Source organism: Cucumis sativus, chromosome 6 (genome assembly GCF_000004075.3).
Source record: "Cucumis sativus cultivar 9930 chromosome 6, Cucumber_9930_V3, whole genome shotgun sequence".
NCBI lineage: Eukaryota > Viridiplantae > Streptophyta > Magnoliopsida > Cucurbitales > Cucurbitaceae > Cucumis > Cucumis sativus.
Genome location: NC_026660.2, coordinates 21,681,819 through 21,742,945, shown reverse-complemented (window position 1 = coordinate 21,742,945; position 61,127 = coordinate 21,681,819). Strand labels below are relative to the sequence as shown.

The window sequence follows — 61,127 nt, the reverse complement described above, 5'->3', positions numbered from 1 at the left end:
ATAAGATATAGGAGAATTCTAAATTTCAAGAAAATAAAATATTTAATGTGAAAGGGAATAGAAATTGTATGTCGTTTATTTCATAGAATAAACTCTTGACGATACATAGAAGACGACACGTCGGTGGAAGAAGCCAAATTTTCATCTTTATTCTCTCTTTTTTTGTTGAATAAATTGGTCAAATGGAAAACCAAAAATTGTATGACTCCAAATTTCAGAAATATTAATTTAATATAATTTGGAAATTTTGGTTTGATTTTCAGTAAAATGACGTCAACAATTAGTTTCTGACTTTTCATGTCGATAATATGTGAATAAAAAACCGTAAATAAATTTGGCTTTTGTATGTATAATGTGAATCAAATCTCTAATTAAATAATTTCTATCCTTGGAGATGATTAAATCGTTAAAATTATAAATTACAAAAGACTATAACGTTAGATAGTGAAATTTGGACTAAATCAGTATAAAATTGAAAATATCTTGTATAATATAATATGTATTTTAATTTTAAAAAATGAGTTTATAACATAAAATATCGTAGACATTAGCATTTTTAATCTTTAATATTAGTATGCATTTTTTAAAATTTTAATTTAAAATATTAACATAAAACGTTGTTTTCAAAATTTATACTACTTGGATCACACAATTCATATAGCACATACCTATTTATAAATCTTAAAACATATAATAAAATAGATATTAACTATAAAACAGATTATAAGTTATGTAATAGTTTCTTAAATCATGATTTGTTAATGAAGTTGAGTGAGATATTGATTAAGACGAGTCTCTAAAAAATTTATTTGCTTATTCAATGGAAAGAATTAATTAAACCACAAATTTTGTTTTCTCAAACTAGATGTTCATTCAAATCTAGCCTCCGTTAATAAAATGCATTAAAGTAAAAAATGATTCTAAAAAAAAAAAAGAAAATTAAAGTGTCACCCATATATGAAATGAAAATGAGTTAAATTTAAGGATCATATTTTTCAAAGCCATACACATATGTTGAAAGTATCTTATATTTCAATTGTTGACTAAATCATCTCAAAGTCAGCAAACGAACTAGTTCATATGATATTGGTATATTGACATGACCTTTGTCTCTAGAAGTTGAAGGTTAAATTCTCTCTACCTCGTGTTGTTATACTAAAAAAATCAAAAGATATTTTTAAATATAATATAATAAACTAAAACATTTACAAAATAGAGTGAAATTTTAGATGTTATCAATCATAAACTTCAATGAGCGAAAGAAATATGAGGTAGGGAGTTGAAATACAATAAAATTTCAATATATATACACATATGATAGACTAACAGAATATGAATATAAAGCAATTAAAATAAAGATTAATAAGAATGGATTAAGGTTTAGAAGAAAAGTAATTAGGAGAAAGAAAGAGTGTGAAATAAAAATGTTGGTATTAGAGAAATAGTGAAAGGGGAAAAGGAGAAAAAGAAATGATAGACTTGGAAATTTCAGGTTATGATGAGAACATCCAATTAGCCGCAGCCGTCTGATTTTGTTTTCGGATTATGCACATAGTGATCACAATTTTTGTTTAATAAAAACAATAAGAAAGAAACTTCCACCTAAAGCATAGAAAAGAAAAAGGAAACGTGACTGATTAATTATTTATAAATAAAATGTCTAATTTAACACATGCAAATGGAACAATGTATTAAAATCACATAACTTAAGGGAACCAAATTATTATTAGATTGATGGGTAATAGATACCAAAATAATAACAATCACAAATATTATTAATTAATAAATAAAATTTCTAATAGCTTATTCAACTTATAATTTCCTATTATACATATTTTTAAATTCTAAATATACTGTCTAATAAGTCATTTAATTTTTAGTTTATGTTTTTGCGTGTCTTTGAGATATTCTACATTTTTTTATTAGATATTCTTAGAATTTTTAGAAATATATTAGATACAAAATTTCGACTTTTACCCTTGAAATTTTGTTTTTATTTTAGCTTAGTACATACTTACTTTACTTTTCATTTTTTAGGGATAATTCTTATCATTTACTTTTATAAAAACAAACAAATTATATTTAAAAAATATTTTTTAAATATAACCCAATGAATTGTAAATATCTTAGTATTTATCACTTACAGACATCGATAGACACTAACATACTTCTATTAGTGTCTGTCAATAATATTGAAAGACGCTGGTAGGAGTTCATTAGTGTTTATCATAGATAAAAACTAAAATTTAACTATATTTTTTAAAATTAATTAATAAGATACTAAGGATAAAAATTGGAGTGAATATTTAGTAAATCTTAAAACTGAAGAACAAATTTAAACAAAAGTAAAATTGGTGTTGTAAATTGAAAACAAAAATAAAAGTGTAATGTGTTTAGTAATCGTAGGAATGAAAATGAAAATAGAAAGGGTTGTGATCATAATATATAAAAAAGGTAAAATAGGTAAGTTGAAGAATGTAAGATTAGCATTTTGGGATAGAGAGAGAGAGGAGAGAAAGAAGATTGAGATAGTTAAAGATGATTGGTTTATGGGTTATGGTTTGTTTGGTTGGTGATTGAAACCAAAGAAAAGGGGAAGTGGCAGCGGCGGCGGCGTCCCCAAGTTCTTTACTTTGTTTTTTTTCTTTGAATTCAATGCTTTGAATTCCCAATTTGAACACACCAAAACCATACCTTTTTGCCTTTTTACTCTAAAAAGTAAAACCCTTTTTCTTTTCTTTTTGCTGTTTAATTTATTAGTGTAAGAATAAGATCCAAATTTGTGTTATATATATATATTTTCTCTTCTTCTCTCTATTACTTAATTTACGTGTTTGTTTTTGTGTTTAAACTTTGAAAAATATAATACCCCCCATTTGAAACTTGTCATTCTTTTCAATCCTTTGTTGTATCTATCTAATTTTGACTTGGGAGCTTCTGTTTTTCTTTTCTTTATTTATTTTTGATATGGGAAAGAGATTATTTTATGGTTGTACTTTGACCATATGCATTTCAATCTTTCAAGAAAAAGATAGACAATCATAATAACAGTAATAATAAAATAAAAGTCTGTTTGGTATTTCTTTTGTATTTTTTTTCTTTCAAAATTAAGTTTATTTTCGCATAATTTGTTATTTATTATGAATTATTTTACGAAGGAGGGTTGCATACTAAAACTAGGTTTATGAAAATATGGGTAAAATGTAGAGGTAGAAGATGTATTTATATATATGTTTAATTTTAAAAAACAAAAGACATGACTGTTAGCCAATAAGATGAAAGGTTTTGGGTTAGGATATCCGTTTGCATGAGGATCAAATAAGTTCATAAACTATAAAGACCAAAGTTATTACATGATAAAATTCACACTTAATTTAGATGGAAATATTTGATAGAGAGATTAAACTATTGCATGTGCATTAATTCATTAAATTAATTTTTAATGTACAAGAAGCAAATTGTTATTCGCTTTAAAATGTAAATGACTATAGGTCGTTACAAATCTTAAATAGAGGATAGATTATTACAAACTAAAATTAGACTAAAACTTTTTCTTTTAAATATTCCTTCGTGTCTCGATAGTTTCTTTTATTAGCAAGAGCATTATTTAAGAATGTAACGATAATATATATGTTTAATTATTATGAACTATTATTCTCGTTATGTGATCTTATATTGAATTTCAATAAACGTTCGATTAATTAAACTAACATTGAAGTCGCAATTCGTGAATATTGTGAGACCTGTACCTAAAATTTAAGTTAAGAAGTTGAAGTTTTGGCTAAGTGTTCAGGATAGACGTTTTAGAATGGTTTTCGCGAGAAGAATCAAGTATTTCGCAGAGAAAGATTTCGCGAGAAAAATAGAAAATTTAAGGTTCTTAGCTAATAAGTTGTCTTAAGAAGTTTGCGAGGTAGCATTAAAGTTTATGTGTAAGTTTGCGATAAGAGTTATATGCAAGGAAATGTTGGTAAGTTCGCGAGGAAGATTTCTTGGAGTAAAAGTGTAAGTTGTAACTACCTAATAAGGATTTTTGCGAGAAATGTTGGGCGAGTTAGGTTCTTCACGAAATGGAGTTTGACAAGAAGAAGTAAGGAGAGTTTGAAGGAATTTTCTAAGTGTGATTAATGGGCAACGTGTGGAATTCAGGCTAAGCGGGATTAAGGACACGTCTTAAGTTTACACGTGCTCCATTAATAAGCAAGAGTTGGCAATCTGATAAGAGTTTAAGCATGACTAAGATGGTTTAAGAGCTATATAATTAGAGGACCTCAGTCATTTGTTTTTTAGAATATATTAAAGAGAATTAAAATGTTGAAGTGTTTCTGGTTTAGCTAGACGAGAAGAAGAAGAATGACTTCTTTAGTAAAAGTTTGTAAATGATTTAATTTGTTCTTAAAAGTATTTGTGAGTGCTTTCTTTCAAAATATTCTTTTATAGTATTTATATGATTTCAAACATGTTTTATAATGTTTAAAGCTTGATTTGATGATTATGATATTGATTAAAAAATAATGTTCAAACCATTAGTTGTTTTCTTTCAATGAGCTAACTGTGTTATGTGCATATAAGGTTTTAGACATGCACGGTGGAGTGACTAATGTAGAAAAGAACTGCATTGAGATAGGCGGTCTGAGCATGCAACAATGACAAATTTGTATGTTCTCGAATGTTGTTGATACAATAGTCTAAATGTGAGGTAATGAGACCAAGCGTAGAGAACGATTCAAGATCCTTGACGAAAAGAATGATTGTGATTAATGGGTATTTATGCGAAATGTATATTGATGTGATTTGCGAGTTGATCTGGTTCTATTTTAAAAATGATTATATGCGTTTTGATATGTTTTGCGAAATGATGTATGTATTGATAAACTAATTTGTGTTAAAATGCATGATTTTGCGAAAATATTTTATGAAAAGGTATCGCAAAAAAGACTTCATAAAATTTCACCAAGTCTACTAGACTTACGTTTTAAAATTTCATCTTTCATGACCAAGCATTTAGGCCAAGTAAAGAAGATGGTTGAAGGGTTTGCAGCAAGTTGAGAAAGTTACTAGGTGTTTAAGAGTTTTGATTAATGTCATTTGTTTTGGTCAAGGTATTGTAATTGTATACTATGTATGAAACGCTTATAGTTAATAAAGTTTAAACTTTGGTTATGTTGATTGCACTAAGCTTTAACACTTAAAACATATTACTTAAAGTATTTGACATTTAAACTAAAGGATTTATGATGAGTGTCTTGACATTTAATTGCGTCAAAACGGTTTAGAGACTGGGGTGTGACAAACGTCCTTCAACATCTAACAAATTAAGCATCAATTTTTTACCCACTTAGTTTTCCACGACTCATGATATTTGAAAAGTTGATTTCGTTAGAGCTCTAACTTCAAATATTTTTTGTATCCTCAGTGAAATTTTATAAGCCTATAGTTATTTGGTTGACTCATTACTTAATATTTGTTTCTTGTTTGGAAGGATAAAAATTTATAACAAACTTTATAGACTACCAAACAACATTTTACAAATACCCAACATGTGTCTAGCTTTTTAAATCCAACACACTTTGCCTATATACGCAAACATTATTTATATATTTATGGACAACATTAATGACTTCTAAAAAAAAATCTAAAATTTTCCTAACTTTCGGGCCCAATTTTCTACACCTATCATATCACTAAATATGTACATCATCGTGACATCGACAAAAAGTATTATGTACTATTGTCAAAGTTAACTATATAGTACTCCTACATCATATATATAGTAATGAAACTTGATGATAACGTCACAATTATGATTTGAATGGTATATTAGGTTTACGTTATGTTATGATTACTTCATAACCAAAATTCATTTTGTTAGAAATTTGGTAAGGCTTTATAATCAAACTTAAGAATTTCTCTTTTACAAGATAATTAAAGTTATTCTAAAAAAAAACTATAAGAATAACATAGATGAAATGTAAGATAAAAACGATAACAAATTAAATTATATTAAATTTGTGGAGAATATCAATCGTCAATTTCATTTCTTCGACTGTAAAGAAAAAAAACATTATTTAAATTAAAAATCCTAAAATTTTATCGGTTGCTTGAACTATTTATGTAACATTTTAAGAGCGTTAACATATATTGTTTCAAAATGAGAAATAAATTAGTATATGTATTCAACCGTAGTTAAAGTCAGTTTGGCCTTGAAACTTTTGAGGTCAACCAAGAACCAAAACAATTGGTCTTGCACGGAAGCTTCAGTAAATAGCAAAATCAATGGACTGAAAATCATGAATTTTATATCGGATTAACAAATTTGTTAAACCCGCTCCTTGTTTGCTCCAAAAAATTCATAAGACCTACGACCAAAAGAAATATTAATCCCTATAAATTTTGAGTTTACAACCTCACATTCCACTTAAAACGTGTAAGTGAATCATCAAACACAGGTAAAAATTTTTAAAAAAGAAAATTAGCTAATACAAATTTGTAAAAGAAATGTGAACAAAAAAGAAAGAAAGAAAGAAAAGAAAAGTTGTGTGGAGAAAGTGAGGATGTTTAATTAAAAATAACCTTAATTAAATTAAAGTAATTGTTTTTGTTTTAGCCTTAGCTTTAGGTGTCGTTGCTGTCTCCACTTTCGGCCAATTTTACAAATACCAAAATTTATTTAATAATTGTATTGATCGATATACAGAGTCGACATGTCGGCTTTGTTACAAACAGCGAAGGCCCATCAAACCTATTGAAACTGGGTTGTGGCCCATCATGCCTCTCACGATCTTTACCCTAAGCCCATATTCAATGGCGATATGTATGAATGATAATACTTTCCAAACTAAGGCACATCCATGCTGAAATTCCCCATTTTACCCTTTTTACATACGTGTTCGTAAAGAGTTCTGTAAAGGTAAGGTTTTAAATGTCAATGTCTATAAGAATATTAAAAAAAAAAAAAAAACTTGATTTAAATGAAATGTCGATGAAAATAAGTTAAAATTTCAAATTCCTAATTTAGATGTAAGGAAAATATATAAAATTGTCGTTACCAAAATATGAACTATTATTCCCATCACATAATTTAAAAATAATTTTAAAACTCATTTATCAAACGTGTAATAATTGAAAAACATAAAACGTTATTTATTTGGTGAGTAACTTGCGACAAGACACTTAATTCTACAACACTTAGATAATTTAGTTGATTTTGATAAACTCTTGATAGACAACTTTATACCATAGTTTATAAAAATCATCATTTTTTTCGATCTTTAATTGACCATTTGATAATCATTTGAGTTTTTTAAAAAATCAAACCAATTTTATAAAGAAAAAAATTGTTTTTAAAAACTTGCTTTTGCTTTTAGAATTTAACTATCGATATCTCTTTAAGAAATTTAAAATTTTCAAAAGTGAAAATATGCAAATTTCATAAATGAAAGTACCAAACGAGACCTTAAAATTTCAATAAAAGCTTGATGAAATTTACCAATTCTATACATTAGGCCAGTAGAAGTGCCCTTTATGGGGTGCCTAAAGTTTTGTCCTTAATTTTTTTTCATTCCTCATGTTAAAATGCAATAAGTCTTGTGTACCTAAACATTGAATTACATTGCCTAGGGGTATATATATTCATGTGTTGTTTCCAATAATCATGTAATGTTAATTTAAACCACGTTTTTATCCTTCTTATCTTAATTTAGAATATAGGCTTTTTCTTTTAAGTATCTTTATCATTAATTATAAAATTTTTACTATGGGGTGACTTATATATTAAAGACACATTAATATAAAGTTTAAAAACACATCTTAAATTTTAATGTTAATTAATTATAAAATTAGTATTTATGAAAATGTAGATGCTACCCTCTAAATGAAAAAGGGTTAGCGTAAGTTGATGTGTTTGGTTTCTCGTCCTAATAAAATGGTCGATGATTCTTCTTCACGTGCTCTAACTTTAGGAGATAAAATGTAATATTCTAAGATGTTAGTGTAGTTATCAAATTTTAGGTAGGATATAACATTGGTCATGAACTCCTATAAAGACACGTCGTAGTTTAATATTTCTGAAATTTAGAGATAGTCAATCCATTATCCTTTCCTAAACAACTCTAAATCATTATATATGGATGTACATGTCTTTAGTCTAATAATTTTGAAGTTAAATTATAATTTTTAGTCCTCAAACTTTTAAATTGTATTTAGCATGTTTTTAAAGTTTTAAAATAATTGTGAACCCGAATTATAATTAAACTTATTTTGTTCCAATAACGTAAAATTCTTTTTGACGTAAAACAACTAAGGTTAAAGATAAGAATTAATAAAAAAAAAAAAAAAAAAAAAAGGTGAAGTGGGAAATTCAAAAGATGTAAGGGGCAGTGATGGAAGGAAAAGAGAGTCCAATGAAGAAAGGACACGTGGGAGGCATAAGTAAGAGAGGATCTTTATCAAAAAGTCTTTTAGTAGATAACATCCAACAACCCTACGTTTTCCCTCCTTTAGTCGCACGTGGGGCATACCCATGTGGCATCTCACACGCGCGAACGTTTTATTTAATCAAAGAAAAAGGAAAAGAAAACTCCTTTTGTTTTTATAATATTTTGAATTTAGGGTATTTGGATGGAGATGGTGTGAATGGGGCTTTGTCACGTGCCACCATTAGTTTTTGAATTGAATATTTGTTTTTAATATTCATGAAAGAATTCACTAATCATGATCATGCCAAAGTTAGGTTTTATAAATATTCATATTCCTTATTTTTCTTAACTATTATTATAATTCCTTTTCATTATTCATCCATATTTGTTTGTTACCAATCACATTAACCTTTTGTTTTCTTTTTTCTTCTTTTAACGAGGGATATCAGATTCAAAAATGGAATCAACCATTGCACTCCAATTAATTACTATATTTCATATTAATTATATGAATCTATTTTGTCATTTTCATGTTGCTATTACTTAATAAAATTTATTTCTACTATTCCTAATTTGAGTTTTTGTTTGGGCTAATCAACAACCATCTAACTACATGAAACTAATGATCCAGTCAATTCAAATCTAGGATGGGTCGGGTTGGTACATATCAAAAATTAGAAAACATATAGTTTTCCTCTTCCACTTCTCTCCTTCTTTAGATTGCCATTTGAGTTTTTCCTTTTTAGTTTCAACTTTCAACCAAAGTGGTTTCTCAACTAAACCAAATTTGATTGGTTTTATAATATGGACGTAAACGAGTCTGGTCTAATGGACTTTCCATTCTAACCGATCCAACCAAAAATCAGATTGTATGAATATGAAATTGACTCGACCTTCAAATCTAAGATGACGCAGGTGGGGTCGAATGAAAAAATAGGTTAATAAAAATAGAAAACTAGTAACTTTTCCTTCTCATTTTCTCTCATATCTAAAGGTTGCCCTTTGAGAATATATTGTCCATTGGATATATACATATACTATCGATGAGGGTAATTTATCCAAATTTTAAATGGACTTGAATCAAATCACTTTGTTGAGTTTTTTTTCTTTTAGAATGATAAAAAATAACAAATTTGATCAAAGCAAAATTTCAATAACAAATATAGATCATTGATAAAATTAACATTTTTTCTATAACTCGTAAATATTTTAATTTTATTTTACTATTTTTAAATATGTTTGTTTTATTTCTTTCACATTTACGTTACATTTCATAGTATTTACCTGATTTTTATTACTTATATAGGTATGACAGAAAAAAAAAAACAAATTAATAATGTAGTTGAATAGTTTTCTTGTTTTTCCTTTTTATTTTTTATTTTACTATTGTAGTGAATCTCATTTTAATTTGATTGAGTAAAGAAAATCATTTGTACTTCTCCTTAAAGAAAACATATTGATTCTTTAATAATTTAAATACAGGTACAATTATTAAAAGAAAACAAATATAGAATTAACTTTGCACACTTCACTATGTATTTAACTTTTCTCTTAATTATTGGAATGTATCATTATTAAATTTAGATTAAACTCCAACTTCGTCTACTTATATAAATAATAAATAATTAATTAATAATTACAACTCTCTCTCTAATTCAAACAACACATCGAGTACCAACAATATTAAGAGAAAAAAAAAAAAAAGATATACGTGGTGGAATATCAAAATTAAGATAGGCAATTAAGTTATTATAATCACAACAATTATATATTCCAAACCAATGTTAAGAAATATATTTTATGAATCTGAATTTAATTTGATATTAATATTAATATTGTTTTAACATATAAGTGGAGGCATGGAGAGGGAAAACATAGATATATGATTAAAAATGTAATAAATGAAGTTCCGTGGGCCTTTTATTTTACTTTAAAGTTGTTGTTGTTGTTGTGTGTGTGTGTGTATTTTTATAAACTTAGAGAGGGAAGAAAAGGGTTTCATTTGTATTATTTGTGCAAAATTGATGAGGGCAAAGTCAAAAATATTGAACAAAATATAAGCAGATGTAGTGGACCATATTTAGGACGTTGCATATTTATATCCACACAATCCCCCACATGAGATCCCCACTTTTACACATCTTACTCCTAACTCCAATCTCCTCATATTATATCATAAATAAATAACTTACTCTCTTTTCTTATCTTATTCTTTACCTTTATATTTTTTTTTTCTATTTTAGTTTTTCTACTTTAATTCATACGTTTTTTTTTTTTTTTTTAAATAATGTTGAGTTTAATCTTCATTTTCAAATTTAGTTAAACATCAATGACACTTGGGTTAAATCTTTTTTCAACCAAATTTTGGGTTATGTTAACTATGGGGTAAACAAAATGTTGTAAGAAAGATAGTAAAAACGAATGTTGATTTGGATAAAATTAAATTGTGTGGGACTCGTCGTCTGGGTTTTAGAAGCATCGACTTGTAGATAAATCATGTTTGGTTGAGGGTATTTCCTTCTTTTCTTTCTTAATTTGTGTTTACTCGTTTTTCATTTTCTTCGCTAGGTGCTTGTTTTTGTTAGTTTGTCGTTGTTTAATAGTTATAACCCAACCATAAACTTTCAATTTGTACTATTTTAGTTTGCTATAAAATCCTAAAATATTTTTTAACCGATAGTTTGTATTCCAAATTCATATTATTATAAATAAAGATGTTAAATATACATTTTCATTTCGACTAAAGTGTATAAGTTTTTCATGTCTCCAATTCAATCCCAAGTAGTCATGGTACTGTCTTTCTCTCTAAATTCATCAATAAAAAATTTTCAATTCATCTGGAAATGTCTTTGGTGTTCATCTTTCTTCTTGAAACTAACCAAGATCAATGAGAAACTAAAAGGTACTTCTCTAGAATGAGAATATTTTAGTTTAGTCTTTCTTGATAACCTATATTTTAATTGCATGTTAATTCAAATCTTTAATTGAATTCCAATTTTGATTTTGTTTAAGTTATTGTTTGAATGACTTGATCAATCATGAGAGCATGGACTTTTGTTTAATTTCTATAAAGGGGTGAGGAGATGACACGTTGTTATCTCCACACGCATGACTTCGTCGATATTCGGTCGGGCGAGGAAAGGAATAAAATAATAATTTTTTTTATTCGATGTTTATTTTATTTTTTAATTAAATTGTTTCAAAAGTCTTTTATTTGAAGCGTTGAGAGGCGATCACTTAACGTATCGACGTTAAAACGTTACGCTTTGACATGACTGTTGAAGCGTTATGTTTTAACATGTCCATCGAGCCATTCTAGATCTCAGACATTAATAGCTTTCTAACTATTCAATTGTTATGAAACTCACCACTATATATAGTACTCCTCCTCATCTCATTTTGGCTTATCCGAAAATGTATTGTATACAAAGTTCTTTAGAAAAATTATCTTCTCCGTTGTCTTGATTTCGAGCACGTTCATTCTTTGGTTTAGTTTTTCAATCAATTTTGATGCAACTTCGATAGAGTATTAGACTATTTTATCCTAGGAACGACTTACCAATATCAATAACTGTTTGCACTTCAAGTAAAAGTCGCAAAATTCCTTAAAGAGAGCATGCTCCACGACTCGACCTTCATCTAATAAGTTTATATTTTGCAGTTATGTGTGTTTAGTCCATATGTCCAACATAGTCTAGGTTCAGTCTAAGCGTCCACTAGTCTATGCGACCATCTTCATGACAACCTTCTTCATATGTTCAATTCATCAAGTGACCAAGTTTTAGATGTTTTCTAATCTAGGCGTCCAAAAACTCATATGTCTAACTATTGCTTCCCCTGTCTCTTCTAGTATTAGTTCCAACTCCTTTACAATTTACTCTATCTTATTTTCTTTTCCTACAAATTAATCTAAGTGTAAAGAGTGAGACTTAAACTTATTTTAAATTATACATACATACATATATATATATATATATATATATATATATATAAAGAGTATAAAATCGAGGGGTCGAGTCCCTTTACTATTAGCTACCGAGTATAGACTTTTACATCAACTATCGAGTACGAAATTCAACTTTTATAATCATATAGCATATAATTCGTTTTTATCTTGATGGTTTCCAAAAACTAGGTGGAGTCTCATATAATATAATAACAACTATTTTATTATTTATTAATTATGAGTTGTTTCCAATAACATATATTAAACTATTTCTACAAAGGGAAAAAAGGGTTAGGTCATCAACAAAGTTCAAGACTCTAACATTTCCCCCTGTTTGAAAATGTTTTTCACAAAATTTTAATTTATTTCTTCAAATGAATCATTTTCATCCAATTTTATTTAAACTTTAATTCATTTCATTTATCTGCCAAATCTGTTTCGTAGTTTAGAAAAAAAATTCATTTATATCCAATGTGGTACGAAATCAAATTGATATCATTATTAGTTAAATTGATACAACATCCAAAGTTGACATATAAATCATAAAAGAAATAGACTAGCATATAGGATTGTCCTTCAATTCAATGATACAAATTAATTTCAAAATCATCTTTTATTAAAAAGATCAACCCATACATGTCAATTAATTACGGTGAAAATTTATACTCATATATTATTATTATTATGAAAAACAAATTCAATTAGTAAATATAAATATCTAAAATAATTAATAAAGAATTAAAATTTCATTTTTAATAAAAAGTTGGAAAATGTCAATGAAATTTTAACGACAAACTTATCTTCATATTATATAAAAAAAAAATCACTAAGAGTTTTGTTTTATTGAGGTATATTCTTGGTGATTTATTATTTTATCTATTGTGTGTATAAATAGATTGGATTTAATTTTAATAGTAGTTTGAATGGTCTCATCATTATTGTTTTTTTTTCTCAATGACGTGACATTATGGGTTCATAATATCCAATTTTGCTATTTTGTAGAATTAATATTAAATGATAAGAGTTATTTAAAAATTAAAAAAAGATGATTGTTTGTTTAAAAATTAATGACCTAAACATATTTATTTTATTTGTTAATAAGTCATATTTTTATTTCTTATTTTGTTGAATATGATGTGTTTTCTTTTTCCTTAAATCAAAATAGAAAACACTTGGTTGTTAATTGATTAATTTGAAAAGCAGTTGTATTATTCATGTCTAATGATCATATGTATAGTTATTTATTGAAAAATATTAAAGATGAAGTTAATAGTTACTCTGGAATTTGCTATAAAAAATTATTTACTTACTATATAGAGAAGAATAATTAAATATTGCTTTTAACAATAACCTATTTATGTTTGTTTTGAATTCCATTCTAAGTTTTAATACATAAACTTTCAAATAAGTTTATTTATTGAATTTGAAAAACGATTTATCAATATATACTATTTATTTAAATTTCATGTAAAATTATATTCACGTTACCATCTACTTGTTAATCCGTATTTAAGTTATGTTCAACATGAACAAATTAATAACAATTTAAAATATGAGTTACATGAGATTACCTCTATAATGTCACATCGAACTATATATAAATTCATAAATAAAAGTTATAATTCGATTAACGAGCGAGGAGTAATCAATTTGATTATATCTAAAAAATTATGTTAGATGGTTATAATTATTAGAGTAAAAAACTAGAAATTTTGTAATTTACATGTAAAGATAAACAATAAGAGTAACATTAAATTGGATAAAATCCACCGTTTATGATAAACCCACTTAAAAAACAATCTAATTTCACATAATTGTATTTTAACTTTTAGGTCAATGAATACAAATACAATAATAATAATAATAATAAAAAGAAGTAAAATGAGGTTTGGAGAAAGAAAAAAAGCATATTCCCTAATATTGCATTAGGAGGGTAATTAAAAATTGAATGGAGCGTGTCATTATTATAATAATGCATTGAACAAATAGTATATATATACAAAAAAAAAAAAAGGGAAAAGAACATGACGAAATGAAAAAAATAATAACAAATTGTCAGACCCTTTCTCTCTTTCTTCATAGTTTTAATTTTTGTATATTTCGTCTAAGAAAGTTGAAAATTGTGTAATAAATTGGTTAGTTTAATAGTTGATTTTACATGCATTTTTACCATATAATAAAAAGAGTGATATATAAGTTTGATGTAGGTGTGTGTAATGGAAGAAAAAGAAATAATTAGATGAAGATTTGAAAGACCATACTTTTGTGTTTATTATTAATAATTTGTAAGTTGAGAAAGTAAAGTTATGGATACCAAGTGCTGCAGTGGTGACGGCTAGGGTTACACATACGGTTATAAAGATTGCCACGGAGGTACTATCATTTATCACATTCTGTTTACACGTGGCATTATTATTATTATTATTATTATTATTATTATAATAGTAAAAATTATAAATTATACATAAAAATGTAAATTTGCTAACCGACAAATAGGGGATTAAGAAAATAATAATAAGAAAAGAAAAGAAAAGAAAAGATAATGGTAGGGCCATCTTACCCTTTTACGGTGGGGTATATTATTTCCTACGTGGCTACTCTCTTCTTACACAAAAATATTAATTTTTTAATAGGGTAATGCTAAGTCCACCGCTCACTTGGTGTATAAAAATCTCACACAAGGGTATGGACGTGGAGTAACGTTCCACGTTGCGGAAACGTAGGGGGCTGTTGAGTGGGTTTGCGTGACAGGCGTGTGTTGTTATCGTGGCCGTGATATTGTATTAGATATTTCGTTATTTACCCGCATGTGAGCACGGGAAATGGATGAAGATCCGAGGTGGGTGCTTATGCAGTAAGCGGATACAATCTAACCAATAATCTCATGACACCTAGCTAATGCGATTGTATACTTTTCTTTTCTTTTTTTCTTTAATGTAATTAGAGAAAACAGATTTAAATTATTACAGTGGAAAGTAAAATAGAGAAAAATGACTGTGAAATGGGACCCGGGAGGAGACACGTCATGGTATGCTGCCACATAAGGCGAACGTGACAATAGGCCAAGAGGGGGGAGGGAAGGGAATTATTAATTTATTAAATATTAATATAATGTAAGGAAGTATTTAAGTGGGGTCCACGGGTTCTCGGAAATTCCGCGACCGTGACTCGGAGTTTCCTTCTCCGGGTCTGTAGTGGAAGGAGAGCCGTGGGATGGGGAAGATCGTACGGTGGGAAGATGGCGCGCTGATCGACACGGAGGGGCCTGTTTGGTTTCGGTGCCAGCTCGGCGTCGAATCAAACTGATTTTTAGGGTTTAATTTTAATTTGTTTAGAAAAAGGGACAAGGTGGCTACGTCAGATAATGATCCAACGATTGAAAATTTAGTGATTACGTTGATAAAAGAGATCACGGCGGTTGATTTTTCATCAAGAGGAAATGCTTTTTCAATTTTTTCACGTGGCCCCCACTAATCAAAATTTATTTATTTATTTCCCTTGAAATATCGACAAAATGGAAAGAGAGATAGAGAGAAAAAAAGAAAAAAAGAAAATGAAAACGTGGAAACCGAATAATGAACTTGACCGGTTGGAACGATATTTTCTGCGGCCACCTAGATTCCTTGCGATCGTCGCGTTGCTTTTACCAACGTATTGGCTACCGGCTATAGCCAGTCATCATCATCACATCTTTTGGAAAAATTCAAGAAACCCCTAAAACTACGATCGTGGCCTACATTTCTCTATCTCATCACTGTATCTGAGTTCGTAGGGCAAAGTATTTAAAAAAATTTAAATAAATGAAATAAAAAGCAAATTGAAAATTGTTTTTCCTTTTTGTAAAATAAAATAAAATAAATTAGGATACTGAAAAAAGGGGAATAAAATAGGAAAGCGGAAGCGAGTAAATATGAAAGCTTGGAAGGGAAGAAAAGACTGTGACACGTGGCTGTTTCATGATAAAGTAAGGGTCCCATCTTTGTCCCCACTTAATTGAACGTTTATGATTTTGCCATGTTGGCTTATACTAAAATGTTGACCATACGATCTGTCGGAAATAGACGGTGTGGATATTTTGGCGTTTAGGGAGGCGAAATCTAAGCCGTTCATATTGGTCTGGGTGTGGGTTTCGCTTTAAGTGAAATAGAGCAAGAGCAAGAAAGAAGACAGAGTTTGAAGGGGTGGGGGAGAGAAAAAGGAAAAAAGAGAGAGAGAGATAGAGATAGAGAGAGAAAGGAAGAACTAACAAGCTGCAGATAATATAGATTGAAGGATTAGATAAACGAAAAGCTACGATTTTTCTTCTTCTGCACATACATAGGTTTCTTTTAGTGGAGAAATCTTGTTTTCTTCTTTGATTTCTTACCGGTTTTCAGCCGGGAATCTGGAATTTCTTTTTTGTTGGTGTTGTGTTCTTCCGGCGATTTTTCAGTTAGGGTTTTTTTTTTGTTGGAGATGAGATTAGTGTTTGGGTATAGTTGATTCGGTGGAAGAGGGAAAGAATCGAATCGTATCTGATATGGATAGGAACAGAGAAGCTAGAAGGACGACGACGAACATGGTGGCCTCTAACGGGCTTTCTAGACGGAGATACAGGAGTGGTGGTCTTCGTGACTCTCCAGGTCTCAATTTTCTCAGATCTAACTATTTCCGATGATGATTATAACTTATAATCATCATTTCTCTATTTTGGTCTTTTTTTTCGATTTTGATTTGTACTGATTTTTTGTGTTTCTCTGTAGAGGATGATGGACCACTGGAGTTACAGGATACCGTGAGATTGAGAGATCGAGGCAGTGGGAAGAAAGATCGAGATCGAGATAGGGATAGAGACAGAGATCGAGACAGGGATAGAGATCGGCTTAGCAGGAGCAAGAGGAGAAGAGCTGATAGATTGATTCATGGTGGTAGTAATAGAGAAGATGGTGGGGAAGATAGTTCTGAAGAGAGTGTAAACGATGAAGAGGATGAGGAAGACGATGATGGTGGTGGTGGAACTGGTGGTGGAGCATCCGTCAGAATGCTTCCGCCGAATCCAGCGACGATTTTGAACCATCGGAAGAGTTATCCACCGGCGAAGAGTTTTAGAGCAGCACCGTCGTGGAAAGCCGCCGATGAAATGATTGGTGTGTCGGTGCCGAGAAAAGCCCGGTCAGGTACAGAAAACCTACTGCCATGGATTTCGTTGCCCAGGGTCATAAAAAAGAGATTCTGACGATTCTGACGATTTTGTGTTTGTTTCAGCCTCTACGAAGCGGTCTCATGAATGTTGGCCAGCAGCGGCGGGGAGCGGAACGGTGACTGAAGCCATTCACCGGCAAGCTTCGACATCGCCAGTGAGGCCAAGTCTTACACCAATGGTGACGCTTCAACCTCCAGCCTCGCCTTCTTCTTCCAATGCTCCGGTGAGGAAGAAGCTGGTCGGTCTTTGGTCTTACTTCTACTCCGTTTTATATCTTTTCTGATTCTTTTTTTGGGGGAAAAAGGGGTGTATCTGACGAGCCGTCTGCTGTTGTAGAAGCAAACCGGACCTAAACTCCGGCCTCTCAAATCCTCCTCAAAACCATCATCCATGGCTCAAGATGAGATCGAGATCGAGATTGCTGAAGTCTTGTACGGTATGATGAGACAACCTCAAGCTCCTCCGAAACAAGAACCATCTTCTACTACTGATTCAATGAAGTTCGATCCGAAATCAACCACCGATGCGAAATCCAGAGTTTCATCCCCGATTTCCAACTCTTCTTCTGCTTTGCCTACCCCCTCAACTTTGCCTCAAAATTCCATTTCTTCTGTCACTCCGTTATCAGCCACCGGTGAGTAATTTTTTTTTTTAAATGTTTATTTTTGGGGTGGGAGCTCTGAAATCACTCGTCAGATTATTCTCTTTTTCCTTTTTCAGTAACAACAGTTTTTTTTAGAAACTGACGCAATTTTTATTTTATGTATCCGATGTGAAATTTACAGCACCCAAGAGGAAAAGACCGCGTCCTGTGAAGTACGACGACGAGAACGCCGCTACTTTCAGCCTTCGGAATAGCCCCATTTCATCAACAGCCAAACCGGAGGCTGATCAGCCCATTAATGCCGAGATCCCTGCATCAAATGTGGAGAAAGTTGCAGGATCTGGAGTTGAAAATGGTGGAGTTTCAAACGAAGCTGGTAATTCTCAGACCTTACTACCAGCATTAGAGTCCCTTCCGGAATCTATGAAGGTGGAAACAGCCAGTGCTATGTCCAATTCTAAGCCATTGACTGAAGAATCAGAAGATAAAGATTTGGGCTCAAGTAAGGAAGAACCCCAATCTCCCTTGAAGGAATCAAATGGCCCTAGATTGGAAGATAAGCGAGAGGATATGACAACGACTAAATCGTAAGAATCATTAACCAAATTTTGAGGAAAAAAAGTCATTTTCTTTCCTGACTTGCGTAATTAATTTATTTTTCTTTTCCCTTCTTTTGGTATGTATTCAGAAATTCATCAACCTTCGATGTTGAGAACCAGCGTGATGATAAGTACAAGATAGATCTGATGGTGAAGATAATTTTCTTCTTCTTCTTCTTCTAAAAAAAAAAAAAAAGAATATTCTCAATCGATTTTTATTTTTTATTTTTATTTTTTAATATGAAAAAATTGGACTTTTCGTCCTTGTGTTGTACAGGCTCCTCCACCATTACGAGCTTCTCCCGAAAGAGATGGTGAGATTGATTTTGTGGCCGTAGATGCTAAACCTATGGTTATAGATGCAGACACGGTAAGCGGGGCCACCCTACCTTCTCCTCCCCACTTGCTTTAAAGCTCTGGCCCATGTTGGAATTAATTGTATATAATCGAGTTTGGCTTTACATTTATGTAGGAAATGAAGCCTCTGATAAAGGAAGAAGACAAAGGAGCAATCAGACTTGGTGCTAAAGAGGTGGTGAATGTGGAGTCTAAAGCTATACCAGTTGAAGAGGCTGATTCAAAGAAACCCATTGTTGGAAAAGATAGAAATATTGGCCTTCAGCTTGATTTAGAGAAGACGACTGATAGAGATGCTGCCACTGCAAATGTAGTCACCAACAAGCTCCACCAGCATGTTCCGAAACAAACGCCGCAACTTGGCTCCGAAAAGACTGGATCTGCTGGTAGGTTCCCATTTTCTCAAATCATCCCAGCCTCCTCTTTCCTTCTCTTTCCCTTTCTGGTTTTTGCTCCAGATGGGGTGCTGAATTGATGGTGTTTTTTTCACTTATCTTGTTCAGTTCAAGCGAGCTCTCTTCCTTTGCCCATGTCTCTGCCTGGCTGGCCAAGTGGGCTGCCTCCTATGGGGTACGATTGCCACAGTCTGTTGTTTTTATTGAGAACCTTACGATACTTATTAGCTAGCAGTATATATTGGTGTTTTTCTTTGTTCTACTTCTTTTGGAATGACGCTGTCGTTTCTTACCAGATATGTGGCACCGCTACCAGGAGTTGTGTCTGTTGATGGAAGCGCGTTGCCTACTGCTGCTATGCAGGTAGTTATATTTCTGCATGATTTTGAACTTCATTCCTCGTTTTCCCTTTCTATACACTCCCTAAATCTATCCTTGTTTGGCTTATAACAGCCGCCAAATTTGCTTTTTCTTCAACCTCGGCCCAAGAGGTGTGCTACACATTTCTACGTTGCTCGGAATATATTGTATCACCAGCATATTGCGCGGATGAATCCGTTTTGGTCAGCAACAACGGGTTCTGGTTCCTTGTTTGGGCCTAAACATGGAACTCACAGCATTGTGCCCTCTGCAGATTTGCAAGGAAATCTTCCTAAAGGTGGAATAAATGCAATGCAGGATAAGGGCCAGGGCCTCGGAATGTTCTCGGGTCATTCTGGAAAAGATAGGAGCTCTCAAGCTGTTAATGCTGTGGATGCCTCCCAGAGAAAGCAAATTTTGCTTCAGCAAGCGCTACCCCCAGGAGCTCCTAGCAATATCCTGGTATAGCTCTCTCCAATTTATCTTCTCTTCTTTCATCTCACCCAGTTCTGCATTTATGCTGAACTTTGCGTTCTTTTGTTGATTTTCAGCACGGCCCTGCTTTCCTTTTGCCACTGAGTCAGCAACAGGCAGCGGTAGCCACTTCTGTTCGGCCGGTTTCTGTGAAGTCTCCTCCTTCTAGTGGGAATGCCAATGGCAGTGTGGCTTCAAATGCTTCAAACCCTGCCTCTGTTAGTACCTCAGCAGCGGCAGCAATTGCTGCACCTGCAATGAGTTTCAACTATTCGGGTGTGCCTGGCAATGAACCGCAGTATTTAGCCATTTTGCAGAACAATGGATATACATATCCAATTCCAGCACATGTTGGGGCACCGCCAGCATATAGAGGAACCCACGCTCACTCAATGCCATTTTTCAATGGGTCGTTTTATTCTTCACAAATGCTTCATCCTTCACAGCTTCAGCAGCAACCTCCACCTCAGCCTCATCCTAATCAACCGGGGCTTCAAAATGCAAATACTGCCAATGGTTCCTCATCTTCTCAGAAGAACGTATCTAATCAGCAGCAGAGGCCACATGGGAGCAGTGTCAGTGGGAACTTTCAAGGCTTTCCTGCATCTAGAAACCAGCAATCTCAATCACAGCAGCCACAGCAGAACCATGGTTCTCATCAAACAAGGCAACTTGAGCCTGAGATTGGTGGTGAAGATAGCCCATCAACCGCTGATAGTCGGGTGAATCTTGCTAATTTGAGTGTCTATGGGCCAAATTTTCCGATGCCAATTCATACTCCCAATTTTGCTTTGATGACTCCCGCCTCAATGCCGGCCGCCGGTGGTGCACCTAATGACAAAAAGCAGCAGCAGCCCCAACAACAGTCACAGGGTTCAAAGACTCTGGAACAATCTCAAACTATTCCTTTGTCTTTTGCTCCTCCTAACGGGGCGCCCTCTGCCCCTGGACTTGACCTTTCATCCATATCACCGAATCATCCTATTTTTCAAAGTCTTCCTGAGATCACCAGGCAAGGGTACCATCAGATTATGGCTGCTGCTGCTGCTGCACAGGCTGCCCAGCAGAAAAAGAATTATCGTGTTGCTGAAGAAGGAAAAACAGCACATTCATCTGTTGGGGAGGATGAGAGAAAAAACATGTCTGTAAAGGCTCCTCCAACTGTTGGTCAATCCATTGCCTTCTCTAGATCGGATTTAGCTGAGACATCGCTTTCTACATTACCAGCTGGGGCTGCCATTGTTGACAGCACTGCAAGAACTCTGAACCTTGGTAGTAATGCCGCTAGAGCTTCAGGTTCTGTTATGCCATCTTCGATGGGCACTGTAAACATGTGTGGTTCTCAGCATCCACTGCAGCGAAATCAGCAGCAGCAGCAACAACAAATAATTCAGCTTCAAAAGCAACAGCAATATGCTGCTGCAGCTGCTGCTGCAGCAAGGACCAAAACATCAACAACAAGTAATGGCAATGTTTATGGTGAGCACACGCCTGCATCTTCAATGGCAGCGAAGTTTCCGAATGCGTTGTCTTATTCTCAAAATCTCGTCCAAAGTAACAGCAATAGTCCTGCTCAATCTCCTCAGTGGAAAAATTCTGTAAGGACCACCTCTTCTCAGGTTCAAACTCCCCCTCTGTCTTCATCAAATACATCATCTATCAAAAATCTTCCCCAACAGCAGGGCCGTCCACAGCCAAACCACTCTCAGATTTCTTTTTCAACTAACACAAAATCTACAACACAATCTCAAGGGCAGCAACCTGCAAACAGTAATCAATCACCATCACCTGGAATGATTGGTTCACCGACTAATTCGTCAATCTCAAAGGGTGCTGGTGGAAGCCCACGGACTGCTACCTCTGGTTCTTTGGGCCACAAAGTTGGTCAATCATCTTCATTATCATCGCAGCAGACAAAGAATCCTACATCTATGCCCCCCCAGAAGTCATCTCCTGTTGGTGGGAGGAATGTTACGTCGATTCTTGGCAATAATCAAATGACCTCTTCAAGTTCTGGAAATAAATTATCCCAACAGTCGCAGCAGCAACAACAGCAACAGCAGCAACAACATTTGGCAAAGCAGACATTGCAGCAAGCACAGTTACTTTTCCCTTATATGCAGCAAGTTTCTCATTCTTCTAGTAGCAGTGCAACTGTTTCACCTTCAAGTGGTTATTATATGCCTAGGCGTCGTCCTGAGCAGCAATCACAACCACAGGGCTCAGGAGGAACGTCCTCCAACGGAATGCTATCCCTCTGCCATCCTGTTACACTCGGAGGCAGCAGCACTACTGATCCTGCAAAGGCTGTTGCTGCTGCTGCTGCGGCGGCTAACAATATGAAAGGTGGTGGTGGTTTGCCCACACAAGCCATTCTCCATCCTGCTCAGTTTGCTGCTGCACAGTCTTCTGGTAATCCTCATCAACTTGTACCTGCAGGTTTCCCTTACGTGCATACAGCTGCAGTGCAAGTGAAATCGACAGAGCAAAAACAACCTGCGGGTGGGTAGAGGATTTCGGCTCTTGTTCTTTAACCAACCCATCCAGCTATTACTATTTCGAATCGGGACTGTAGACTTGTGAACGATGATGTTTCTTGCCCGGGGAAGTGACAGTGGGCGTATCTTATGGCAGCCTGAGAAGAAATGAACGTTCAAATAGGAGCGCGAAAGCAGAACGACAGTCTGAATGCCTTGTCGGACTCTTGAACCCACAATTTTGGGAAAGCTATGAGAGGAAGTGGGAAATATTGTCCTCCCCCGTTTGAGATGGGCTCTCAGATGTGGGTTGTTCAGTTATCTGTCTGGATTGATGACGATGTTTAAATATGGTTTGGGTCTGGATGGGGAAAGGAAAAGACAATCCAAAGAAGAATCTTTGAAGCAAGACACACGGCACAGCGAACCATATGAATGATGATGACAATGGAATGAAGGAGAGAGGAAAAGCAAGAAAGATATCCTTTTCCTTTCCTTTCCTTTCTTTTCCTTTCCTTACCTTTGGCTGGTGGGTTGTAATGGTGGAGGTTCTTTTTCTTCCTTAAAATATTTGATTTCATTCCCTTTTTGAGGTTTATTTCTCTCTTTAAGCTCCCTTTAGAAACAGTATCATCATCTCTCTTTAACATATATATAATATATATATATGTGCAGTGAAGGAAAAAGAGGGTGTAGTTGTATATGTTTGGCACATATAAAAATGGGTTAGCCCTCAAATTTTATTGATTTGAAAAAAAAAAACCCAAAATCTATCGCCTCCTTTAATTTCCCTTTGGAAAAAAACTCACAAACACACAATCATTTTCTTTCTAGTTACATAAAAGTTAAGAATTTTTTATTTTTTTTAGTGAAGTACGTAGATGTTTTACTATTAGTTTTTCTTAGCATTGTTTGTAAAAAAAAGATGCTTAGGAAACAGTTGAAGAAAAGTGAGAAAAATGGGTTTAGTCCACAGAAGAAGGTTGTGGAAAAGGAGGTGGGTTCTTTTATTGTTGTCAAAATCTCAGTGGTGGTGGGTGTGTGATAGAGTTTTAGATGATCTTAATCTTTAGATGTGGAGAAAGAAATTGAAATGTTTGATTTATAAGAAAAAGAGAAATGGTGATTAAGGAGGGGTTGGGGGAGATGTGGGCAATTGGGAAGTGAAGTGGGGCTTTCAAAGAAACAGTCAAGGTCAAGATGGGACATACACTTCTGACATCTTTGTTTTCCTCTATTATAACCTAATAAGATACTCTTGCACGTGTCTTTCCTAATGGTTTTTCTTTTTTTTTTTTAAAAAAAAAAATAATAATAAAAAATGCTAAATTTACCCTTACCCTTAGACCCATCACTTTCATTTGTAATCTAATCTTATCTTATCCTTCAACTTTAAACTTGTGCAACGCAACCACTTTAAACTTGAGTGTAGTTGAACCAACCTTGAGTAATAATGGGATTGTAAAGAGGGGAAATATGAAACAGAAGAAGTATTATATATATAAATACTAAATAGGAGGTAACTACATGAAAGGGGAAAGAAAAGGGCAGAGATTGTAGTACTCAACATTGCAACAAAGTTGAAGATCTGTGTTTGTTATAAACATGAAATGCTCTTTTTCTCTCTTCTCTACCCTTCTTTGGTGACGTTGAAAGGGAAAAACACATTGTGTTGTGTAGTGTAGGAAGGCGGGACCCACTTTCTCAATTGAGAATCTATTCAAAATAAATTCCCCTAAATATGACCATTTTGTCCTCTATATACTACTGCTGAAATTTATATTCCTTTTATTTTTCTCTCTCTTTCTTTCTTTCCTTCTGACATCCAAAGATACCCTTTTCTACTACTACTCACCAACTTTTCATTTTAAATATTATTACTACATAATTCACAATCATGTTTTAACTTATATTTAATATGACAGCTTCTTCATTATCTTATGTGTATCACCACATCTAGAAACTTTTGTTTCATCCATGTGCTGAATAAACAATGTCTAAATCTTTTATTACAAACAAATCAACCACTAATCTTTTTTTTTATGATATCTTGTATTCATGTATGAGTTCAACAAACCTTTAATCCCTCATCATTCACATTTTTATATTTGTATATCATTAGTGATGCTATCATAGAGCTTGCAACTCTTGCTTTCTTTCACCTCTTCCAATTTTAATTTTCTTAGTCGGTACGAAATAAATATACATCTTCGCAAAAATACATGTTAACGACTAATAAATGTTTTAAGTGTACTTAATACTAAAAAAAAAATGATAATTGTCTATCAATACATATGGAGTTCAAATACAATATTATATGGAGTTCAAATATTGTTGATGGAACCTAATTAATTTCCTTTTTTCATACAAGCAAACACTCTCCAAATCAATCTATTAAACTTCATTGGTGTATACATAAATATATGTTATAAAAATCGAAGTTACCGTTATTTATTTGTTTAATTTCATATACGTTTTCGGACGAGAAATGTATCCTAAAGAAAGGGCATTGAATAAACTATTGCACATTAATGGAAACCTACATACAAGGGAAGTTGCTACATGCTTGGTGGGACTATTTGTCATAAAACTACTCTAAATAATCAATGATGGGACATTTATGTCTCAAAATCCAAACCAGTATAAATTTTATGCTTTCCATTTTTCTTTTTCTTTTTTTTTTTTAAATTTCTAATCTAACTTTGATCTCATAATCCTTATTTGGTATGCAATTTGAACTTATGTTTCATGTTTTTTAATTAATTTAATCAAATAGATTCAACCAATATTTGTAGATTTTTTTAAAGTATTATTAGATTATGAACTTCAAATATTTTTATTTTTTCTTCAATAAACTATATATGATAGAAGTAGTAGAAAAAAAGGACAAATATCTAGAATATAAATATACTAAATTATAATTATTGAATTATTTGCAAACACATAAACATATATTTTATAGAATAATGGAAGATATTGATGCAGCTCACCAAAGTTGGTTCTTAGGGATAGGGATTGAGAATATTCACGAGAGTTTTGTTCTTTTACCGTTTCATTTTAACCATTTAGTATCTTTTAAAAGCATTCTAAGTTCTGATTTTCAAACCAGCCATAGTTCAATAGTATATAAATGTGAGCATGACAAATCGAAAAACCGACCTGAGCTAAAGATAGTCTGTTACTTAAAGGAAAGTTTGTAGTTGGTGTCCATTTGAGAAAATAATTCAAAAGCTTTATGGTCAGATTATGTTTAAACATTTACCAAACAAACTTGAAAAATTGACTTTGATCGATTGATGCTCACCCGTAATAGTAAGAATATTTTTTAAGTTTGCTTGAGAGTAGTTAACACAATAAAATATGACTCCATGACCAACTTAATCATTGAGTGACTTCATCTTAACCTGTGTGGTGACAGAGTTATGCTATCACTACCAACATTTTTATCCAATTTAAAGTTCTTTGATGTTTATACCCTTTCAACTCTTCTAAATATTTCAAGAGGAAAGTGAAATTCTCTCAACTTTTCTCATGGACTTAGACCTACAAGTTAAATATAATGTTTTTTTTTCCTTTGTCTTTTGAGTTTATAACATTAGTGTGGAGATGTGTAGACCTCTAATCTTTAGTTTTATAACATCGAACCTTTTAGAGTGACATGAATATTGAGAGCCTTATTTGATCTTAAGCCAACAAATCATGCTATCTTTTTTTTTTCTTTTTAAAATAATTTTTGTACTTTTTAAATCAAAATTTTGGCAAATATCATTTTTGTAAGTTACTATATTTAGTGTATTAGATATTAGGACTTGTATTTTATTAATTAAGAATCATGTATTAAGTTATGAAAAAATTAATTAAAGACCCAAAAAGTTTTCTACTATTATTTAATATTATTTAAAAAGTTCTCTCTATATATAATATTCTCCACTTACAAACAAAATAAGAAACTTCTCAAATTAAAAAAGAAAGAGAGAAATAAAGAATCTTACAAGATTCAATTAGAGAAACTTTACTCTAAAACAATCAAGCAATAAAAAAGAAGTTTTATAATTCTTTTGCAAATATAATCATATATAGACTATGTGATCAATTACTTTATTAATTGTTTTTTTTTAAAAAAAGAAAACTATTTATTTTAATACCTAACATTACCTATTAATTCTTCATCTGCCTAAAAAAGATAGTATGTTTGCATACCAGAAAAGTAGTAAATATTAAAGCCACATGAAAACAACCCTAAAGTTAATTTCTATGCAATCAAGCTAGCCTAAGTTCCTTTGTTATTATAGACTTTATGGCCTATAGGGCTTACTTGACTTTATAAAGGAAACAAACACATTGATGAGACTTTTAACTTCAAACCATTATATATATATATACATATAGAAAGGTAATGGTAATGAAGGGACTCGATGAATTTGACTAAGATTGATTTAGGTAGAAGAAGGACAAATCAGATTTATTTCACGACTTAAAATAATAATAATAATAAATAATTAATTATGTGGGTCAACGTCAGCATAGCTTAATTAACAAGTTGGACGTTTGTAGATAAAATAAGAAGGGCAAAAAGGTAATTAAAAAGAAAAAAAACAAAATAATATTAGACAACCAAAGGATATTTGGGGAATAGGTAGATTGATAGGGTTTCATACCCATGTGGAAATCAAAGATTTGTTTTATATTTTCAAAGGGTTTGCTAAAAATCATTATTAGTTAGTTATGTACACTTTTTGTGGCTGAGTATTAATGTGTGACCCTAAATGTGGCCATTGGAATGTAACCTTATCATTCAAATATATTAGAAGAGGTCCCCATTTTTCCATGGACTTTCTATTTGGCTAGGTGGACCAATCATTCTTTAACTAATACACACCATATCTTTATCTTTATGTATAACATCATTCATTTATATATATATATATATATATCGGTATCTATTATTGTCTATCAATGATAGTTGACAGTAGTCTATCTCGTTGATCATTAATAGACAATGACATTTTGCTATATTTAAAAACATCTAAAAATAGATAAAATAAAACTTAACACATAGTTTAAATTAAACTGTTTTAAAATTATAATTTGTTAGGTTTGATATCATAATTTATTATTGAATACATACACCATCCTAATTATTTCTAATATTACTAATCATATCCTCTCTATTATTTCATCAAACACATATATTAGTAGTTTCAATGTTGGGACTTTATCAGCATCTTCACAAACAATATAATTATTTCTTTGAATAAAATATATATTAGTCAAAACCATGTCTTTCATTTACAAAGTCACAATTATTCATTAGATGTATATATAATTATTAATATATACTTTTTTTTGCCCTTAAAGTCAAATTTCAATTTTACATCTCTACGTTAGAAATAAACAAGTAAAATCAATTTCTATCACCAAAGACTAGCTAGTCAATTTCTATTTCCATTGAGTAGTTAGTTAAATTTTGTAAATTTGAATTTAAATGTGAAATTAGTATTACATTTAGTATCCCCATAAAGAGGGAGATGGCATGCATGGAATGGTGGAGATTAGGGAATAAGCATCCAAAATGTTTGGATACCTCAACAAAACTTCACCAACTAAACCAACTTCTTCACTTATATCATATCATATTATATATACATATATAGTTTAAATTTTCTTTGGTAAAAGTGGATCCCACACATAGAAATGTTATTAGGGCCAATGGGGTCCAACAAAAGAGAAAGGATGTGGCAAAATCAAAATGAAAGACAATGACACCTTTGTTTTTGTTGTTATTTATAAAGTTTTCATTTCAATAATAATAAAAAAGCGCCGAATCTTTTGTCAAACCAAAAATCCATTCTCATTATTATTTCCTATTTCCTATTCCCTAATTTCTATACTATACATCAATTTCAAACATTATTATTATTATTATTCTTATAGATAATTTCAAAACCTTACTTTGTATTTACATTACATTATCATAACATATAAATAAAGTTAAATATCCACTCATTAAAATTTTATATACTTTTCTTTTTTGGCAACACACAAACCAATACATATAAAATTCAATGCCCCAAAATCAATGGAAAGTGAGCCCCACCATTTCTTTCTCTGGGTCCCATACCCTCACATAATCAAACTTTTCATTTTCTTTCTCAAAATATCTTTCCTTTTTCCTTTTTTTTTCTTCTTTCTTTTCTCTCTTTAATAAATGAAGATTGTTGTCAACCTTCAAACCTATTTTTACATTATTGTTTTTTACACCTTACTTGTCATTTCAATTTAAAAAATCAAATAGAGTATGAACTATTTAAACATATTATGTTGGTTGGGGTATTGTTGTAAAAGGGGAGCAATGGAAGGGTTGAAATGTGTAGGGGAATAGACACATAAAAGACATTAAAGAGAACCACAAAAAAGTGTGGCTTCCCATTTCCCATACTAACTTTTGTTCTTCTTTTAACCTTTTCTTCTCCCTTTTTACTCTCATTTACATTTACATTTTGTGGCATTTTCAATATTTTTTTTTTAAAATCAAACTATTTATAAAATAACAACTTGTAAAGTGAAGATATCGTTCCTACCTATCATGGGTGTCCCCTCAAGTAAAACCTTAGCAACTTTTTAAAAATCTTTTTTTTAACAACACTTGTTTATCTATACACGGTTACAACTAGAGGAACCATCATGCATTTCTAGTAGAATCTCCAAGCCACTAATTAGAGTAACACGTTGAAACCACAAATCGAATATTCAAACTAATCACCTAGAGTGGCACAATATGTTAGAATCATGGACACATGAATTTCACTCACATCATACGCACAATATTTAATAGCACACCAAACGACTCTCCACACTTTATGCTTATGTCGATTTTCTACACTAAAATGACAACTCCAATGAAACTTAGTATTCCAACACAAAATTTGATAAGAGAATCAACTCCACAAAAACATATTCCTCCAAATCATCTTAGTAAAACAGTAAAAGAAAATAAATGATGTCAACTATACATGTCCCATTGTTCTATGTATTATGATGTTTAGAGATATAAAATATTTGATTTGGTCCCCTATTAAAAAGTTAAAGGGATTTGATTCTTCCCATTAATAATATATATGTCATCACACAATTATTGATCAAAGGTATATATATGGATATATATGTATATTATTAGTGTGCCTACGTGGATATATAATAATGCCACATAAGATGGTTGAAGTGGATATTGCATTGGAAATAGAATAATATATATATAGCATACAACAACAATTAGAATTTACATATTTTTTTTAACAAAAGCTTTTGATAAACTAAAATAAATGTTCTAAAAGTTGATAGACAATAAAATTTGAGTCCAAATCCATTATACACCTTTTAGGTTTTATATACAGTTTTGTAAAATTCAAATTAAAGTTTATTAAATAGTGATCATTGCCACACCGTTAATAAAATATCGAATGACATTTAAAAAAAAAAAAAAAAGAACAAAGATCAGAAGCATATCTATATGTATGTGTGTTACAAAGTTAGAAGCATAGTAATGAGATTTTAATTAGTTTATTCAACACTTTGTCTCATAATGTACAAATAGTTGTAACACAATAATCATTACTAGTCACTCAAAAAAATTCTTCTTCTTCTTCTTCTTTAATTATATAAAACAAATGAACAAACAAGTCTAATGAGAGAGAGAGAGAAAGTTGAGATAATCATTTAAAAAGAAAAAAGAAAAATAGAGAAAAGAATGATTTGAAATAATTTTGAATGTGTGATGGCACTATTTTAGAATGTTGATGTGCTAATAATTAATAGTTAGCATTATGTGGCAGCATGAGAGACATTTGTAAACTAATATATATATATATATATATATATATATATATATATATATATATATATATATATATATATATATAATTGGAGGGAAAAGTTTTTATATTTTGTATTTATTGGTAGATATTATTATGTCATTATGGATTTGAATAATTTGTTGCTAAGATTATGAGTGCTTCTTGACAATGAAATCACCATAGCTCTCCACTTTGGGTAATTGGACAAATTCAATACCCTTTCATTTATACTCAACATGGTTATTATTATTACAACTTAAATATGCATAATAATGCGTCATATGATGATGTTTATTTTAAAGAAAAAGAAAAAACAAAACCATTTTTGGAAGTTCTCTCCAGAAGTTGTGAGATTTAGTTGATGATTTGTTAATCATATATCAAGTGGTTGATGGTTTTAATGTTATTACGTATTGTACGGTACATTAATCAAACCAAAATGAATAGTAATTTAAGGAAAACTTGCTTCTATTTTATAAAATCCTTCCAAAGATATATTAGAGTTTACGTGGACTAACCTATCCAACACCTGAAAAATTGATCATGGATCGAATTGATTATCTGACTCATTTTGGTAGTTTTATTAGAATATTCGACGATGAGAGAAAGAATTGTAGGTCTTTAGGTCAAGGCCAAGATATTGATTGAGCTTTCACTCGTTTTCTACCTCATCTATTGGCATTTTCATTGGACTTTGTGTATTGCATGTTTAAAGCTTTGGTTGAGTCTTTTATGACAATTTTATCCTAGAAGTCCAAAATTACTCTGTAATGTTAGCCTTCACTTTCAAGCTTCGGATGTTCTTGTTAAACAATTGTTCTAATATGGAAAGTATGTATTTTCGTTTGTTGTACTGCCTTGTGTCACAATTGTAGCGTTTCAACCTCGGAACGGAAAAGATTACATAGATAGAGTGGAGAAGTAGTCTCCCCTTCTCTTTTAAGTTGCAGAATCTCTGCAATATTTATGTTTGTTCAATGAACATGAAAAGGAAGGTTTCTCACTAATCTCTCAAAAATCGTCTCTTCAAAAATTCTCTCAAGCAAAAACATCAGAAGATATCTCTATTGAAACGAATTCCCTTATTTCAACAAGGTTCCCACGATGGCTCGTTGCTGAAAATATAGAAGATGTGGAGAGAGCCAGAGAAAAGATTTCACCAAGCTCCCAACCATATAATATAGTTTTGGAAGGGAGAGATTTCCAACCAAAATGAGTGTTTGAAGAGATTGTTTAAATAATATAAACTATGTTGTTTAACGTGGAGTAACAGCATCATAAGTTTAGGTCATGAATGGTGGGATCAACTTTATTATCAAAATATTTAAATTTTTTGATGTTTTAAAAATAAATAAAAAAGTTAACGATTTTTTTTGTTTTTTTGTTTTTTAATTTTTAACGTAAGCAAAAGAATTAAATCAAAGAAAATGTGATGTAAAGGACATATCAGAAGTTGATTAATAAATAAACCGCCTCTTCGTCTTTACTCTTTCCCACGTGAAATAAGCCTTTAATCACTCTCCACTCTCCCAAACCAAACTTCAAATCATTGCTATTAAAATTGTTTTTTTTAAAAGAATTCAAAATGTCAATATTAAATTACGAGAGATAAATCACAAATCGTGATACAATTTTAAGTGACAAGTTTATAGTTGAAATTGAAAAAAAAAATCCCAGATATTTCTAATCCTGATTTCATTTGTCATTTTTCTGAAAAAATTGAAATAAAAAAGATATTTTAAAGAGGATGGATTTTCATAAATTAGATTAATCATCATGACATTTATTAAATTAAAGAAGATACCAGCCTAGTGAGTTGTCTATCAAACATCAAATATTAGATACCCACTTCATAGCCACTACTAAATTTCATAGTTGGATAATTTTTTGAATTACTATTTGAGAGAAACAAGGAGAGATTATAATGAGTAATCTTAACAATCATAATTCAAGTAATGAGTCAAAATATGTCTGGGATAAAGAAAGAATAATAATGTATCTTTCCAATGGTTAACTAAAAGTTGGGTAAATCATTATAATTACCCAAAATAATGGTTTCCTCCCCCCCACAATCACAACTGGGTTTATGATGATAGCCTACATTTTATCATTCATATTAAGCTTGTACCTTTTTTGCTGTTCTCCAAAATGCCCTTCCTATTCTATACAGCTTTCTAAACCAATGTTTCTCTCCAGACATATATTCTCGATTACTCAAATCGATACGACTGATGCTAAATCTCAGTAAATTTATGAGTAACGAAAGAGACGACATTAGAATCAGTTAATTTGAGCATGTCGATGCAGGAACTTTGTTCGTCAATGCAGCCAGCTCCTTGTCTTGTTGTTTCTTCAAGTACCTTTGGGCAGTTGAAGTCATAATCTTGATAGAGAAGTTCATGATCATGAGCCATACTATAGTGTTCCAGATTGAGGAAACTGAGAAATCCCATTTCTTGACCTGAATGTGACAATAGATCATTTAAGCAGACAACCTCAGGCAATCAAGTTTGTGATAGATTTTTTCGAGACTTACCTTGGGATTGGTGGTCATTGCTTGAGATGGTGCTTTTAGATACTTAGCTTTGATTGCATTGAGCTTGGCGATCAAACCGGGTAAGACAGATGAAAATCCAGGCACAAAGCTAAGTATCCATATTAATTCGTTTTCTATCCAATCAAGAAGTTGATTGTTACAAACGGCAATGATGAAAATGGTCTGCACAGGACATAATAAAAACAAAGTTATAACAAAAGAAACACAGATCCATGATTTGGTGTCTGATAATTTTGCTCCTTGCAAAACAAGTCAAGTAATTTTTAACAACAAAATATAGAACCTTCAACAAACCTGAATGTGAGTTTTGATAATTGCTTTTCCAACTAGTGTAGCAAAGAAGAATTCCCAGAAAGGAATTCCAAATTGTCCACACATAATGCCAGCTAAGTCAAACAGAGGATTTGGAACCTGGAAGATAATTAGTGAAAGTCAGAAGCTACTGAAATGATGATACTAGTCAAGATGATAAGTTCTGTATGCGTAAAAAAAACACATTATGAAGTATCAAACATAAAATCAGAAATTAACATACTTTCTTCTATCCTAAATATGAGAAACTTAAAGTCAATAACATTTAAATAAAAGCAGCAAAGCCACGATAAATGTCAAAGAAGTGAACAAAACAGTTTTCTCATTACTTTTACTAAACTTGCTGACAGGTATCTTCAAGAAAATCATAGGAGTGCGGGATAAAACGCACACATAAAACCTGCACTTATTTCATCTCAAAGATCCATCTAATATTTTCTGTTTGAGTAATTTTACATAGATTTGTTTTCATTTTCTTCTGTCGGAATAGGAATACCAGTGCCTACTGCAACATGGCAAAAACCAAAATATACAAATTCAATTAGAAAGTTACCTAATCAAAGTACGGTTTTTTCCCCTAACAACTCCGGGTATTAAGAATACCTTATACCTTACATGAAATTCTATCCCATGAGACAACTCTCGAAATGCAAATAAGATATTGAATATCTAGGGAGGTGGTTGCTACACAGATGTGTATTTGTTTCACAATTTGTTCCTTTGACCACAATGTCCGTATAAAATATAACTTAAAATGAAGGGAGAAAATGCGCACGAAACTAGCAAGCCAATAATGTTATACTCCCATCTCTAATTGAAAAGGCTAACAAAGTAAAACCAAATGAGTAATAGACGAGAATAGAGTCATAACTAACCGAAGCAAGCAGTAAAATAGTAAGGAAATTCAAATGTTGAGCATGTGAAAGGAACCACCGCTTCACTCTATTTAAGTATGTTGGAATGAAACCATTACTTTCCCTTGAAGAGGCATCTAGTTCTTCCATTGCTTCTGATCTGGCACCAGAGAGGCGTGCTGTGTAATGGAAGAAATATATTTGAACACAAAAGGTAAAAACATGGATATGAGACGCATGGCAGCAAAACTAAGAAAAGTACAGCTGACAAGCAGTAAACATACTAGAACATGTTATTTTGCAAATGAGCAGTTTCGGACTTGTATTGCAGTTAGTTTAATTAAAAACAAAGAAGTAATCACCAAGTTCAAAAGTAAAAACTAGAGTAAGCTCCTGTTTGTCAATACATTCTGCTCTTGAATAATTCTATAAAATCATCTTGACAAAAGGAATATTTCAGAAAGAAGAGCAACTTTATCTGCCAATTAATCATAAAAGCTAAAACTTACAAACACTATGACCTCAATGCCAAATTTCTTGCACAATAGTTTGTAACCATGATAGTATATCATAATATCTCAAATTTTCAAGATTGTCTTTCTACAAGTAACAATATTTTATTACTGCCATAAAAAAGAACAGAACACCCTATGGGCTAGGAGCAGAAGGATCACCCACCCAATGCAAACTAGGGGAAAGCTTTCCAATTATTAATTTCATGAAAAGGCTGAGGTGAGAAAGAATTTTTTATCTCCTTGGGAAAAGATCACGAAAAGGTTTTTAACCATTTTGGATTGATCACACTAAACATTCAACTAAAGTAATCAATATGTTTATAAATGTTGAATGCTAGGTATATTAAATGATAATATTAAAAATTTCTCCCCCACAAAAAGGACCACGATAGACACTCAACTAAAGCAATCACTACGATATAAATTACAAATGCATTTTCTCATTATCTTGCTTCTATACCATCTAATAGTATTCAAGAGGAATCACTGATATCACCCCGTTGTCAAGAATTATGTAGACATCACCAGAAATAATAAAATAAAATACAAAAAAGTTGACTATTTAGGATTATAAAAAAAGTTATGTAGGAACATTTTATGATTTCTTTTAGTACTGCAAACAGTTTTTACATAGATACGTTCCACCCACCTAAAAATTGGATAAGAGCAGATGAAATATCAAAATGCTCAATTGGGTCGTCGTCTCATCAAAACTATTGACATTATAACTTTTAACGAACACTAGCTAGCACTCATTTTTTAATACCTGCCCTTGAGATAAAATAAGGAGGAAGCTCTCCTAGTGCAGTCCCAATACCCCACAGAATTGCCTCCACTTGAACCATTGGCAATATGCTGCTAAGGGGGACTTGTGATGTGAAAAGTGGAGGTCCAAATTCTGAACACTCTTTTTCGAGCCATGATGGGCCTCTTTTCAATTGTATTGTGTCATAGGTGGCACTCTTCAAGTCCACTCGACCACACTGCACTGCCTTTATTGTGAAAAACCCAATATGAGGCCCCAGATAAAGGACAAAAGTATGCAGACCAGACCCTGGAAGTAAATGATACGGAATCCAATAATGCGTTAATAAAATTTTGATAAGAACAAAGTTGCCTCTTCTTTGGAAGAGGCAATAGTTAGCACTGCCAACCATCACTAAAATCAAATGATGTTAATTACCAAGGCCAATTGATGATGCAACTCCAAGGATCACCCACCACAAGCCGTAGTCAAAGTATTTCACAATCTCCTCAACATGCTGCAAAACACAAAATTTATTTGATAAAATGATTGCCTGAAAACTGGAAGGCAGTGGACAAATTAAAAGAAAAAAGCCAATAAATTCAAGAACAAAGATAAATTCAATCCCTGAATATAAAAGCATAACAAGGTAATTTATGAAGAGACATGTCAACACTTCAATCAAACAGTTTTATTAGGACAGCTACATCTCTTCTCCAAACTCTTCTGTACTTTGGCATTTCTACTGGATTGTCTTTTTTTCTTTTTCTTTTTGTTTGCTGAAGAAAGTTGACATTCGATAAGAAAAAAAAGAAAGAAAGGATACGCATCCATATAAAAAGGAAAATACCACACAAAAAGAAGCTAGACTACAAGGAACTAATCAAGAAAAGTAAAAGGACCTAGAAATAGAGGTCCAAAAAAGAAATTGAGAATCTAACAAGAGACAGAAAATTGCCATAAGAAATCTCACCCCCTCTAAATATTATGTTGTTTCTCCCTCTCCAAAGCTCCACAAAATAGCACACATGACTCACTCCACTCACATCACACTGAATTGATTCATTATATGTACATCGTAGAATCTTCGCTTGCAGAACTTTCAAGTGTATAAATATAGTAACTCTCAAGAGCCTATACAAATAGGCAGGACTTTAAATACACAACTTGTTTCCACAGATCATCAATTATGGAAACCCATGATAAAAAAATGTCATAAGGAGGGCAACAATTTGCTTAGAACTGTAATATCGCGGATGGTGCAGTATAAAATTACAAATAGTTCCCATGTCAAATGTATTGACTTGAGAATAACAAACCTAGATAAATGTTGATAAAGTATAGAATATCCATCCAGAAGGCAACCGTACCAATAGAGCATATCAAATCACCAAAGTTACAAATAGAAAATTAAAAAGATGCTTCGAAATGTCATCATGAAAAGACTAGCATGGTTTATCCTAAATGAAATAGTACTTCCAGATGCATAAAATACACTTGCATTGTTGAAATGAGCGAATATAAGATTAATACAAACACACATTTTGTTCAAATGCGTGAATAATATTTGAAGCTAAAATGAATTAGAAAGGCAGAGATACCTTCTCATGTGGCCCTTCAATAGTCAAAATCAGAATTCCAGCTGCACCAATAATCAAGTTTAAAAGCAAAAGCCAACCACCTTTCGCTAAAATGTATGCTATCGAGCGTTTACTATATTGAAGAACACCCAAAATGAAGAACTTCAATGTTTTGAACGGTTGATTCACCAATGTCAAATTTTCGAGTTCTTGTTTCTGCTTTTTACGTAGTTCTGCAAATTATAGCAACATCGTCAGATAATATAAAATACAATGTGAAGGACCCCAGGTTAGGCTGAATCCAATAGAACAGTTGGTTCTCATTAGTTCCATAAAAGTCAAGTGAAAGCAACAACTAAAACCGTAAATCCTCAGACATAAATCAAACTGAACAAGAACAAGCAAGACCGAATTCCGAAATGCATTTCACTTTTGGAAGTAAAATAGATCCAAAACTAATAATCATGTTCCCACGTTCTTTTGAAATTAACCAACAATACAGCCAATGAATCAAAGCCCTTTTCTTGCCCATAACAAATCACTTCATTAACACACATCAGCCAATCAACAGCTTCAAGTCCCTCATAAAACTTCCCTTTCTTCCGAGTACAAGTGTTACCATCAAACAAAAACCCAAGAATGAAATAGCAAATAATTAAATCAAAACAAATCTTCCAAATTAGAATACCATGGCCATAATAACCTTCAACTTTTCAAATATAAAGGCTTGGGAGGCGAAGAAAAAGAGAGAGAGAAAAAAAAATAGAGGAATACTTACCAGAAATGGATACTTCAGAATCATGAGAAGCAATGGAAGCTGCTTCTTCAACAGTCCCCATTCCGCAAACTTGAAACACAAAACGGAGAGAAACAAAAAAATGGTTATACTCTTCCAAATCTTATATTGTCGGGTTTGTGTACGACCCAGATCAGAGATGGACAAGAATCATGAAGAGAATGAAAAGGGAAAAGGGGTTGAAGAAGAATGGAAAGTTATCATGTGTAATTGGAGATCGAGAAAGGAAGATGGGTTGTTGTTTGAAGGAAGATCGGCTCTGGGTGTACAGAGATTATCGGTCTCCCTCTCTTTGTAAGTTTCTAAGATCCAAACCCTTGGTTTTGCCTAAATCAATATTTTCAGTTTCCCCAAATTTTGAGAGAAAATATTTTGATTTTCTTTTCTTCTAATTGCAATTTATTAGATATATATATATATATATTATATTATATGTTGGCGGCACAAATACGTCCATTACAAAAATATTATAAATAATTCATTTCTAAATCCATTCTTTCTTATTTCTCTTTATTTAATCTAAATTATCATTTCACATTTTATTTCTAAAATCTTTTTAATTTGTTCACTTTAGTATATAGAACACAAATATTTATAGCAAAACAAAAATCATCAATTCCTTTTATAAATTTCATATTCCTTCTATTTTTTAATTTCTCGCTCGTGTGTGGTCGATTAATCGTATGGCAACCATCGTCAAAATATTTTAACAATTTCAAAAATGGCAAAAGCCGACCGTCCCACAATGAAAAATATCAAAAAATGCATAGTCAACACATGATTAATTGATTACGCGCGCGTAATATAGTTGGTGTGTATGCTAGCACCTAGATTACTCTTATTTATAATTTTATCACACACACATTTGGTCAATTGTTGCGTTGGTTATTTAATTTTTACCCATCTTCACTCCAACTTTCTATCCTCCAATGTTTCCAATGACTCACTCGTTGACCACTATTGGCAACTACTATTGTCACATTCCGACGACCCAACTCTAAAGATTACTTTTGCATGGCCACCATCCGCAATAACTCCAACAACCACCTTTATGCAAACTAACTTTGGGCTCTATCAACCATCTCTAACCACAAATTAAACTTCAACAAAAACTACATTCGATAATCAAACTTGATTACAACCAACTCTAACTACAATCACTAACATTCAACTAAAGTGACCAACTTTTACGAAGCCACTTCTAATGATCAACTTATTTGATGATGACTATCTTTGCCAACGAACTCTAACAATCATCTCGAGGAACCAACTCCAACCACCAAATTTGTTTTTCATCTCAAACAACTAACTCTAATGACCAATTTAACAAAAAAAATATTTAAAAAATAAAAAACAAAAAATGAGTATGCAAAAGTGTTTTTAGATGCAAATTTAAACCTATTAGTTTGTAATGTTTTATAATAATCTTTTATATTAATTCGACACTTAGAGATTGTGTGAAAATGATTAGATCGTCCAGTAGACTTGTGTATCAAAATATACATTTTGCTATCTTAACAATCTCATTGCAATATAAAAGAAGAAAAGGGTAAACTTAAAAGAGAAGAAAAAGGGAGACCCTATTATGCAATACAAGTATTTGCATTATAGTTTGCTTCTACGTTTCTGCTTGCAATACCCAACTTCCAAAGGAGACCCAAACTAGACTTTAATTTATTCATGAAAACCCAAACTTTATTAATAAATGAACCCTAATGATTTTGAAAGAGAATAAATAAATGAACCTCTTATGATAATTTTATGTATAAATTAACATCCAATTCCAAGCAGAAGAAAGAGAGAAGTCAAAGCTATACAATTTAAGAGATCTTTAGAGACCACATGCTTTTGTTCACACAATGACATTGACATTATTTGTATTTCTCTATATAACAAAATTCTACTCTATCCTTTTCAATATAAATAAAAATAAAATAAAAGTTCTACTCTATCCCAATCATATAAAGAAAAATATTAGATAGGTTCGAAGAATTTTATACGACACAATTCTTACCCTATTGGCATACAATGAGTAAGTAAGAAATTTAAAATAACACGTGCATTCATAAATATATTCTTATCCGTTGTACGTTTACATAATTATCAAAAATGAATGGTCAAACTAAGCATATTATGGACCAAAAAGCTCAATAGATATATCTTCACAAGTTGTAAGTAATGAAGTCTTGAGTTGATCTTTATAGAAAGGCTTTCATTTTCTATCGCAATTAATTTCATGGACATAGAAAGCACAAACAGAAAGAAAGTAAATTAAATTAGAAAAGAACCCCAAGTTCAAACTTTTGGGCCGGCCAAAATTAAACCCAAATGGATTGTCCCTTACTGTCAATGGGCCTAGGCCCACTCAATTTAAGAAACAAATGGTTGCAACTATATAACCATATATAATCAGGTTGAGTCTGGTAAATCGACCCCTAGTTAGCACAACCTCTTGACAACCACACTTAACTTTTTTTTCTCTAATTTTTTAACTTAACACAAAATTTAACCTAACCTAATCCTTACGGTATTAGTTGAATAATCCGGATTGATCGATTGACTTACAGATTATTTTAACACCCAGACAAATAGATTCAAGACTTAAGTTGTTCTCAACACAAAAAAGAGTTTAATAGACTTTCTAAACCCTATTTTGTTCAGGAGTTTACTTAGTACCAAATTTTCAATCAAAACTTAACAAAAACTATACAAAAATAGTGAAAGCACGCAACCACATGGCTCTAAGGACATACTCAACTTCCAAAAGAATTTTCACACAAATATTTCAAACCAATTTAAATGGATTTTACTTGTTTATCTTTTTCCGAAAAGTAAAATTATTTAAGAAGAAACCATAATCACTAAGGTAAGGCTCCTACCTCAAAGAAAGTAGACTGTAGGGAGAGAATTTATTGTCACCAGGGCTCTCCAACAGTATAGTACTATTGTGTCAGATGTAGATGTATACCTTATACAAAGTGCATAGAGTTGAAGCTGGTATCCTATATTATAAAGTGAGACTATATCAACTAACAAGAAAAACAAATAATCAGGAATGCCTCATGAGAAACATGTTTGTGTATGGTGTTTTTGAGTAAAAAATGAAAGGAAAAAAGAGAAAACAACTGTAATATGAGAAGAAACTTCCTCATGCCATGGGTGTATAGTTTATCAGTTGTCAGTATAAAGGACAATTATTTCTAAGGAAATGGATGCACATTGGACAAAAGCCCATTACTCTGTCCAATCGGTCCCTCTTTTTTTTATCCCAACCCTCCTTCTCAGTCCTATATTTATTATATACAATCAGTATCACTCCAATTATTTCAATATAAAATATACACACACACAGTAATATAGAAAAATGTCGTCATAGAAATCATTGAAGATACACGTTGTGTCATTCAATGATATATCCATACTCTTTTTTTCTTTTAGCAAAAGTATAGTATTAAAGATAAAAGGGAATTCAATCATTTAATGTAGTTTGTCATTCAAGAATAACTATCATTGTTTTACCTAACATTTGCTCCAATTATATATATATTTCTACAATTTAATCAGGGGTTTACAATGGATTAAGATGGATAATCTTTGGATTAGTCGATTGAGTTGACTCTTTGAATGCTCGAATAGGATCTCCCACTTGACCCTTGAAATTCGGGTTGAGTTTAGGTCGAGTTAAAATTTATGTTCAACATATATACTAATAACTAAAATTTCATAAAAACTAAGATGTCAAATATCAAATTCCTAAATATCTATTACGAACTTCAAACAGGTTGGGTTAACCGGAATTTTTAAAAGTGTAATCCGAACCCAACACAACTTTTAAGGAAATACATAAAAATTTAAACTAAATGCGTAACCCAAAGTTAAAACTAATCCAAACGGGTTCTTATAATAACTTAGGTTGTTGAATATTGTCACAGCTCAATCAGCAAAATAATCGGAATGCAGGAAGTAGTGCATATAGGATGTGATTTAGCTAAAAAAAAACCTTGAAACTGGTCTTATCGCCTAGCTCAAACTCAACTCCTTTTAAACTATCATGCGAAAGAGATAAACATGATGCATCGAAAGTCAACTTAAACTTTTATTCAACAACAAACCTTTTGACGCGATTATACGCCAAGACACTCATCTTAAATTCTTTACCTTGTTTAAACGTCAAATACTTTAAGTAACATACTTTAGCTAGGCGTTAAAGCTTAACACAATCAACATAACTAAAGCTTAAACTTTACTAACAACAAGCGTTTCTTACATAATATATAATGAGTTCATTGTGTTAAGTGAGGAAAACATATATAAAATTTGAAAGTAGGATTTGATAGAACACGTTGTTTTATAGAAAAATATTGAGATATGTTATATAAAGAATACGTTGTTTTATAGAAAAATATTGAGATAAGTTATATATTCATTATCAACATTACAGAGAAAAAATGTGTACAAAATAGAACGTTTAATGAAGCAATTTTTTTTTATCTTCTAGGGTGACTCTCCTTGAGAAAAATTGTAAAATATAAAACATTCACCGAATTATATTTTACACTCTATAAAAAAATCAAGTGTAAATTTGGTTCCATGAATGGTAAATAGTTTGTGAATTTTTTCTATTTTTGAAAAAACTTATTATTATTATTATTATTATTATTATTATTATTATTATTATTATTATTATTATTATTATTATAATATATGAAATTAATTAATTTGAATGTTGACTTAAACTTTCCATAGAATGTTTGTGAGTGCTTTTTATTCGTATCTTTGAATGAACTTGAATGTAGACTTGAATTTTACTTGAACTTAGGTTTAACGTAAACACTTATTTTTCTAAAGTTGATGTTACATATTTAGGTCATTTGTGAAAATATGACATCTTATCAAACTTGTATAGAATTGAACCATATTGAATAATGGTTAATTACCTAGACGCACGGGAGTTACTTATTCCATTACAAGAAATCAGAAGTTTTCGATGCAGGAAAACTCATTGGAAAACATGACGTCGTTAGAAGTCGGTGTTTCCCGACGCAGACACATTAGCGTCGGAACTGGCTGTAATGGGTTTAGGGTTCCTCTGACGCAGTGTGAGGTACGTCGAGAAATAGGCCACTATTCCCAATGTGGAAAGTGTAGCGTCAGAAGAGGGTGGACAATTAATTGTATCGTTTGGCCTTCCTTCGACGTGGTGCCAGGTGCATCGAAAAATATATATGCACCTATTTCCGACGTCTATAGTATTGCATAACGTCTTCCTCCGACGTGGTGTCAGCAACGTTGGGAATAGGTTTAGGGATTCCCGATGTGTATCACTAATCGCGTCGGGAATAGGTTTAGGGATTCCCGATATGTCACTAATTGCGTCGGGAATAGGTTGCTATTCCCGACATTTTCGTTGTGCATCGGGAGTTCTCCGTCTTTTTAACTCCATTCTTTACATAACGGAAACAAAAAAGAGAAAGAAAACCGAGAGAGGGAGAGGGAGATCAAGAAGAAGAGGGCATTTATTGTTGTTGTCGTCCCCGTTACCGTCGCCATCGTTGTCGTCATTGTCGTCTTTGTTGCCGTCGTCGTCGGTAAGTGGTTTAGTTTAATCATTGTTTTGTTTTAGTTAATTAGTTTTAGTATTTAGATTTCAAATTAGTTTTAGGTTTTAGATTTTAGGTTTCAAATTAGTTTTAAGATTTAGATTTTGAATTAGTTGTAGGTTTTAGTATTGAAATTGAATTTGAAGTGTTGTTAGGATTTTGAATTAGTCCTAGGTTTTAGGAATTTGAATTTGAAGTATTGAATGTTGAGATTGAAGTTTAGATTGAAGTGTTGAAATTGAGATTGAAGATGAGTTTGAATTTCAATTTGAATTTAGGAATTAATGGAAGATATTTTTTTTAAAAAAAAAAATTGTGTCGGGAGTTCTGTGACATCTCCCAATGCCATATTGACAGCATCCTTCGACGTTCATACAACGTCGGAGATGTTTAGAAATTTCTTATGCATCGAAAATTCCTCTCCCGACACATTTGCCCCGACGTTTGTTCTAACGCATATTATGCGTCAGAAAAGGCTTTTCCGACGCATTTCATATATCTCCTGACGATTTTATGCGTTGGGAGAGCCCCCTTTCTTGTAGTGTTTGCCATAAATTTTTCTAAATCTTAACTGCGTTAAGATTGATTATTCGACTTGGTATGCTTTTTAATCTTTCAAATTAAACTAGGTTGATTCTTAGAGTGATTTAATTAGTTTCCCTATTTAAATAATTGGTTAGGTAAAGACAATCAATTTAGTTTAGTAATGAAAACCCCATGAGAGAATGACTTGTATAGAATGAATCCCTCAAACCCAAGCTAGGTTCTTTTTATATTAAATTTCTCCAATTAATGTACTTCTTATTCAATTCATTTTTCTTTACAATTTGAAACCATGCATCAAACCCCTTCATCTCTCAACTACCTCAAGGGTTAGAAATAATGATTTTGTTTTGAGAAATTCAGATGCTCCCTAAGTTCAACCCTACCTATGATCTTGCCATTAACACGAGCTCTCGTGGATAGTTTGGTTAATCATTTGATCCAATCCATCAATAAACTTAGAACCCATTTCGTTTTTTATTTTCTAAAAGGGTTATTAAATACCTTTTTCAAATATAGTAGAACTCAAATCAAGAGTTAATTAAAATAAAATGTGTGTAATTGTGAGAAGGGAGATAAAAATTGATAGTGGGATACGTCCCTTTCATTACTGTATGTATGTTCAACATTTTTATTCTTTTCATGGCGAACAAGAAAAGGATCGACGAGGTCCATACAACGTAACCTTCATATCAAGGGCAAATTTTAGTATAATAAATATGTAGATAATATATCATATGATTTATCTTTACACAATTCCTTATCCCTCCCTCTGGAAAAAAGAAAAAATAAATAAATCAATTTGTTGTATATTATTATTCTTTTGATTTATTTATTGACACACTTGTGTTATCTCATTTTAGATCAAATTAAATTTAGATTATCTTATACACATTTGTGAGAAAAAAATTATTTATAATTTAATGAGTTGTTTGATATATTTAATTTTAATCTTTAAATACAACTAAAAAACATATTGAATAATGGATCATATTAGAAATGCAAAAGTGCTCATTTTTATTATTTTCTTGTTTTCTAGCTTTTTCATTTTTTGTTTCCATTCCTTTTCGAACTAATAAACAGAAACGACATATGTTCAATATTTTTCTCTTCATGCTTCTCCATATATATATATAATATGATTTTTTTTTATGATTGTTTCTCATATTTTTATTATATATATAACACAAAAGCTTATAGAAAATGAATATAACACAAATATGAAAAACATTCCAAAAAGAAAAAGAAAAAGAATACATATAAGTAATTTTTGAAAAAAAAACTAAATAAATATATCAAATAAGATCTTAGTTTTTTTGTTCTTATAATTTGTGCTCGTTTTTTAATTGGATATTTGAATTCTAAATCAAAATTTTAAAATCAAAACACATTTTTTAAAAACTATATTCTAAACCAATTTGAATTTGTATTATCAATCCTAAAACTTTTGTAAAACTTTTAAAAAACAAAAATCGAAATAGTTATCGAACTTGATTTTAATTTTTAAATTTAATTTAAACATTTTAAAATACTCTTAAAAAGTAGATAATATAATAATAAAAAATGAATAAAAGTGTAATATCCAAAATAGTTATTTACTTATCAAACAATACCTTAATTTTCATATCATCCATCAAAGACACGTCCTACATTACCAATCTATCAAACTTGATCTACAATTTTCATTTAACATAAACTTACCCTACTTTTACAAATGAAATTAAAACACATGGGAATATATATTGATGAGATTGAATTATTGAACATTGATTTAGATAGGGACAAAATAATTAATTGCTTGAGATGTATATTGAATAGGAGAATCTTTGGGTGATATGGGTGGCCAATGGCCATACCCAATCATCTTGAATGAATAATATTTTAATGGTTACATATAGGGACAACCAGAACTAATCGATCATTTTATTTATATTGCCAACATACAGTTGCAAAATACCAAATCACAATATCCCAAAGGAAAAGACCCATATGGTGGAGCTAAACGACTTCGTTTGGACGCATAACACATAACTCAAATGAAACAATTTGTTTTTGTTTAATTACATTATTCAAATTAATTTGTGTACCTCTCCCATGTATTTGCCATCTATAAAGGATTTGTTTTCGGGTATAGTATAATGAAATATAACATTCATAGTTATATCAAAATATTATTGATAGATATTGATAGACCTACAACCATTATAAACTAAAATTGTATATGATATTAGAGTTGTGCCAATGTTTCATTTCATTAAATTGGAATGAAAATCATTTTTCTAAGAGAAATTACATAAAATGACAAAAGCATTTAGAAAAAGATAATTCAACATTTTTTTTTTGCATATTACGAATATGACAAATATGATAAATAATTAGTCTTATAGGATGACTATTAGAGGATTATCGGCTTTTAAATTTGCTATTTTTGTAATTTTAGAAAACGTAGTGACATAAATCCTATTATCATACTTTTTTTTTTTGTTATTTTTGGAAGCGTCCATTTTTCTAATTTATAAATTAAAATAATATATTTATTAATTTTGGTTTTTTTAAAAGAAAGAAAACATTTTGAGCAGTTTTGCTATGTAGAGTAATTTTTTTTTTTTTGTTTATATATATATTTAATAGAATGTGAATGTTCATTTTATAGAAAAAATTATATGCACGTGAAGGTGTTCTCCAAAGTTTTCTTACCACATAAATTTGAAAAAAAAATGCAAAGGAAAAAGTATTATTATATATATTCATACAAATTATTGCTTCCATCAAACCTTTTTAAATAATTTAATATGAGTAAAGTTACAACCACACAACCACTCAGCCAAGTACAAACAAACCCCATTCATTTAAATTTGAGGTCGTTTTCGAAAACTAGTAGCAAAATATTTACACTATTAGAACAATTTTAAAAGTGAAAATTTTTAAAAATGATTCTTTGTAGATTTGACTATCCTAATTTTTTTTTCTATATTTTTAATGCATCGGTGGAGATTTGGACTCAAAACCTCTTGTCCGCATAGGTACATGTGTCAGTTGAGCTAGCCCCATGTTTAACTGTTTCTACAAATTTTAAAAACTCTTAAATACAAACTTTCAATTCAACTTATTAAAGTTGAACACAATAATTAATTTAATTTTGATAAAGTACGATCACTTGTTCCAATCGAATTATAATTAAAACAGTTAACTTTTAATTTAAAAAAGTAATATTGTATTATTGATGAATAGAAAGTAATGATTGAAAAAAAATCAGTAAAGATATTTAGGAATATTATTGATGAATATTGTGTTTTCTGAGTTCGTTAATGAGAGTTTAAATTTCGTGCCTCATGGGAAGTAGTTTTTTTTTATAGGCAATGGCCATCAGGATATCATTTTTCTTGATGGACGTTGTCCATGTTTTTTTTTTTTTTTTTTGTATTTGTCCATCAAGAAACCTAGACCCATCAAGAAATCCATAACAAACATATTCATTTTTTCTCGATGATGTCCATTGCAAATCAGAAAATTCATCTCTTGATGAGCCTCGTCCATCAAGAAAACTTAACTAACTTGATGAGTATTGTCAATCAACTAATATATTATCCTTACGTTTATTGACCATCGAGAAATAGTTTTCTTGACATTTATGGATCATCAAAGAAATCAAGAATCCACATTTCTTTTAACGTTTTTTCGTATTTCTTCAACAAAATAAAGAGACTTTTCTTGAAATGAAGTTGTACATGACCGTCAAGGTAAACATTGTATCAAGAAAAATATTTTTCTTAATTGTCTTTTGTCATAACTATCAAGAAAACAAAATTTGTGTGCGTCAAGAAAGACCAAATTTATAATAGTAAAAATTAAAATAGAAAAGTAAAAGAAACAAAACTATAGAAGAAGAGAAAAAAGACGATGAAAAGTAAAAGAAAAATTACAGAATAAAGAATATGAAAATGAAAGACAAATTGTAATATTTAAAAAAATTGCAGAAGAAAAGAAAAAGACAATGGAAAGAAAAAATATTGCATAAGAGAATAAGAAAGAAGATGATAAGGAATGAAAAAACTAAATCTTTTAAAAAAATATAGTAAATTCCATACACTTTTTAAATTTGTGACATGGACCGTAAATATTTTATCCGTTTATTCTATTCATGAAAGTTAACTTTTAAATTTTATAGATTTTCAATTTAACACGAATGCTTACTAACCAAAAAATTAAGTTAAAAATGTTAAATCATAATATGATCTCTTAATAATAATAAATTTTAAATAGATGGTTTGATAGAATTGATATTTTGTTAAAAAATCAATAAAGGATCGTTTGTCTCGTAGGAATCCAAGTTTTCTTAGAGAAGACATTCACAAATCTAATACATTTTGTCTTTTAGTAATATATGATACAAACTCACACCGAACAAGTTGATGACAACAATGACAAGAGGTAGAAGATGAAGTGATATATTAAAACAAAAATAATGAAATTCAATACAATCGTCCCCCTTTCAAATTAGGGTAAAAAATTCGAATCACATATCTCTTGATTTTCACACCAATTTTTGATTTAACGATAAAAAAAAGTTTAATTTAATTAATAATTTGAAGAGGGATGATTAGGAAATGAAGATAAAGATTAGTGGGGGAAGAAGGCCAAAGTTGATATGAATGCATTTAGTTTCTACCTTCCATATGCTTTTTGTGAAAAATTGTTTGAATCAATTGAGATTGAAGTAAGGTTTTGTTTGTTTGTATTAAAAAAATATTACCTTTTTTCTTCTTCAATATAATTGCAAGTGAGATTTTTTTTTATAAAAAAAGTATAAATATTGTCATATGGAAAAGGAAAAAGAAAAGATAAAATAATATATTTGTCTTAATTGGTGAATGAAAGTCAATGGGTGGCAAAGCAAATTTGATAGGAAAGTGTTTTTATTTATATAATCACTAAGAAAAAAAGTGGAAGTGTGTAATTAGAAATCAATATGGAATTAACTAATTGCAAAATATTGATATCAAATATTAATTTCTAATTACACACTTCCACTAGTATTTTATATCAAATATTTATAATTATTTACAAATTAAAGTATTTCTATTGTTTTTATTAGTGGTATCTTCATATTTATTTCTTTTTTAGATTTGTTAATATCAATTAATCGTTTAGTCGATTTGAACTTACAAAAATGTGAAAATATTAACACGTCGATGAAAAAATATGGTGTTCATTTCACTTCACTTATCTTCGTAAATTTCAAACAATTATCCAACAAAATTATGTCAAAATTCTTTTTAAAAAATTTAGTTGCTTTTTAAATTTTTTTCTTTTATGTCTAAAAAAACAAGGAGGCATATATATGGATTAAGAGTCTATTAAGTTCCACTTAATTAATAATCATACATATTTTCAAAGATTTTTTTAAAAGAATGTTTAAATAAGAAATCACCATTCCAATGTTTTCTAAACAATTGTTTTTTTAATATATAATATTAAGTTGATATTAGAAATAAAATTTTGTTAATATTTTTATTCAAAAATTTGCATCAAATAAAAAAATATTTTTAAAAAAATAGCTCATGATACCCGAATTTTGTATATTATGACAAAATTAGTAATATCATATTGTTATCGTAATCACTTTTAAATTTGCTACTTTTGTAAAAGTCTATTTTTTATTTTTGGAATATTGTCACAAAATATTTAAATCAAATGAAATAAATTTGTTTGTTTTTTATATTTTTGAAAAGAATATATTCTTATCTTTCGCTGGATTTTTATTAGATGTTTTTAAATTCAATAGAAATGGTCAATTCAAGTGTGATTAATTATTGAAGATATACATGAAAATTATATATATAAAGTTTAGGCTACAAGTTAGTAAACATCATCCTATTATTAGAAAACAATTCAATCTTAGCTAAAAAGTAATGTCCCTAAGTGTGTGTCTGTATAATTAAAAAAAACAAAAACAAAAAGTTAATTCCATATTGTTCTCTACCACTTTCTTTTTAACATTCTAAATTTTATAACTTATTATTAATAATATAAATAAGTTCCATAACTCATTATGTAGTTTTAATTAAGTAAACCCTAACCACAGACAAACTTCTTCCAAATTTAATTCCTTCCTCTTACCTAAATTCTAAATTTACTTAGTTAAAGTAACTCAAATTTAATGATTCGTTTCATAAAAATATAATTTACAACAATATATTTTCAAGTTTTACAAGTGATTTAAGAATCTAATTCGAAATAGGAAAAGAAGAAAGAAAGTTTAAAAACTTTAAAAAGTAAAGAACAATTATTCCATATTATACCCAAAATACATCATTTTTATTACCTAAAGTACATAATAAATTATATCTATAATTGTTTCACTTTGAAGTCAATATTTCTACAAGCTTTTGTAAACATTATTGGTACAAACAATTTATATATTTGCAAAAATGATACGATTGTATATTATATACTTTTAGCATAAATTGCGATCATGGAGATTAATTTTCAATTTCATTCACTAATTAAATGATCTTAAATATTATTTTCTTTAAAATTTTATTTTGGAGACTTTTGAAACGTGACCAAACCCCAATGGTTTTTCTTTTGGTTGAATAAAAAAGGACTAAATAGATTTAGATCCCACCCTCTATCACATTTCTCCAAATATTAAAACTTAAATAACATTTCAAGTAAAGAGCAACCCATCAAATTGTATTTAATAAATATGTCGTCAATAACACTAAACTAATAGAAGTCTACCAATATTATTTATAAATACTTATTAAAGTTTATTAGTGTTTATCACTAAAAAGATACTTTTTTTTTCGTATAACTAATTTTAGAGATAGAAGATGGAACCTTCAATCTTTAAAGAGAAAATTACGTTAATAACAATTAAATTAAGTTTACTTTGATTCCGACTTAATTATCAAACAAGTAAATATGATTCAATCAAACAAATAACATAATATAATAAAAACAAAATTAGTTTTATATAAGTATAAAGATTTGAGCTTCTTACTTGAATACATGTTCTTTATCGACTTGAAACAATGTATTGATTTTTATATATATATCTGTCTTAATCCATATCTAAGTCTACAAAATCATGAAGTGGTACCTAATTATTATTATAAATTAACTAGTGAACTAATAAACAATTCAGTGTATCATTGACTGGGTGATTTTTTTAATTAAAAGAGATCGAATTAAATGTTATACTGATGATTTCATTTTTCGTAAGCAATTATTGATATAGAAAATAGAAATAGAGATATTCTAAAAAGAATCACACTTCATTATAAAGTTTCTTAATATATATAGATTTGGATACGTATATCAGAGATCCTGTAAATAATAATTAATACCTAAGAGTTGTCAAAATAAATAAATAATTGATAGCTAAAATAAATAATATTATCAAGAAAATATGTAAAATACCATTTTGACCTTATGAACTTATTCAATATTAATAAAAAACGTACTTCCAATAAATTTCAAAAAATCAGTATGTGGGTGTCACATCATTATTCTTTTTTCACACTAAAATTTAAAAACATTTGGTTACGACCTGATTTTCCAAAGGTATATTGTAAAAGTCACGACTACTAAACTAGTTCTTAAGATTTAGCTATCAAACTTATACAAATGTTAAAATTAAATACTTAAATTTCTTTAATCGTAAAAAATAGTAACAGTTGTATAAGTTTGAAGGTTAAATTATATCATTTGAGGGTGTAAGTTCAACATATAAGAATTTAAGAAGAGAAATTGTATTAGATGACATAAATATTTAGAGAAAAATAGCACATGATACGTCTTTTTTGCATATTATAAATATGATAAATATGGTAAGTAACTAAATCATATTTGAAAGTATAAGAAGTAAAGTAAAAATTGGAGGAAGAATTATATATTTACTTGAAAAGAAGAAGATGAAGTAGAATAAACTAAAAGAAGAAGAAAAGAAATTCCCGAATGGTGATGTTTTGCTGTTCTGTTAAATGCAATGGCAGAGACCTTGAGATCAATCCAGTAGCTAAAAGCCTTTTCTCCTAAACTCACTTTTTTGTTTCTCTCTTTTCTTTCTGATTTTCTATTCTCTCTCTCACCCCCCTTTTTCCTTTTCTTCTTCTTGTTGAAGAAGATATATAGGTTGTAATAAACTGCCATTTTTGCAACTTCTTTTCTTCTCTTTGCTTTGTTTTGTTGTTTTTTCTTTTTCCTGAGAAATGGGGATCTGTCCTGGTGTGGAGATGCTTCAAAAGCTCTTGGAGGCGTTTTTCTCTGGCAGTCTCATGAAGTTCGGCTACGGAGGAGGCGGTGGCGGTGACCGGACGAGAATTCGAGGCACTGTGGTTATTATGAAAAAGTGTGTCCTTGATTTCAAAGATGTTAAGGCTTCGGTTCTCGATCGAGTTCATGAATTCTTTGGAAAAGGTGTCACCATTCAACTCATCAGCTCAAACCCTCCCCAGTCAGGTTCGTCGTTGGTTTAGCTTTTGAGTTTAAACGTGATTTAAGACATATATCAAAACTCACTCTTTTCTAATTTCATTTACACCCATCGAAGCTAAACCTTCGAAAGAGTTTCTGTCCATACTTAAATACCCATCCACATAACCCAGCTGGTTAAGAACATATACTCTTAACCAAGAGACTGGAGATTTACTTAAACTCATCCTTCCATTGAAACTCTTGGGTTGAAATTTGGAGTTACTTACAGATGTGTGACTATAACTTACCACTTTTTAAGCTTTTTGGGTTGATTTGCGATCCGATGCAACAGGTAGGTTAGGAGCGGTAGGAAAGGCAGCGAACTTGGAGCAGTGGATATCGACGGTAAAGCCATCGTTAACAGCAGACGACATCGAGTTGACAATATTCTTTGAATGGGAAGAGAGAATGGGAGTACCAGGAGCTTTTACCATCAGAAACCATCATCCAAACCAATTTTACTTGAAAACAGTAACTTTGCATGATGTTCCTGGCTATGGATCTGTTCATTTTGTTTGCAACTCTTGGGTTTATCCTGCTCATCGCTATACTTATGACCGTGTCTTTTTCTCAAACAAGGTAAAATCTTAAGCTGCGTTTTCGTTATTCTTTTTTGTTTTTGAAAATTAAACCAAAATTTTCAAAAACAAAAACTTCTTCTTTTAAACTATTTTTTTTTAGTTTTCAATATTTAACTTGCTTTTATAAAATTATTGCAACAAAGAAAGGACGTTCGTGATTCGAGGTGGAAAAAATGTGTATAAACTTAATATTTTTTTAAAAATATTCACGAAAGAGTTTCAAAAATAGAATGAAAATGTAGTCAGAAATTAATTTTGTTAATGATGAAATGATGTTAACATCTTCCACGCTGAAATGAACGTTTCTATTGAAATTGAGTAATTTTGGTTGTTGCATCCATTTATATCATCATCTATTTAAGTGAAAAAAAAATTCATAATTCATACCCTTAGAATTGATTTCAAAAATTCAAAACGGAATCCAAAATTCAATTGTATTCCATTAATTTTTTTATAACATACCTTTAATAACACAGTATTAACTATATAAATGGTAAGTTTGAGCTTACAGTAATAGGTGTCATTTCTTCGGTTGAAAGTTTTAAAATATTATTATAATTACCATCATACTCTAATGACGTTTTTGTAGTATGTCTAAAAGATAAAAGTTGGATGTTGAATATGAATAAGTAGGAATCTTCTTTTCATGATGAATACGTAGTCTGTAAAGGAATTCAACCATAGAGTTTTAAAAGCATTTTTATAGATAAGAGGATTATTTTGTAATAGAGCATGTAAACGTAATTCTTTATTTTCAAAAAGCTCGTGAAATGCTTTTACAATTAAGTTTAGATCAAGATTTGTTTTCCTTTTCTTTTTAGATACTCTCTCTAACTCATTTCTTTTAAAGGAAAATTATTTTATTTGAATTCATGAAAGTTTATAGATAATTTTTTTTCAATTTTGTATATATTAAAGACTTGTAAGATACAGAATTTTGGGGTTAAGAAATGTTTTAGATAAAAACTTGGAAGTTCACTAAACTTATAGTTTAGTATTTTAAATATCCTTTACCCTTTTTGCTGTTTTCTTCCATGTGAAGTCAATTGGAGAATAGCAAATGAGGTTTAGGTATCTAATACCTCTTCTAAAGGAAAATGATTTGAATCCTCCTTGTTCACATTTCAAAACGAGAAAGAAAAGGCTACAAGAAATACTATCTCTCCCGCTTTTGCGAAAGTAACACCTTATTCTCTAAACTTTAGTTGGTCAACGATTCAATCACGGTAATTCAAATTTGTAATAGTTTAGTCCCTCACATTTAATAAGTAAGGACTTAATTTTGGTTGAGTGTCAATATAAACTAAAAGGATCATGTTATTAGGTTGTAAAAATCAACACTTAATTTTAATTATTACTTTTTAATAATAAGGACTAAATTGTTACAAAACTAAAATTTAGCGGTTTGTTACTCATTTTGGGTATTCAAATTTTTGTAATCATTTCATTTTATATATATAGTAAGAGCCTAACAGAAGATTAATTTGTTTGTTCATTTGTTAGAGCTATCTTCCAAGTGAAACACCTGAGTCATTAAGGAAGTATAGAGAAGAAGAACTTGTTAACCTTCGTGGAGATAACAGGGGTGAGCTTAAGGAATGGGATAGAGTTTACGACTACGCTTGCTACAACGATCTTGGAATGCCTGACTCGGGTAAAAAGTATGTACGTACTAGTCTCGGTGGCACAAGGGAGTTTCCTTATCCTCGAAGAGGACGTACCGGTCGAAAACCAGCAAAAGCAGGTCTAGGATATGAACTTTCAATCAATTCATCTTTATGATTTGGTACCAGGACATTTATTCATTATACTTATCAGTTTGGTTATTGTTGTTACAGATCCATCTTGTGAACACAGGTTGCCTTTATTGAGTTTAGATATTTACGTGCCGAGAGATGAGCGATTTCGGAACTTGAAATTATCGGATTTTCTAGCTTATAGTGTGAAGTCAGTTGTTCAGTCATTGCTCCCAGAGATCAAATCTTTATGTGACAAAACTATTAATGAGTTTGATTGCTTTCAAGATGTTTTGGATCTTTATGAAGGAGGAATGAGTCTACCAACTGAAGTATTAGGCACCCTAAGGGAACTAGTTCCTTGGCAATTGTTTAGGGAGCTGATGCGTTCCGATGGCCGTCAGTTTTTGAAGTTTCCAGTGCCCGATGTCATCAAAGGTATGCAAATGTGATCTACCCTTTCACTCCTATCGAACTCTACGATGTCAAACTTCCAAAAATCTCTTCTAGAATGCTAAACTATTTCTTTGGGGTTGCAATTCCAGAGAACAAAACAGCTTGGAGGACAGACGAAGAGTTCGGACGAGAAATGCTTGCTGGAGTGAACCCTGTCATCATTCGTCGTCTCCTAGTATGACACACTTCAAATCTGTAACTTCATTCACTAGATTTCCAAGGCTTTTTTTTTTGCATCCATAATTCACTTCAAAATGTTCCTTTGTAGGAGTTCCCTCCAGTCAGCAAGTTGGATCCTAAAACATATGGAAAGCAAAATAGTTCCATAACAGAAGAACACATAGCAGAACATTTGAATGGACTCACTATTGATCAGGTAATGAATATACTTCATTCATCTCCTTAAACGACAACCATAAAAACTTTTTCCTTTTAGTATCTTGATCTTGTGTGTTTTTTTTTTTTTGTGATCAGGCTTTGGAAATGAATAAGTTGTTCATTCTAGATCATCACGATGCACTGATGCCATACATCAGTAGAATAAACTCAACATCCACAAAGACATACGCTACCCGAACACTCCTCCTTCTGCAGGACAACGGCATCTTGAAGCCATTAGCAATCGAACTAAGTTTACCCCACCCTCAAGGCGAACATCATGGATCTGTGAGCAAAGTTTTCACTCCAGCAGAACATGGAGTCGAGGGATCTGTGTGGCAGTTGGCCAAAGCTTATGTCGCCGTGAATGATTCTGGTTATCACCAGCTGATCAGCCATTGGTATTATAACCTTAAATGCTAGCAATAGACAAGATTGATTATTTTCCACAATTAAACTCTAAATAACTCAAATTTACTGGACTTGCAGGTTGAACACTCATGCTGTGATAGAGCCATTCATCATTGGAACAAACAGACAATTAAGTGTTGTACACCCAATCTATAAGCTTCTTCATCCACACTTCAGGGACACAATGAACATTAATGCTATGGCTAGACAAGTTCTCATTAATGCTGGTGGAATTCTTGAAACCACTGTCTTTCCAGGGAAATACGCCTTAGAAATGTCAGCTGTTATTTATAAGAACTGGGTTTTCACAGACCAAGCACATCCAGCTGATCTTATCAAAAGGTGGGTTATGTTCATTTCAATCAAAATCAATTTCCCTTCCTAAAATTTCATAAACACTACTCTGGAAATTAAAATTCCCCTACCCCATTTGCAGAGGAGTGGCAATTCCTGATTCAAGTAGCCCCCATGGCCTCAAGCTTCTAATAGAGGATTACCCTTACGCAGTCGATGGACTCGAGATCTGGTCTGCAATTGAGAAATGGGTTAGAGATTATTCTTATTTCTATTACAAATCAGATGAAATGGTTCAAAAAGACACCGAAATTCAATCATGGTGGACAGAGATTCGCACTGTCGGCCATGGCGATTTGAAAGACGAACCATGGTGGCCTAAGATGAACACAAGAGAAGACTTAGTCCAATCATGTACCATAATCATCTGGATCGCATCAGCCCTCCACGCCGCTGTGAACTTCGGGCAATACCCATATGCTGGGTACCTCCCAAACCGGCCAACGGTGAGTCGGCGGTTCATGCCGGAACCAGGGACACCGGAGTTTAGAGAGCTGGAGACAGACCCGGAGTTAGCGTACTTGAAGACGATTACAGCGCAACTACAAACGATATTAGGGGTGTCGTTGATAGAGAGTTTGTCTCGACATTCGGTAGATGAGATTTATCTTGGACAAAGAGATACGCCGGAGTGGACCAAGGATGAAGAAGCATTGGCGGCGTTTGAGAGATTTGGGGATCGGTTGAGGGAGATCGAAGAGAAGATAATGAGGATGAACAATGAAGAGAAATGGAGGAATCGAGTAGGGCCTGTGAAAATGCCTTACACATTTCTGTTTCCCAATACCTCCAATTACTACGAAGAAGAAGGTCTCAATGCGAGAGGAATCCCCAATAGCATTTCCATTTGACATTTTCTTCTTCTTTTTATTTTGAGATTGTGTGAGGCTACAAATTGTATTTGAATAATGAAAGAATATTTCATTTTCGTCCTAAGTTTAGAATCCTTAATACCTAGTTAGGTCTAGCTCGTCTTTAGTTCATTCTCTGTTCTCTGTTGTTGTGAGGTGATGATTCTTGAAGTAATAATGTCAATATGCTTTCGACTCAAAAGTATTTTATCATTCAATCTATTCAACATTCAGGTTGAGTCTAATTGTTTGGAGATAGTTAAAATATTGAATTTTGTGACAATTGAAAGTATTTCTAAAATGCCTTCCTTCCTTAATTCTCCAAGGACTTGGGACAATGGAATAAGAAATATATTCTTCTTTCATGTTCGACAATAACCAAAATGTGTCAGCTCACATCTTTGGAATAAGAATGCATCAAACCCCCTATCAATTTTTTTAGCTTTTTTGGTTTTGTTGGTGGTAAAGTTATTTCTTGTGAAAAAATGAAAAAAATATTCTTAATATATTTTCTAGTCTTTTTTATGTTTAAAGTAGAATAGTATTTGATATTATATTTGTTTTTTTTAAAAAAAATTATTTCTAGATTAAAATGTTTCGATTTGAAAATTTCATAACATAGAATATCGACTCCTAATTAAAAATCTCAAAATGTCCATGTCATTACATCTACATATCATATAGTTTTTTTCATAAAATAAAAACAATAGCATCTACTACATAGATAAAGGTTGAAAAAACAAAAATGATACCACAAGATTCGGTTTTGGAACAATACAAAAAAATTAAAAATTAGCTCCTTATTGACAAAGACAAGAAATTGATTGAAATCGATCAAAAAGTATATTTTCATATACTTTATTTATATTATGCCATTTTGTACATTCATTGACACCCTGCTAAGGGGTTTATACATTTGATCAAACTGACCACATATGTACAAAAAAGAGAAATAATTTAAGCACCAACAGTTGCTGCCATATGAATTGAATCAACATCGTTTCGGCTCCGATTCATCATTTCATCATCACCATCCAAATCTGTATTCATCCATATCTCTGGAATCGCTTGTACTAGATTATGCACCGTCTCCACCACATAATCCGCTTCCTTACTCTTCACTGTCTTCCCCACCTTCAACATAGTACAAATTACATTTTTCAATGAAATTCATACCAAATATCAACGATCTCATATTACAAATTTGTGATGGACAATATTTGTTAAATTATCTTTCAAATGGATATTGATGACGTGGCTCCACTATTTAGATGATGATGTACTTTCCAAACAACAAACAAAAAGACGCCACGTGTTGTTTAATAAAAAATATATATCTTTTTCCAATTAATTGAAATAAATTGACTTTCCAACACACACACACAAATTACCAATTAGACAGCTTCTTGATGACTTATAAAATTAAGATTATTTGCATGTGATTGTCAAAGTAATAATTAAGCATTTTCATAATTTAAAAAGACTTATGATCAATTATTTGTTAATCATAAAGAAGACAGATTGTTTCAATAGATACCAACTCATAGCAAAAGAAAAGATGATGTTAGATTGTAATTTGTACCACTGAAGTATCTTAGGTCGAGTTAAATGTTAAAAAATAAAGCTTTGATTAGCCTTAGAATGAACTGTTTTTAAGTATAGAGAATTGTTACCAAAACAGTACGAAGGGCGAGGGATTTGCCGGCAGCAATGTTGCGGATGTTATCGTCAAGAAACAACTGCCAACGTCAACAACACAAATCAACAAACAACTAAATGAATGCGTCTAGTTGGTCACTGACTTTTCTCACAAAATATCACAGATTTTACTTTTGGCAAAGACGATGCATACCGTACGACGAGGGTCAACATCGGCGACATCAAGTGCGATTCTCATCGCGTCCAACGATGGCTTCAAAAGGATCGGAAACTCATTTGGTCGAGTCGCCTTTGGAAGATTTGGGTTCATTGTCTCGAAGCATATGATCTTCTCAAAACAACCCTCTAACCCAAGTCGGCTTAGCGCTTTCGTTGCGTGGATCATGTCCGAATTCGTAAATATCTACCGATTCATCAACAAGTAACCATCAACATTAATTTTTTAAAAAGTAACAGAGGAAAGTGAAATAGATTTTTTGTTCTAAAAGTGGTAACCTGAAGTGAACTTACGATTTTTCTTTGAGGAATGGAGAGTAAAAGGCGACGGAGCTGAAAATCTTGTTTGATCCGATCGTACGGCAACCTCCCGTGCACGAAACTATCAACCCATGACCAAAAGAAAAGATAAAAACGTTTATATTCAACAATTATAGCTTCATCGCTTGTCTTTTTCCTAAATAAAAAATAATAATTTCAATAAAAGTCTTACCCATGGTAATCATCGGCTTTGATGTCATATCCCAATGCCTGTACACAGGATCAAACACACAAATAAAGAAAATCAGCACACAATTTAGAGTTATGCTTGTTTCGTTAATGAAGATTTAAATTTGATCAATGATGATGAGAATTACTCGCAAACCAGCCAGAGTACTGCCGTATGTTTTAAAAAGCTCTGTTCGAAGAATGGGAGCTTGGGTTTTTGGGAATCCACATTTCTCAATCAGAAAATCTGTCAACAACCCAATTTCAATACTTAAATTAATTTAATTATAGACTAGTGGTATAATGTTTAAGAACAAAATAGAACAGTTGTTTGAGAGACCTTCAATATTTTTCTTGCAAGCAGTAGCAATTCCAGTGTTGAATGGGTACAGAGTATCATCTAAATCTATATGAAAAAAAGAAAAGAAAAAACAGAGTCACAAAATCTTGAACCTTCAAATATCGCAAATGGAGAAGGAGAGGAAGAAGAAGAAGATACCAAAAATGAGGCAGTCGAAAGAAAAAGCCATGATTGAAAAGAGAGGTATAGAAAAACAGAGAGAGCGAAGAAGGGAGAGAGGAGAAGAAGGAATATATATAGGGAAGGACGGAAGGGATAATGCGCGTGGATAAAGACGAGTGTAAGCATGCTGACTCAGACTCCTAATTTTTATTTATTTATTTATTAGTATTTTAATTTTTTTAATTTAACCCACCCCTATTTAAATACTATTTTGGTCTCTATACTTTAATGTAATTTTGGTATTCTTTTAAAACGTGGTATTTTTAATTCATTTCTCGTTCAAACATAACTTTATTCTCTAAAACTTAGTATTAGTATAAATTTATACAGTTCGATTTTATAATTAGGGATTAAAGTATTCTTAAAAAAATTACTTTTTTTTTTAGTCTTTCGAATATGTGTGTTAATTTAAACTTTTTAAACTCGTTTCTAAAATACCTAAGTACTAAGAAGATACATCTTTTAATATTTAAGGACAAAATGCACCTATTTTTCAAAGTTTGAGACAAAAAATAATTTGATAAAGTTTTGATAAGGTCTCACATTTTGTTGTATTTTATTAAAGCCACCTAACTTTCAAATATATATTAAATCAAAGGTATTCGAGAAAATCAACATTACATAAGCAACTTACCTCATATTCATTTAGGGTTTGGTTTAAAATGCATTTGGGTTAAATATAAAAATGGGCAGTAAACTTTGAGTTCATCCTAACTTTGATTTATATATTTTTCTAAACTCGGTTGGTTTTGTTAGGTTAGTTTTGGCACACTTGATCAAAATAGATTGGAAAAAAAATATACCTCAAGTTAATTATTAACGATAT

General features: G+C 31.2%; 4 protein-coding genes across 8 annotated transcripts; 2 read left to right on the top strand and 2 right to left on the bottom strand.

Moving 5' to 3' along the window:
- The first annotated feature begins 16,512 nt into the window (after positions 1-16,512).
- Positions 16,513-23,580, top strand: LOC101215514 (protein TIME FOR COFFEE). 5 transcript variants are annotated; one of them, XM_011659272.2, is made up of 12 exons: positions 16,513-16,985; positions 17,106-17,519; positions 17,608-17,768; positions 17,885-18,179; positions 18,331-18,736; positions 18,838-18,898; positions 19,026-19,118; positions 19,221-19,491; positions 19,609-19,675; positions 19,797-19,863; positions 19,954-20,322; positions 20,412-23,580. In XM_011659272.2, exons 1-12 carry the CDS (start codon positions 16,883-16,885, stop codon positions 22,842-22,844), a joined length of 4,740 nt encoding a protein of 1,579 aa, XP_011657574.1. In that variant the 5' UTR covers positions 16,513-16,882; the 3' UTR covers positions 22,845-23,580. The 5 variants fall into 5 exon arrangements, with proteins under 5 accessions (XP_011657574.1, XP_011657573.1, XP_011657572.1 ...); XM_011659271.2 differs by having other exon boundaries at positions 17,882-18,179; XM_011659270.2 differs by having other exon boundaries at positions 17,608-17,783.
- A 9,009-nt stretch (positions 23,581-32,589) lies between these two features.
- LOC101215273 (vacuole membrane protein KMS1) lies at positions 32,590-38,394 on the bottom strand. The gene is made up of 8 exons (XM_004140099.3): positions 38,006-38,394; positions 37,249-37,460; positions 36,086-36,164; positions 35,669-35,956; positions 34,409-34,566; positions 33,516-33,632; positions 33,201-33,383; positions 32,590-33,125 (listed from the first exon to the last, which is right to left on the bottom strand). The coding sequence occupies exons 1-8, from the start codon at positions 38,064-38,066 to the stop codon at positions 32,949-32,951; spliced, it is 1,275 nt and encodes a 424-aa protein (XP_004140147.1). The 5' UTR covers positions 38,067-38,394; the 3' UTR covers positions 32,590-32,948.
- A 13,718-nt stretch (positions 38,395-52,112) lies between these two features.
- On the top strand, positions 52,113-57,653 carry LOX9 (probable linoleate 9S-lipoxygenase 5-like). Its single transcript, NM_001280655.1, is given in 9 exon segments — positions 52,113-52,632; positions 52,940-53,226; positions 54,732-54,972; positions 55,067-55,402; positions 55,510-55,595; positions 55,689-55,796; positions 55,895-56,199; positions 56,288-56,551; positions 56,646-57,653. Coding segments are annotated over 9 exon segments (2,646 nt in total). The 5' UTR covers positions 52,113-52,382; the 3' UTR covers positions 57,415-57,653.
- A 564-nt stretch (positions 57,654-58,217) lies between these two features.
- On the bottom strand, positions 58,218-60,410 carry LOC101214793. Its single transcript, XM_004140097.3, has 8 exons — positions 60,278-60,410; positions 60,119-60,184; positions 59,928-60,025; positions 59,783-59,820; positions 59,584-59,671; positions 59,267-59,476; positions 59,088-59,153; positions 58,218-58,548 (listed from the first exon to the last, which is right to left on the bottom strand). The coding sequence occupies exons 1-8, from the start codon at positions 60,306-60,308 to the stop codon at positions 58,372-58,374; spliced, it is 774 nt and encodes a 257-aa protein (XP_004140145.1). The 5' UTR covers positions 60,309-60,410; the 3' UTR covers positions 58,218-58,371.
- Positions 60,411-61,127: the final 717 nt, after the last annotated feature.

Excerpts from the sequence above, each read along its gene's own strand:
- LOC101215514 (XM_011659269.2), top strand. The coding sequence starts at position 16,883 with ATGGATAGGAACAGAGAAGCTAGAAGGACGACGACGAACATGGTGGCC. Across the intron at positions 18,180-18,330 it reads CACTCCGTTATCAGCCACCG|CACCCAAGAGGAAAAGACCG; the intron begins GTGAGTAATTTT and ends TGAAATTTACAG. Across the intron at positions 18,899-19,025 it reads AGTACAAGATAGATCTGATG|GCTCCTCCACCATTACGAGC; the intron begins GTGAAGATAATT and ends TGTGTTGTACAG.
- LOC101215273 (XM_004140099.3), bottom strand. The coding sequence starts at position 38,066 with ATGGGGACTGTTGAAGAAGCAGCTTCCATTGCTTCTCATGATTCTGAA. Across the intron at positions 33,633-34,408 it reads CTATTTTACTGCTTGCTTCG|GTTCCAAATCCTCTGTTTGA; the intron begins GTTAGTTATGAC and ends ATTATCTTCCAG. Across the intron at positions 33,126-33,200 it reads CAATGACCACCAATCCCAAG|GTCAAGAAATGGGATTTCTC; the intron begins GTAAGTCTCGAA and ends TGTCACATTCAG.
- LOC101214793 (XM_004140097.3), bottom strand. The coding sequence starts at position 60,308 with ATGGCTTTTTCTTTCGACTGCCTCATTTTTG. Across the intron at positions 59,821-59,927 it reads GTACTCTGGCTGGTTTGCGA|GCATTGGGATATGACATCAA; the intron begins GTAATTCTCATC and ends TCCTGTGTACAG. Across the intron at positions 59,672-59,782 it reads AAAGCCGATGATTACCATGG|TTTCGTGCACGGGAGGTTGC; the intron begins GTAAGACTTTTA and ends ATGGGTTGATAG.